The following is a 72,089-nucleotide window of genomic DNA, read 5'->3' as shown; positions in this document are numbered from 1 at the left end:
GACTAATTACCAGTTTCAAATGTTGGTATGTCATTCCACTTGAATTTGCCTGATTGTAATCTTGCTTGGAGCTGCCAAATATGCTATGTTTACCAATTTCTAGGTTTGTGTTCGCAATCACTTGGAGCACCTAGCAACCTCAAAACGATCGACTTTCACAATGGAATCTGCTTTCAAAGATGGCATGTAATGATTAGCATGTCCGACGGGAGTAAACCCATGAATCACGAAATCTGCAAATAGTATTATCCAACAAAGAATCAGAAAATAAATTAAAACAATTATGTTAAATAAGTGTGATAGATCGAAGATTAACTTACCTTTTCATCGAGGAAAAGAACCGTGATTCCCACAAACTCCCTGTCTTTCTTGAAGTTCAGGGAATCCCAGAATCGGAGGAAGCCAGAGGCTATGCTCTGACTAATAAGACCAAGACGGAGAGACTCGAAGGTTGAGTGACGGACGCCGGGACGCCGGTTTGACGAACTGGAGAGGCAGAGAGAAACATTTTCTAGAAGATGATTAAAGCTAAGAGGAATCAATGAGTTTTGTGGAGATGCAGATTGAGTTCATCAAAGATGAGAATCATATATATATGGTTTACAGAGGGGCTACAAATCAGGAACATTTATGATCAAGCGATTTAAGATGGGGACATGAAGAGTTCACCGGTGAAAAAATAAATTACGAACATACACACGGCGCAACTCTGTAACTCAGACTTGTTTGAGACAATGATGAAAATAACTCATATTAAACTACAACAGTTTACAATATAGGAAAACCATAATTGTTGCAAACTTAAGCTTTTTTTCATATAACGTGATGAATCCCATTTAAAAATGAAACCCATAACACACTTGTAGGTCCGACCCTCAGAGGAAGCCGAAGAAGCAAGGGCTTCCGACCTTCATAAATATATATTAGGTTCGGCCATCAATGTCCAAAGGTATCAGTTAGCTTAGTGGTATAAATGTTGGTGTTTATATCTCAATAACCCGGGTTCGAGCCATGGGCTTGACATTTTTTTACACTTTTTAAAAGTGAGACCCACAAAACGATGACGTGGCGCGCTGAGGAGTGAGCAAAAACTTATCTATTATAATATAGACTAGGGTCGGCCCGCCCTACGGGCGGGATATACTTTATATATGATTTATATTATTATTTTTTGTATGATTTTGTGAGTTGTGTTTTTAGTTTACATGACTGTTGTCTTTTAAAAAGTTATAGGTGAGGAGAGATTATATGTGATAAAATATATTTCGCTTGTTTGTAATAATTATTTTTGTATTAAAGAGTTGTGGCATTGATATGTCGTGAGTGTTTCAAATGGTTTTCATGTTGTTTTTTTTACAAATTTTGATTCCATATTTGGTGTGTTATTTGTAGTTTGTAATATTTGGGTTCAGAAGGATTGAATTGTGAGTTTTGTGTATGATATAAAAATATTTATTTTTTATTTTGAAATCATAGTCTTTCGACATTCTATTGGAGTTGAAGTAGTGATTATTTGAAGTTGCATTTTAATTAAAATTAGAATGTTATATTATGTTGGTTCTGCAAAGCAAAATGCAAAAGGAATAAGATAACATATACATATCACAAACTAAAAGACTATGTTCATCATACCACGATTAGTGAAGGGCACCATTTAAAAAAAAATTAGTGACAGCTACAAATACGTACCAAGAACCCTAATATTTGGCCAACATCTCCACGAAATCGTTGTATAAATCAAACTTATTTTTGAAACAAATATATTGACGTAGCCGTTATTATCAGATTCAGCTGTGTGAGAAGGTTATTAGAGGAATTTAGTTTTTATCGAGAAAATCAGTCATAAATATGTTGTCTCGATTGATTTGTTCTTTTGAACGATATTCCTTGATTTCTATTAGTTTCTTCTCCATTTTTTTAATCTTCTCCTGCATTTTTTTTATTCTTTAAATTTTTATAATTTATCATTCCTTCCTAATTGCTATTACTTATTTTTCATCACTCAGAATAATTTTTTATTAAAAAATTCAGTCATAATATATTTCCTTCAAAATCGAATCTTTTCTTAATCTTTGCAATCTCAGACTTCCTTTTTTTCCTCTTAGTCTTATTTTATTCCTTTCATGGGCTCAATCTTTTCTCTCGCTCATTTGCATCTCATCTCCTTGTTCCCTTCTTCTCCCATTTTCTTTTTACTGAGATCAATTTTTTTTCAGATCTAGCCCTTTTGAGAAAGATCTGATGTTGATCACACAACTACTGTGGCTGACAGCCTCTCCAATTTCACTAACACCATCGAAGATCCACTGCAATCGCGTTTTGTCGACTACCACCACCACCGTCGCTTTTTTCGGCCACCACTACCATCTCGTTTTGTCGACAACGGCCAGCACCCGTCGCGTTGTGACGACTACTACAACCGTCGTGTTTTGTCGGCCACCACCACCAATCGCGGTTTGTAGACCACCGTCACATTTTTTCGGTCACACCAACAACAGCCGTGGCTCCTTCTTCCACGTTAAAAATTTGGGTTTGGGTTAGTTATATTAGTAGCCCAGTAAAGCCCACTAAGCAAACATCTCTTTAGGAACTCAGCGATTAAAATCTTAACTTCCCACGTGTCATTCTTTGTTCGCTTTATCTAATGACGTGGCGCAAGGAGGAGAGAGGTAAACATATTTTTATATTTATAGATTAAATAATAAACAAAAGATGGTTAAGATATGAATATTTTGTAAACATTTTGTATATGTTTATTTGGTCGACAATGTGATAGTTTTACACTTTGGTAGTTTATAAAATAATAACTTGTGCGACTAATTTGGTTTTCAAACATCAAATATAGCAGTCAATCAATATATTAATTTGTATAAATATGTTAAATACGATGTGTAGAATGTAAGAAATATTGATGTTGTTGTTGCACTTTAAGGTCAAATCGGTAACATCATTTCAAAGGATGGTTATGAATTTCGTAACTTGATTGAAATAGAAACGGAGGTTGCACTTGTTATCCATGTCATTGACATGACATTTTATTGATGTTTTGAGCTTTCACATATTTCTTTGGTACAAATTCGTGAAGACGATGTTAAATTGTGGTAGTGTTGTTCTACATTTAGTTAGATGAATAATATAAGATATTTTGTTTATACTATTAAAGCAAACTTATACATTTTTACTCTTGTTTTATAACTTTATATTATTTTTTTAACTATTATTTTTTGAAAAAATTGTGATTATCTATGATTTTTTACTGTGATTTTGTATCAATATCTTATTAAGTTCACTTAACATGGTTTTGGTGATTAAAACAAACAAAAACCCCTCTGATCAACATTTTTTCGTTTATCTTGGTTTGATCAAAATTGTTGAAAATAGTGTGAATAAATTATTACACTACTTTATGAGATTTCACTATATATTTATTTTTATGAAATTTAACTGTATATTTTTAAAAGTTATGTATTTTTAAGTTATATTATTTATTTTTGGTAAAAGAAAAAAAAAATATTTGCTTTATATAATTTTTTTGTTTTTCTTACTGTTTTTTTAAACATATGTTTTGACTATGTATTAAAGTCTATGTTCTCTATCAAAATTTTCATTTTTCTCTTAAGTTTAGGACTAAATCTCAATAAGCATAAACATTGCGATATCCTATATCTGAAATAAAGCCCACTAAGCTAATGCCAAGTTTGACACATCACAAAACCTTAAATATACAGACCCTAAATGAAGTTAGTGCAGTAGATGACGTCCATATTCAGAGGGACCTATTTAAGGATTTTTATAATTCAAATTAAGTAATCCTAACAAATAACAAAATGAAGATTAAATAAGAACATCTTGCTGCTATTTAAGTATGTGGATTACAGCATTATTGAAGGAAAACATAGAACTTTGTAACAAACAATGGAACTCGATTGTATTTTGCGAGTTCCAAGTCTCCATAGTTGAGTGATCACTCTTTGCGAGCTTTATTTGAACTGGGGACCTTTTCATCATCAATGGAGTCTCGGTGGAGGTTATGACTGAATCAGTATGTGCAGGCGCTGGGTCGGTGCTGGCTGGAAGTCCTTCAATAACTGGAACATCATCAGATGGCCGTTCGTGTGATCCGAACATTGCGTTTCACCACTGGATTTGGAACCATAGAAAGTAATTACAGCTCCAGCCATCATAAGCAACTCCACAGTTACTATAACTTTTCAAATGTGTAGCTTAGATAAATGAGCAAATGCAGAAAGCCAGCAACAAAAAATCTCTTACTTTCAAATAAGAGACGTTTTGATAAGAGTTAATTGTGTGCAGCATGAAAAAGGAGAGACAACGCAAACAACACATGTATTTGGTCATGTTATGAAAGTACACAGGAGCACATAGCTAAGTGCAGTCATTACAGTGATCCCTATTCAGTGAACGTACCTTGGGGTGAATTGAGAATGTAGCTATTAAGTTCAGAGAGTGCGACGGGATCAGTTTTCTTAACACCACCATACTTGGAAGATGTGGCAGGGGAACCACTATCTGCTCTACGGAGCCTGCATTTGGTGTGTTTATAGTGTGGGACGTGTGTCACTGATGTGGCATTGAGGAATAAACGATATGCACACACAGACTAAGAGAATAGGAAAACTGATGCGTTCCTGTTATTGTAAATGACATTCTCTCTCATTTCATTCATTTTCTGTCTAAAATGGAAAGCGCCATGATTCTGTTTGTGCTTTTTCCTGGAGTCTCCAAAGATTTTACACCTTTAAATCCTCAGTTTCTCCTCTCCAAACAGAAGAAGAACCTATCTCTGGCAAAGTGATATAGTCAGGAAGACAATGATTAGGAGATACCCTTTGGTCTCGAGCACCTCTGAATCCTCAGATTTTCCTGTCCAAAACAGAGGAAGAACCCATCTCCGGCCAGCCTTCCTTCAAATCAGCGAGTAAGATATAGATGAGAACAACAAATCCGCGGCCGGCCAGTCTTGAAGTTCTGGTTGCACCGAGTAACATCAAATCCGCTGACAGAGAACATGGAACCTGCAGTGAGCCGATGTCTGAAAGTAGACAGACGGTGGACATTAACGGTGGCGGGTATGAGAGTCGCCTGCAAACATGTAAATTGGTAAAGTAATCAACAAACGGAATTTAAACTATCTCCAAAAGAATAAAATACATATTTCGACTGAAAAAAGAAGAATAAGATGATCATGAGACAGTATACTGTAGATATAATCTTTATAGATAGTAGGAAGTGTGAGGATGTTGATCAAGTGATGAGGCCTAACCTTTTTATAGGTGAGAATCACCGCCTAAATGAAGATTAGATGCACTGAATGCGAGATCGTGGTTGTAGTGGGCAAGAAGAGTAAAGCTTTAGTTATTGGCGTTGAATCAATTCGATTTGTAACGGTTGGGATGAGAAGGATGAAAACAGACACGATATGAACAATCACCGACTCGAAGTTTGCAGACGAAACGACGAACCCCACACCTATTTCACAATCGCCATTGATGGCTTACAGAACAAACCTTCACAGCTGACGGCTAACCCTATCAACCCTAACTTCGCGAGTCAGGAAGAAGAGCGTGCAATAAACAGGTTTGCATTCTGTTTGTAACTTGGCCCAGACAGTATCAACAAAAAAATATCATCAAGGCCCAATCGTAAACACAGAAAGAGATGTGATTTTAAATGATTTTGCACGTGTCGAGTTCAGGTTGCACTAATTGATGACGTGGCTCTCTCAGGAGAGACACAAACATCTTTATATATATATAGATTTTGCAATTAAATTAATTTTATCAAGTTTTCCTAAAATTTACAGATATCAAAAGTAAACCATTTGTATTAGGATAAAAAAATTTATATATGTTTTGAAAAAAATGCATAAAATTTTGAAGAAATGTTTTAGTAATAAAAATTGTATAATTATTAAAAATAGAATTAAATAATACTTCCATAATTTGAAAATCTTGCTCTATTTATATCAGTATAATATTTATTGTTATATTTAAATATATTTACTTTAATGATGATATGTATGAGTTATTACCATATTCTAAAAATTTTACCAAATATAAATCAACATTAAATATAATTATCCATGTCATAATTAGCCATAAACCATGTCATAATTGTTACTGTGTCATGTCGTTTGTTATATATTTCAGGAAAACTTTTGCTTGGAGAAACAGTGAAGCAACAGAAAAAATCTTGTATCTTTTGATTGATCAATTGTTCAAAGCCTGTTGCCTAATATTATTGTTCAAAGCCTGTTGCCTATATTATTTTAAGCCGTGTGGGATATACAAAGAGTCTTGTGTCCTGGTGGTTAAATGCGTTGTGAAATTATTATGGGTGGTGGGCAGTAACAAAAACATTAAATTTTAAATTACATTTTATAATAAAATTTTGTTAATTAATTTTTTAGATTTTATCACTTGCTTACCAATATTTAATATAAATTTTGATTTAATTATACATAAAATTAAGATAAAATAAACAGTTTTATATATTTGAAACTTGTATTTACTAAGAGATATATATGTAAAGATTTAAAATTATAGTGTTAGATTTGTGGTTAAAATATATTAAATCAACTTGTCTAAAATAATAATTTTATACAAAATAAAGTATACTTTGATAGAAAAATCAAGATAAGATTGTTTCAGCGGAGAGCTGTGTCCGGAGCATTAGCTGTAGCAGACATACTACAATTACGGGGTTTGGTTGTACACATGGAGTGTAAACTTTGCAACAAGAAACTTGAGTCAATAAACCATGTTTTGTTCGAGTGCATACCAGCCCAAGATATCCTCCAAACAGTTAACTTCCCATCAGCTACATCGCCTGCTCGAAACCTTGGTGAGAAAATGAAACTGGCGCTGAAGATAATGTCTGATACAACAGTACCTGAGAACATTCGGAGAGCTGTACCAATGGCTGTTGTGGACGATCTGGAAGAATCGTAACTCTGTTCTATGTTTTGGAACACATATTGCTATTGATTCTCTAACACATCAGGCACTGGAGGAAGCTACAATATGGACAGGGATCAACAAAAGCAGTGAACCACGAGTGGCACAACTTTCTTCTTTAGAAGTATACCACCGCTGGCATCCACCTACTTTTGGAATTGTGAAATGTAACTAAAAATTTAATTGGAAAAATCATCATTTTTATATGGTGGAACTTCGTTCACAAGAGATCATCAAGGTTTGGTTATCCACCATGCCCCGAGATGCCTTCACTCCCTCCTAAAAGAGGTTAACTGCAGAACTTCGTTGCATCGTTTGGTCCCTTCAAAGTTTATCTGACTTGGGGTTCCAGGACATAGTGATGGGAGTAGACAATCAGGAAGCTATAAAAACCCTCTCCAATGCTTCAGCATGGGCACTTTATAGAACTTTATTGGAGAATCTTTCCCTTTAATATATTTTCTAGATACCCAAGTTCGCTATATTTAAGTTTTTATTTTTTTAACGTCTGATTAATTATGTTATTACAACTATGAGAAATATTACATAAACGATTTTACAGCCGACAATTCTACCATCATATGAGAATGCACGTCTGACTGCATCACTCTGAGCCGCCCTATGAGATCCATGTTCGATGATACGCCTTTGCACCATGCTGAAGACCTCTTGTAATTTTTTTTCTCCATAATCTGCATAATTTGCGTTTTCTGAGGTTTGAACCCCAGACCTCCTGGTGTAGAAGCATTAATGAACCATTAGTCAAACCACTGGACTAAGGGGGCTTCCACACTATATTTAAGTTAAAATTTATTAAATACCAAATATTTACTTTTTAAAATGTTTATGAACTTTCGACTTAATGGTTAGGGTATATAATAGGTTATAAACGTTTTATTCGACCAATGATTTAATCCTCTCTCTTTTGAGGCGATTTCCGATATCTCCTTTGCCTCTTCTTTCCATTTTTAATTCTTTCCCTCACCGTGAGTGGCTTCAATTACCGGCCCTTGGCTACGGTATTTCTCTTAAGGAAAATAGATCTAACTTCCTTTTTTACCATAATTCATCTCCAATCCCTTGATTTCGAATATCTTTTAGAGCCAGTTCTTTCTTAAAGTTGTTCCTCTTAAACAAGATTTTCCTTTTCTCAATGATTTCCCTAAAAATCGTCTCCGAATTTAGTGTTATCAAAGGAAAATTTTCGTCAATCACGCTAGACCTTCTTCCAGAAAATCTTCCTCTCCGGTGCGATTCATTCTCGATCTCCGGCGACCTTTGGTTTTGTATGGCAGATTTACTTCACAAGCCATAGGTGCAATGTCTCCCGACGAAGAAGAACCCTTGGACCTGGGTAGTGACCCTAGCTACAGGGTTTTGGATGAGAATGAAACTAGTCTTATGGGACATTTGCTGAACCCAGAGTGTCAATCTATGGCGCGTATGATTGATTATATGCCTACGGCATGGAGAGTTACGGGTAGAGTTTGGGGCATTGCGTTGTCTAGAGATCGGTTCCAGTTTATCTTTCAGAGGGAAGAGGATTTGCAAACGGTGTTGAAGGACCGACCATGGTCGTATAACCATTGGGCTATGGTTCTTGAAAGATGGACTGCCAACCCTCCTGAGGATTTTCTCCAGTCAATGATGCTATGGATCCGCATAAGGAACATTCCAGCGAATTTCTTCACAACTAAAACGATGTATAAGCTTGCGTCAGAAATAGGAATGGTGGAAGAGATAGCATATGATTCGAAAGTATCCCATACTAAGGACTACATCAGGGCTCTGGTTTCCTTTAGAACAGAGAATCCATTGAAAGCTTCACGGAATCTAACCATTCCCGATAAAGTAATCACTATCGAGTATGAGTATGAGAAAATACATAAGAGATGCTTCCATTGTCTTCGAATGACCCATGAGAAGATCAGATGTCCCTTGCTCAGGCGTGGGAATAGCAGAGACAATGCTAGAGGATCATCACAATTGGGGGAAGCTCATACAAAAGACCCAGCTCAATTGAGTGAGACTTATGTTAACCATCAGGTTGCAGTCCAACCGAATGTGAGAGAAGCCTTGTTGGACGGTCCTCCAGGCTTCCCATTGATGTTTCCGGAGCTCTCTAGGCAAGACCGTAAGATGGCAATGATGTATATTTCACACTCTAACGAAACGAAGAGACTTCCGAGAATTGAAAGAGTTAAGCAGGGTATTGCTGAAACTCAAGAGGAAGCTGCTACTAGGCTCCCAAAGATCACCAGAGATTTGGATAAAGGAAAAGGACATGTCTTTGACTTCTCTGAACCATCGGGCAAACGCCTCCAGATATCTAGTTGCGACCATGTAAGCTCTGTGCATAACAATGATAGGCGGGACAGCGATACAGAGTCTGCATCTTCTTCACTTCCGGGACCTACATTATCTGCGCCGGCTCTGGTCTCAACGGGCTTTCGCCTTGGCCCTTCTTCGGAGGGGCGAGTCACCGGGAATCAGAGCATGGTAAAATCACAGAGGAGACGCCCAAACTCGTGGAAGAGAAAGGCACTTACCAAACCAGGCAATGTGATGTTAGAAGTTTTCAAGGCTCCTAAGACAAATGATGTAGTATAAAAGATTGTCGAACCAGTTCTGAGGGATATCAAAGCACCGAGAATGCAAGTACTCACTTAATCTAAGTGCAACCAATGATTTAGATGAGTTTTAAACTACTACTAATACTAGAAAGCAATTACAGAATGATACTTTCTTGACTAAGGGAAAAGAGAACTCATGGGCATAGGGATTAGACCTTGGGGTGATCAAGTATCGAACTAAGGATGGCAAATGATCAATCAAACTATCGACCTTAAGCCTAGACACAATTCTAAGCAAGCTCTATGTCTAGATGAATGCTCATTTGCTAACATATCTCAAACATCAAATGTCTTTGGTTGAATAATGTGAAAACAATCATTACTAACAAGTCTATTAGCTATCTTAGCACCTTTAACAACAAATGTCTTTGGCAAAGTATACTAAAAGCCTAGGAGAGTTGTCTCAGCATTTCATCAAACACCTTTTGGGTGGGAAATGCCTATTGATCAACTTTTGAGTGGCCAACTCAGAAGATGCATTATGAATACTTTACTAGCAAGGAACAAGAATGATCTACACTAAAACATCCTAGAACTAACCTAATTACCCTTGATCTCCCTAACCCATGAATTCAAAAGGTGATTACTCACTAATCTCCATGATTCCTCTTAAACCCATATTTGATTTCATATTAATCATGTAGAGGAATAGATAAGAAATCAACAAGAACACAAGATGAAAGCAATCTGAATCTCCAGATGTTTTACTAGTTGTTCTCCACAAAAGAGATCCCCTGCCTCCAATGGCTTACCAAAGTACTTAACTTAGCTTTTTGCAATGTAAAACAACAAAACAAATGACCAAAAGGCCCCTGAAATAACATAAAAATCGTCCAAGCAAAACACGCGGAGCGACCTAGCATAGCCGCTCCAGGAGGTCGCTCCCGACGCGTTTCTTCGTGTCTCGCCCCGTCAAAATGCGAGCGACTTGAGCTGGTCGCTCTGGCTGGAGCGACTTTAGATAGTCGCTCTGGGCTGGTCGCTCTGGCTGGGAGCGACCTTGGTAGGTCGCTCCAGGATGCTCGAACAGGGTGGATATGCCTCTAGTAAATTGGTCGTAACTCCTTCATTACATCTTCAAATGACTTGAAACCATTTCCATTAGAAAGCTAACTCAATTTTGTGTGTCTCCACAAAATCTTAGCAACAGAAGATTCCTCTAAAGGCTCCATCCATGCTCATCTTTCACCTCCTTTTGGATCACAATGCTCCCAAACATCTCAAATCACTCCATGGCACACTCCAACACCTAATAAGGACAATGAATGCAAAATGCAACATAGACATGGCTAAATCCTAATCTATGTGATGAAAATTCTCATGGATGAATGTATAAAACAATGAAAATATGCAAGACATCAAGTCCCCTAAACTTGCTCTTTACTTGTCTTCAAGTGATCAATTCAAATTCATGGAACAGAGACAAATAGCATAACCTCACTCTTTAGTCTACTCTAGCTTCTCAAGGCCTAGTGAAACTCATACCTCTACACAAGTTGCCAGATCATCAATTAACAAGCACCTTAACCAGCTCTCACATTAAATTAAGCACAATGCAAACAAGTGAATTATTGCAAATGGATAATTGATCCTAGTCATTTGGCTTGGTGAACAAGGGTTGGTTTCATGAGAATGAAAGAAGGGTTTCCAAAGCATTTTTTCTAGCTATCACTCAAAAACAGAACCTGATCATTATGCAAAATCTATCTAAGAAAGGAAGCAACTGATGCATACATAGATTGGTTCTCATCCTTCTACCCTTTTCTAAGTGACATCAAACTCCACAAATCCCCTTTTTCACCCGATAATCATTCTTGCTCTCTCTCTTTTTCTTTTTCTTTTTCTTTTAACCACTAGAGACTCAATATCTTTCTCAACACTTAGCTCTAACTTTTCCTTATTCACTCTCTTTTTTATTTTTTATATATATTTTTTTTTACAACACTTTTCTTATCTAGAGCTTTCTCTCATTAACCTCTCTTGTCCCTAGGGTCTTTCTATCTTCTGACTTCTCCTTAGTCATTTTTATCCTCTTTTTTTTTTTTTTTTTCACTTTCCAAACCCAAGATAAAAGAACTTAGAGTACACAAACTCACCCACCATCCTAGATGCTAGCTCAAATGAGGTTCCTATTGCTAGCCAAAGATGAGAACAAACCTATGTCGCTCCCAATACTCTCAAGATTTTGCACATGACAAGCTATCAAGAAGAGGCCTCACTCAAGCAAATCAATGTTGGTCTCAAAGAATGGTAAGGGCTTAAGGGTATGGAGTGCCATTTGGGTTAACAAAAAGGTAATGAATGGAATAAGATAACCCAAATGTGTATGAGATCCATGACTAAGTATGCAAATGCCCATATGCAAGAGAGATTAGATTCATTAAGTTCAGGTTCATTTGGAGCTGGTTTCAAGGTTATATAAATCTCACACAGCACAACAAGTTTTAGGCGGAGCTTTCAAGGCACAAAGCATACAAGTTTTCCAAGAGAAGTTTAAGCTATAAGGCAATCCCAATCATTGTTCCAAATGCAACATGAATGCAATCCTATATGCTGTACACTCAATCCTAAGGATGCAAATGATGCAACTACATGCTTGTTTTTGGGTTTATTTTAATAATTTGTTTTTTTTTCTATGCAAATATGTATGTATAATGCAATGCATGAGACTCAAAATCATCAAAGTAAACGTGATCAAATAATTGGTACCTCCCCCACACTTAAATCACACAGTCTCTGTGTGAGTGAGAGAGAGATACCCAAAAGACAACTAAAATGCAAAATATGAACTGGTATATACAAGGGAGTGTGATGGGTTACCTTCTATAGGGAATGAGTAGAGGGAGATGCTCCCTCCTCGTCGTCCTCAAGTGGTAACTCTTCAAGGTGCTCATCAGCAGGAGTGCCCATCTCTTCAATGTAGAAGGCTTGCCCGAACACAGTTGGTTTCCTCATTTTCTCCTTGATGTCAAAGTGGAGGATGTTCTCTTGACCCAAATGGAGATCAATATTGCCTTCTTTCACACTAACAATAGCTCCTGCTGTAGCTAAGAATGGTCTTCCTAGAATCAATGGGTCTTGAGCCTCCTCACCCATCTCAAGCACCACAAAATCTGTAGGTATCTCATACATTCCAATCTTCACAGGGAGGTCCTCTAAGATGCACACAGGGTACTTCACTGAACGATCAGCTAACACCAGAGAGAGTCTACACTTCTTGTACTGAGTGAATCCAAGCTTCTTTGCAACAGACAAAGGCATCAAGCTGACACTAGCTCCCAAATCGCAGAGACAATTCTCAAATACCATAGGCCCAAGAGCACAAGGTAGTGTGAAGCATCCTGGATCCTCTAAATTCTCTGGAACATCAAGCCTCTGGATGATGGCACTGCATTCATGGGTAAGAATCATCACGCCTTCCATCTCCTTCTTCTTTGCAGCTACAACATCTTTCAGGAACTTGCTGTATTGAGGAATCAACATGAAAGCATCGATGATGGGCATTGCAACCTGCGCTTCACTCATTTGCTTCTCAAACAGAGCCTTGTACTTCTCTAGCAGCTGCTTCTTGAATCTACCAGGGAATGGAAGTTTGGATTCATAGGGGGGAGGAACAGAAGAATTTTCACTTGCTGGAACAGCAGCTTCACCATCTTGTATTGTTTTCTTCTCTTATCCAACCTTTCCTTTACCTTTAGCTTCCATAATCTTCTCCAAAATCTCATCATTGGTCTTCTCATCAACAATTACCACATCATCATCTAAGTTGATGGCCACCTCCTCACCTAGTTTCTCAGCATCCCTGGTGAGGGTTGTAGGAGGTAACTGCTTACCACACATAAGGGTGATAGCTTTGGCCTCCTTGGGGTTTTGGTCAGATTTTCCAGGTAGAGATCCTTGCTGGCGATTCTGGTGAGTGTTCATGGAAGCAAACTGATTCTCTAAATTCTTGACTGTAGAAGCAAGATGTGAGAATTTGTTGTTGAGCTCATTGTAGCTCCCATCAATCTTGGAATGAAGGTTCTTCAACTCATAACCAACATGCTTCTCACTTCTAGTCTGAGACTCCAAGATTTGTTTCAGTAAGGTATCAGTGGTGCTCTCTTGAGGAGCAGAGGAACCAGAAGAGGGGTTTTGTTGAGACTGATAGCTGCCTTGCTGGTTGTTTCTAGGCGGATAACCACTCTATTGGTTGTTGGGATAGGATTTCTGTTGGTAGTTGTTGTACTGAAAGTTGGGCTCTTTTTTGTACCAGCTACCATTGTTATTGATGAAACACAGCTCTTCCTGACCTTCCAAACCCTCAACCTCATGGACAACAGGTGGTGTCTCTTGGCTTGGGTTACCAACAAAGTGCAGCTGCTCTTGGGTGGCTTTATCAGCAATGAGGATGTCTATCTTATCCTGTAGAGCTTTCAACTCCTTCCTCGTCTGCTTATCATCTGTTCGACTGCCTCTGTCGTGGTCTCCACTGTAGACTGCATCACTCTTTACCATGTTGTCAACCAGCTCCTCTGCATCTTCCTCAATTCTCCCCAAGAAGAACCCATTGCTAGCTGTATCCAGTCTGGCCCTGTACTTAGGAAGAGCACCACGGTAGAATGTGCTCAGCAAGCTCTCCTTAGAGAAACCATAGTGTGGGCATTGAGCTTGGTAGCCCTTGAATCTCTCCCAGGCTTCACTGAAGCCTTCCAAGTTCTTCTGTTGAAAGCTGGAAATCTCATTTCTCAGCTTAGCAGTTCTTGAAGTAGAGAAGAACTTCTCCAAGAATGCTTTCTTGCAGTCATCCCAAGTGGTGATAGAGTCGCTGGGTAGAGACTTCTCCCACTGACGTGCCTTATCCCCCAAAGAGAAAGGGAATAACTTGAGCTTTAAGGCATCTTCGGACACACCATTGGTTTTTGACAACTCACAGTAGCTGTCGAACTTGTCCAAGTGATCAAATGGGTCCTCTAGAGCCAAGCCATGATACTTGTTGTTCTCGATCACGTTGAGGAGTCCTGATTTGATCTCAAAGTTGTTGGCTGCCACGGCGGGTGCTCGGATTCCCAATCTATGACCATGAATGTTGGGGCGGTCATAAGTGCCAATGGGTAGAGCTGCTCGCTGTGGTGGAACGTTGTTAGCTCCATTGGCGTTCGCATCATTTTGAGGTATGTCTCCCATATCAGTATCCAATCTCTGCAAGTGAGCCTGTTGCTCTTCTTCTCTTCTCTTTCTAGCACACTCTCTCTCTAAAGCTCTGATGTCTGCTGCTCTTGGAACTAGGTTTGATGGACCCCTGCTCCGCAAGTTCATACACCTGTAGATGAAAGGGAGGTGAAGAAGGAGAATCAGTAACAAAAGAATATAAAAATGACTTAGTCTCAAGTAAGTGACTAAATCTCAATGTTCAAATCTACTCAGAATTTGGCAACGGCGCCAATTTGATGTTAGGAGTTTTCAAGGCTCCTAAGACAAATGATGTAGTATAAAAGATTGTCGAACCAGTTCTGAGGGATATCAAAGCACCGAGAATGCAAGTACTCACTTAATCTAAGTGCAACCAATGATTTAGATGGGTTTTAAACTACTACTAATACTAGAAAGCAATTACAGAATGATACTTTCTTAACTAAGGGAAAAGAGAACTCATGGGCATAGGGATTAGACCTTGGGTGATCAAGTATCGAACTAAGGATGGCAAATGATCAATCAAACTATCGACCTTAAGCCTAGACACATTTCTAAGCAAACTCTATGTCTAGATGAATGCTCATTTTCTAACATATCTCAAACATCAAATGCCTTTGGTTGAATAATGTGAAAGCAATCATTACTAACAAGTCTATTAGCTATCTTAGCACATTTAACAACAAATGTCTTTGGCAAAGTATACTAAAAGCCTAGGAGAGTTGTCTCAGGCATTTCATCAAACACATTTTGGGTGGAAAATGCCTATTGATCAAATTTTGAGTGGCCAACTCAGAAGATGCATTATGAATACTCTACTAGCAAGGAACAAGAATGATCTACACTAAAACATCCTAGAACTAACCTAATCACCCTTGATCTCCCTAACCCATGAATTCAAAAAGTGATTACTCACTAATCTCCATGATTCCTCTTAAACCCATATTGGATTTCAGATTAATCATGTAGAGGAATAGATAAGAAATCAACAAGAACACAAGATGAAAGCAATCTGAATCTCCAGAAGTTTTACTAGTTGTTCTCCACAAAAGAGATACCCTGCCTCCAATGGCTTACCAAAGTACTTAACTTAGGCTTTTGCAATGTAAAACAACAAAACAAATGACCGAAAGGCCCCTGAAATAACATAAAAATCATCTAAGCAAAACACGCGGAGCGACCTAGCATAGCCGCTCCAGGAGGTCGCTCCAGACACGTTTCTTCGTGTCTCGCCCCGTCAAAACGTGAGCGACTTGAGCTGGTCGCTCTGGCTGGTCGCTCTGGCTGGTCGCTCTGGCTGGGAGCGGCCTTGGTAGGTCGCTCTGAGAGGTCGCTCCAGGATGCTCGAACAGGGTGGATATGCCTCTAGTAAATTGGTCGTAACTCCTTCATTACATCTTCAAATGACTTGAAACCACTTCCATTAGAAAGCTAACTCAATTTTCTGTGTCTCCACAAAATCTTAGAAACAGAAGATTTCTCTAAAGGCTCCATCCATGCTCATCTTTCACCCCCTTTTGGATCACAATGCTCCCAAACATCTCAAATCACTCCATGGCACACTCCAACACCTAATAAGGACAATGAATGCAAAATGCAACCTAGACATGGCTAAATCCTAATCTATATGATGAAAATGCTCATGGATGAATGGATAAAACAATGAAAATATGCAAGACATCACAATGCTATCACAGCTTCATCAGTTCCTCCACCAGCATCATTACCGCAAGTAATGAAGAGGAAATCAGCTTGTCCTCTACTGTCGTCTGAAAACAAAATCCCAAAAACCTCAGAACCTACGGTGGCTTCCGTATTGAAGCCGATGCTTCCCCATTGAGCATATTGAGTTGGAACTGTCAAGGAGCAGGAAGCACTGAGACAGTTCAACAAATTCGGGAGTACCGTCGCAAATACTTTCCGGATTTTTTTATTTTTGATGGAAACTAAACAACAGTTTGAATATGTGAATGGTTTGAAGAAGACTTTGGGGTATGATCAGTTGGTTACGGTGGAACCGGAGGGATTAAGGTGTGGTTTGGCAGTATTGTGGAAAGACAGCTACCAAGTTGATGTGATCTCAAAGGATAAAAGGATCATTGACTTAAAGGTTACGATAGGTTCAACGTCCTTTTTCCTAAGCTGTGTGTATGGGAACCCTGTAAGAGCAAGAAGAAGATAGGTATGAGACCGTCTCTCGAATTTGAAGACCTCGTGCGTCGGAGCTGGGAGGGGGGTGGAGATACACAGAGTAGTACAATGGATCATATTGGCAGATGTAGGCGGAAAATCATGGAATGGAGAAGAAGAGCAAACCTAAATTCAAGAGAGAAAATTGTGCGCCTGCGGGCTTCTCTTGAGTAGGAGGTGGCAAAGGTCTTCCCAGCATACCGGCTGATGCAAAAACTGAAACAAGAACTGGCTGTAGCTCTAAGAGAAGAAAAGCTCTTTTGGAGGCAGAAATGCCATGAGGAATGGCTCAACGCCGGGGACCGAAACACAAGCTACTTTCACAATTGCGTAAAGGGACGGCGCATTCAAAACAGTGTCTTGATGCTGTTAGATGACAATGATCAAGAGCACTTCTCCGAAGGGGCTAAGGGGAAGTTAGCGGTGGAATTTTTTAGAGACCTCTTCTCTAGTTCTAACCCCTTTGACCTAGAAACTCTGTTTCATGGTTTTAATAGCAGAGTAACAACGGAAATGAACTCTTGCCTCACAGCGCCTATTACTGATAATGAAATCAGAGATGCTGCATTTTGTGTAAAGGGAAGCAGTGCTCCAGGAGAGGATGGTTTGACAGGGATATTTTATCAGAAATTATGGCATATCATTGGTCCCAGTGTATCGGGTGAAATACACATATTCTTTCAAACTGCTGTTATTCCGGAAGGTTGGAATCATACCCAGCTCAGCCTACTTCCTAAGGTACAAAAATTGGAGAGAATGGAAGATATGAGGCCTATAAGTTTATGCTCAGTTCAATACAATATTATCTCCAAAATCTTGTGCAGTAGGCTTAAGCTCATCCTCCCTGAAATCATCTCTGAGACGCAGGGTGCGTTTGTCTCTGGCAGGCTGATTTCGGACAACATCATCATCGCACACGAGATGATTCATAGTCTTCGTACTAATGAAACGATCGCAAAGGATTGGATGGAGATTAAAACTGATATGTCAAAGGCATACGATAGAGTGGAATGGAATTTTTTGGAGGTGCTGATGGAGAAGATGGGGTTTGATAGAGTCTGGATCAGATGGATCATGGCGTGCGTCAGCTCTGTGACATTTTTTGTCCTCTTGAAGGGTAACTCTCATGGGTTTATTAGACCGGAACGAGGCATCAGGCAAGGTGATCCATTGCCGCCCTTCCTATTTATAGTGTGCGCTGAGGCACTGGTGAGCAAACTGAACCAATCGGAAGCGTCTGGCCTTCTCAGTGGTATTAAGTTGACAGCATCGTGTCCAGCAGTTCACCATCTGCTATTCGCTGATGATAGCTTGCTGCTGTGTAAAGCTTCACCAGGGGAAGCTGAGGAAATCATGCAATGCATCAGAATGTATGGAGAAGCAACAGGACAGTTGGTAAATTTTCAAAAGTCGTCAATTATTTTTGGCGTGAAGGTTCCGGCTAACACTAAGACAAGGATCTGCGACATTACTGGTATCTACTCGGAAGGAGGTGATGGATCATATCTTGGTCTCCCTGAATGCTTTAGTGGGTCTAAAAGGAAGCTTCTTAACTTCATCAAAGACAAGCTTCAAAGTCGATTGAATGGATGGTTCTCAAAAGCATTGTCTCAAGGCGGTAAAGAGATCCTTCTCAAATCAGTGGGTTTGGCCTTACCTATCTTTGCGATGACATGGTTTAAGCTCCCTAAAGATGTTTGTACAAAGCTTACAAGTGCGATGATCGAATTTTGGTGGAGCAGTGGAAACAACCGGAAGAAAATCTCATGGGTAGCTTGGCAAAAGTTGTGTAAAGATAAAGAAGCGGGAGGCTTAGGTTTTAAAGAGCTAGAGAAATTCAACCAGTCCTTGTTGGCTAAGCAAGCCTTGAGAATTTGGGATAAGCCGGAGTCCCTAGTTGCTCGTATACTCAAGCATCGTTACTTTAGAAGCACCGAGTTCCTTGACAGTGGTGTGGGTTCGCGCCCGTCATACGCCTGGAGGAGCATTCTGCATGGCAGAGATCTTCTAAAACAAGGTCTAGTGCGTGTATTTGGGGATGGAGCAGACACCAAGGTGTGGCTGAACAATTGGTTGTTGATTTAACACTCAGAGCATGTGGCTTACTGATGGACGACTCGAGTGCTTGGGATATACGAAAGCTTCGTGAGGTTATTAAAGACGAGGACATTCCTCTGGTTCTGCAGATTAAAATTCAAAGGGGAAAAAGGGATGCGCTAAAGTGGGGGTTCTCGAGGAACATCATTTATAACGCTAAAAGTGGCTATAAGTTGCTAGAAAGCATTGCTGATCTCAACTCTTCACAACCTGGCTCCTTACCTCCTCTTGAGAAACAGCTCTGGCGTGATTTGTGGAAAACAAACACATCCCCTAAGCTAAGACACTTTCTTTGGCGCATCATGTCTGGTGCTTTAGCGGTGAAACAGCAACTATGCTCACGAGGCATTCCTATGGACCGTTGTTGTCCTCTCTGTCATCAAGGTCCAGAATCAATTTTTCATATGCTATTCCAATGCCCTCTGGCGAAAGATGTTTGGGAACGGACTCCTTTTCCATTGCCCCCATGTCACATCCCGGACCCGAGCCCAATTTTTAATGACAAGGCCCGTGATGATTTGACCCACGTAGAGAAAACCCTAGGGTTTTCCCCTTCCTCTTCTATAAAAAGGAGGCAGTCCCTTAGGTTTTCTCCAGAGACACAAAATCTAGCGAAGCCCTGCCCAGTTGGAGAGAGAGCAGCCGCCGGCCACCCGAGCTCCACCGACCACCGCGTAGCCTCACCGGAGAGGAGATCTCGCCGTGTTTCGATCCCTTCTCATCGTTTCCTTGAGTCTTCTACTCTTTTTCTTCTAGATCCAGCAACTAGTGAGGGTAAGGAAACCCTAAACACCCTCTTTTAGATCTCTCCTATCTCTTTCTTCTTCTAGATCTCTGATCTAAGGTTTTGATGGAAACCAACCCTTGTTCTTGTAGATCTGGTTAGTAAGGACCCGTAGAAATCAGATCTACATCAACTCTCATCTCATCTCGCAGATCTAGGCTAAGGTGAGGGCTTGTTGCAATCTCTATCTCCTTCTATCATTATCTCATCATGGTAGAAGTGTCTAGGCTGATCATGCATCCCTACTTGTTATTTTCTATAGATCTATGAATATAAATAACTACCCATATGATATATATAAATAACTATCCATATGATATATATAAATATCTTGATGCTTGATGTGTGAAAGACATAGATCTATTGCTAAGGTTGTTAAAATATGGTTAAATGATGTTTGAGGATTGAATGTGATGATTGTATTGATTGGGGTTATTGTATATGAGGTTGATATATATATTTGGGAGATGTATTGAGTTAGAGAAAGGCTTAAGGCCTATGTGTGCCGGTGTAACGTGGTGGAATGACATATATGTATGTCTCGGGCGTTACATCGTTTCTTGTTGGGTTATGTGGCAATCGTTTGAGTTGGCATGATTCATCGCCGGAGCGGGCATGTGGCGTGCCTGTAAATGAAGTAATGTAGAAGCGTGATGTCGTGCAGACAACGTGGAACGTATGAATATGGTGGCGGATCAAGCATGAACCGGTGTCGGTAACTTGATTGCGTGAAGGCGTGAGACAGCGTGATGTCGTGGAGACAACGCAACATGAAAGTTCTCGCGCGACAACTGAGGAACGCGGGTACCGATTTAGGTGGCGTGGTCTCATTGTTGGCACCGCCGGGGTTTATCCTCGTTTCTTGTTGATTGCTTTCGATTTACTGAATGTTAAAGTTAGGTGCGTATGCCATGTTGTGTGATGATTGTGGGTGATTGATTTCGGGGCTCCTAGAGCTTCCCTCACTGAGTATTTGTCGAAATACTCGGCCCTCCTTTCTTTTTCAGGTGAGTTCGAGGAAGTGCAGGAGTGATCATCTCGGTGTGGTGCTGGTTTTCGGGTGCTTGGTTTTCTTTAAGTTGTTTTATTTTGAGACTTGGTGATTTGGTTTTAAGCGTTTCCTATTCGTTTTAGTACGATTTTGTAAAACATTTGGATTCGATCCTTGGGAATGAGATTTGCATTGGCCTCTTTAAGGATTTTTATTGGTGAAGGCAATGTGAATTCATGCCGTCTCGGTTAAGCGAGATACGGGTGTGACACCCCAGCTGGCTTCTCCTCGACGTTCTTGAATATGCACTACCTTCTCGCTTGTAGTAAAAAGAGCTCAATAGACCCTAAGACTCGTCTAGCATTCTCTTTGGCTTCAGCTGCATGCTTACGTACCGGCAGACCCTCCGGCGGTGGCATTGGAGGTTAAAGACTCTCATTCATGGGAAAAACCGCCTATCAACTATGTCAAATGCAATGTGGGTTCTGCTTGGTCTACATGTAATGGTAGAAGTGGTGCGGCCTGGATCTTAACGGATGCAGAAGGAAAACCCATCCTACACAGCAGACGTTCCTTTGTTGGAATTCGATCTCAACTAGAAGCTGACCTGAGCGCTCAAGTATGGGCTACAGAGCAGGCACTCTGTGATTTGACAACAAAAAGAGTTGTGCTTGAAACATCTTCAACTCAGTTTCCAGAATCCTTGGCGGTACAGATGGTGCCGATGCACCTTCAACCCTTATGAAGAAGGTCGCGAAGAGCTCTGGATCACCTGAAGTTATGTCGCTACACCCTAGTACCGAGGAAATGTAACTTAGTGACCGTAGCCATAGCGACAAGCACCCTACAGGTTCAATGGCAACAATCTTACATAGCTGCAAATGGTCCAGGCTGGTGGAGCTCTCGAATCAGAATGGAAGCATCTCCTGCTCCCTTGTAATCCATCTATCAGGTACCTTGACGCTCCTTGAAGACCGTCGAGCAGGAAGAATTCTATGTGTCTACTTCCCCTTCTATTTGGGGTTACTTTTTGCTTTGTCTTGTTTCAGTTATTTTCCTCTGTGGCTGCTTTGCAACCGTTTTGGTTGACTGTCCAAGAGGACACATATTGACAACAAAAAAATGGTTAGGGTATATATATATATATTCATTAATATCTTTTGCCATTTTGTAATATTTTGTATATTTTAAGTGGTTAAGAAATAAATTCTATAACCGTATTTTCATATTCTTACCAATCAAGAATTTATACATTGAGATTTGTTACGATTTAATTGTTTGTGGATTTAAAAAAATTATAATCGATGTTATTTCCAATTTTCAGTAAGATATGATACCATTTAAACTGATTGTGTATTCAAAAAATTATAAACCGATGCTAGATTTTTTAGTTCCTATATTCAGTGAGATTTGTTACCATTTAAATTGTTTGTTTTTTGATAGTATTGATAATCGATGTTATTTGCTATATTCATTGAAATTTGTTACCTTTTACAATTGAACCAATCAATGATAGAATACATTGAGATTTATTAGTTTCTATATTCACCGAGATATGTTACCATTTAAATTGCGTATGAGTGTAAGAAAATTAAAAACTGATGCTAGATTTTTTAAGTTTTATTAGGTGAGATTTGTTATCATTTAAATTGTTTGTATTTAAATAGTATTGATTAGGGGTGGGCGTTCGGGTACCCATTCGGGTTCGGTTCGGATCTATTCGGGTTTCGGGTTTTCGGGTTTAAAGAATTTAGCCCCATTCGGGTATTTCTAAATTTCGATTCGGGTTCGATTCGGATTTTTGCGGGTTCGGTTCGGGTTCAGATAATCCATTTAAATTATTTTTAAAATTTTAATATCAACTATATGCTTAAAATTTTTCAAAATCTGTAAAAAAAAATAATATATTACATATAAATTTGTATAATATATGTCAAAATACCTAAAATTAACATATAAATTGATTTGATTTGAATATTTGGATAGAAAATCAATAGATATTTCAAGTGTTTTGGTGTTTTGAATATATTTTAGCTATTTTAGACATTTACTTTTGACTATTTATGTATATGTTCAAGTATTTTAGACAACTTAAAAGTATCTTATATATTTTGGATGTTTTTAAAATATATTAAATCTAAAAATAAGTAATGTATTTAGGTATATAAATCTATTTCAGTTACATTCGGATACCCGATATATTTCGGTCCGGGTTGGGTTTGGTTTCGGTTCTTTAGATACCAAAATTTTGAACCCGTTCGGATATTTAATCAATTTCGGTTCGGGTTCGGTACTACTTTTTCGAATCGGGTTCGGTTCGGTTCTTCGGATCCAGATTTTTTGCCCAGCCCTAGTATTGATTGAATATATGGTTATCAACCAACTAAAATTAAAAATATATTTCATATATATTAAAAGATAAATATTTTTAATAAATGTGTTCACACACTAATTGATACGTGGCAGCCTCGCAATTATTTAAAATTTAGAATATTGACGTCGCAGTCTTACAATCTTTTAAAATACATACTAATTTTCTTAACTCATGCGCAAATAATTTAATGTGTTCACGCACTAATTTTTTTAATCAACTCATTTTTATTTTCTACATTTTAACATTTGTATTAGTAAATTGAAGTTCTCTCCGTGCAACTACTAAATAATATCATTGTTGATATTAAAAAAATTACAAAATCATTAAGATGTACATCAACTAAAATTCTAGAATGGAAAGATTTTTAGAAATTGAAAATTTTGTACCTTACCGAACTTGGCCGTGGTTGAGGCTTTTGTACACGAAGGCAACAAATAATTGTGAGGGTTTTGAACTAAGGAAACTGAGGTGAAAACATCACACACAAAGTCGGATCTTTAGTTTAGCCAAAAATTGTTTTCTTTACAGAGTTTTCATGTCAGAACAAAAATTAAAAAAAAAAGTAAAATTGTTAGAAAGAGAAATCAGAAAAGCTTTAAAAATAAAGAAAATTCACGAAATCGATTGGAAACATAATTCAGGCGCCATGTGAAGAGATCACATTATTTCCGACGCAACCTTAACTCCCTTCACTCGACTGTATCGTGTTTTTATTATATTTACCAAGAATGGTTTATAAGAAAGTACATGTTATTTCTTATAGACTACATCAATTTTGCAACATGCCCAAAAATATCGACACGGCGCCCAATAATTTTTATTGGTTTTTTTAAGTATGGTTCAATTAATTATGTATGTAAAATAAGCCCTAAATATTTTTTTACATTTATTTTATTTTTCTTAATATTAGTAGAAGAATGTAAGTCTGAGTAAAATATCTGGTTCCGAAGAACCGAACCAAACTTTACTTGAAAGTAATATTAAAGACAAACTAAAACTGATTAAGTACTCATAGATTTTTGATAACTTTAGTGGTTTTTATCTGGTTCAACAACTTTAAAATCCAACCCGGTTATATGGTCGGTTCATGGTCAAATTTGGTACACCAATCGATCTGGTTTTAAAAACTTTTTAGGAGAGATCAAATATCTTTGGATTTACAATGTACACATAGATATTATGATTCTTTTTCCATATATTTTTCTTCATTTGAAAATAAATATTACTCAAATCTAAGCAAAACTGATTTCAATCGGTAAATTTTGTTTATTTCGTTCAAGATTTTTTGTATAGATATTTAAAACGAATGAATATTATTGATGTTATTTTTCAAACAATACCAGTACATTTGATTTGGTGATTTCATCTTGGATACGTACTTCTTAGAAAGAAAAATCTGGGACACATACTTATCTTTCACAACAACATTTTCTTGGAGCACAGCGTCCTCTAAGATAACCCCAATCAATCACTACAAGAAAACATCAAGGATTCTGAGGGAAAAAATCGTCGGAATTTCGTCGGAATATCGTTATTTCGACGAAATTCCGACGAAACACGTCGTCAGAAATAATTCCTCGGAATTTCTTTTTTCCTCTGAAATCCCTCAGAATTTTCCGACGGAATTCCGAGGAAATTCCGAGGATCCCTTGTTTGTCGGAAAAGTCCTCGGAATATACCGAGGTAGAACTTCGTCGGGATAATTCCTCGGAAGTTCATCGATCGATGCGTGTTTGGACATATATACATCGATCGATAGGAGTATACCGACGGATTTTTTCCTCGGTTTATTCCGAGGAACTGTTCCCTCGGTATATTCCGAGGGATCCGTTCCTCGGAATTTTCCGAGGGAGTTGTCCCTCGGAAAATTCCGAGGGAAATGTCCCTCGCTATATTTTTTAAAAAAACGGATCGATCGATGCGTTTTTGTTCAAAAACGCATCGATCGATCTAGTGAAAAATATAATTAATTTCCTCGGAATGTAAAAAATATTAATTTTTTTGAAAAAATAAAATTTCTGAAATTTAAATTCGAAAATATGAAATTAAAAGTAAAATTGAAATCATATTAATTAATATTCAAAGTTTCACAAATAAAAATAAAACATTCCGAGATTGGGGAAAAAAAAAACTACGGGTCTGGCACGTCCGGGAACACCTCGTTCGGGTACATCCTCTGCATCATCTCCATCATTTGCTGGTTCAGCCTCCTCTGTGCCTCATAGCCCGCCTGTTGAGCCGCCATCTGGGTCTCCAACAAAGATATTCGATCATCTTTGTCCTTCAACTGAGCCGTAAGTACTTCTGGATCAACAAAGGGCGGTGGTGCAGAAGAAGGAGGAACCGACCGGGTGCGACGACCCAAACCGAACAAACGTCCCTTCTTCTTTGGAACCGACTGAATAGAAAAAAGCCAAATTTAGAAATTTAAACCAAGAAATAAATGAATTGAACTTTAAAAAAAAAGAACTTACGGATTCAACGATTTCGTTGATTCGAAACCGGGACAAGTTGGTCGAAGCCGTCGAAGCGTCATCCTCGGTTTGAAGCTGAGACACTTCGTCTACCACCTGAGTTTGGACCAGGTCGACCACGTCCCTCACAAGACCGTCATCAATCTGGCCGGTCTTCTTGTTGGTATACGCCCTCCTCATTAGGGCGAGATCATCGACCGGCTCGCCATCATTTTCTTCCGCCTTGAAAAAAAACATAAAATTAAAGAAACATTAGAAATTAGAAGAAATGCACAATAAATTTAAATTCTGAAACTCAAATAATTGAAGAAAAAGCGGTTGAACTTACCATGCGATCTCCGAGAGTGGCAATAGATTGAGCACCCAAGTTATGCTTGTAGATGCCCTTCCCTTTACGGTCGCTCCTGCGGTTGGTGGAGTTGGTGGAAGAAGTTTCTTTCGTCTCCTCCTTATCCCAATGCGCACACAACTCCTTCCAGACCGTGTCGTTCATCGACTTTGGGACCTTTTAATTAAAAAAAAAAGAAAAAGTTTAATAAATTAAAAAATAGTTTAATAAATTAAAAATTGTTTAATAAATTAAATCGAACCTTATTGATTTCCCACTTCTTCTTCCACTCGTGGATCTGCTTCCCATAGTTGTCCATTACTTTATGGACGAAGTGGTGATAGATAAAGAGCGTCTCATCGGAATTCCAGTTGAACTCTTGCTGAAAAAAAAACACAATTAGTAGAAAATTTATATTAAAGATTAAAAATATAAGTAAAAAATTAGAATACTTACCGCAAACTGACGAAACCACAGAACCTGCTTGTCGGTTGGGAAGTGAGTGAAAGTCGGATGTCCACTGTCGAGGGCCGAGTACATCATACGGTTGATCCATGCGCTGATCCCGTTCCCGGATCGGTTGAACCTTATTAAAAGAACAAACGGTTAATAATGAATCCAAATTTAAAGAAAAAAAAATGTTTAATTACCATGTTTGACCCCGTCCATGTGGATACGGAGTGAGATACGGAAGATGGTCACGACCGGGCTGTTGAACCAACTCCGCAACCCTCATCACTCCCGGAGGACCCGGAGGAACAGGAGCGGATGCAGCAGCGGGAGCGAGAGGAGCATGAGCGGGTGCAGCAGAGGGAGATGTATGGTTGGAGCTGTGGGGCGAAAGGGAATCCTGAAAATGGCTGGAATCCCGAGACTGGCTCCCCGTACCACCACGACCACGACGCTGTCGAGGCCGGGTCTGATCATCATGAGACCTGTAAATTAAAAAAATATATTTAATAAATACAGAAATATATAATTAATTTTTTTTATTAAAAAAAAATCCCAAATAATTTAATCACAGAAAAAGATTTATATATATTAAATTTTTTTAATAAATATATAAAAATAGTTCTAATAAACAAAAAATAGTTTTAATAAATAAAAATTGTTTAATAATTACAAAAAAATAGTTTTAATAATATATATATATATATGAAAAATATTTTTAAATCCCAAATAATAGTATTTAATCACAAAAAAAGTTTTATAGATATTTAAAATGTTTTGTAAAATCCAAAAAATCGAATTTATATAGAATTTTTTTTTGTAAAATCCAAAAAATCGAATTTATATAGAAAAATCGTTTTGTAAAATACAAAAATCGATTTTATATACAAAAATCGATTTTATAAATACAAAAAATAAAAAAATTATAAAAAAATTCTAAATCAATTCAACAAAACAAATTATTCAACCAAATCACAATTCTAAACCTATTATACAACCAAATCACAATCCTAACCAATCACCCTAACAAAAATCTATCAAAACTACACAAAAACCTAACAAATAGAACCTAAGAGAGTGGGATAGGGTCCTTACATGATTTGTGTAAGAGAAGAGGGAGATCGCCGGAGATATCGTCGGATTTCAGGGGGAAATCGCCGGAGAGAAAGAGAGGAGTCGCGCAGAGGAAGAAGAGAGAAATGGGGAAGAAGAAGGGGCTCGTGGTTATAAAACCTAGGGTCCGACGGACATTATCCGTCGGAATTCCGTCGGAATTCTAATTTCAATTTTCGCGAAATATTTGCCCGGTAAAATGAAAATATTCCGAGGAAATTCCGACAGATAGTAAAATATCCGTCGGAATTTCCTCGGAATATTCCGAGGAAATACCGAGGAACTAGTGTTTGGGGTTTCAAAACATCAATTTTTTTTGCCGTATTTCATTTCTTATACAATTGTAATGCATACCATTGAGGATTCTTTGTATACATGAGCATAAACCATGAAATAACAAATTTCAAAACTAATTGAAAGTATTCCCTTTACCGTTCATTAAAAGGTATAAGTGTTTCTCTTATGTTGCGAGATTTCGTTCATACAATCGGAAAAGTGTTAATTATACGGTAAGGAACAAATTTTTGACTTCATAATGAACGTAAGACACTTAATAAGGGTTATATAGGTGTTATTCAAACGGCAAAACGTTGTTTTCGGTTTAAAAACCCTATTTCCTCGGAATTTCCTCGGATTATTCCGAGGGAACTCCGAGGAAACCCTCTTCTTCCTCGAAATTTCCTCGGAATATTCCGAGGAAATTCCGACGAACTAGTGTTTGGGGTTTCAAAACGTAATTTTTTTAAAAAAACGCATCGATCGATGCGTTTTTGAACAAAAACAAATCGATCGATTACTAAGATGGCCCGGGCCGTAAGATTGTGATCGATCGATGAGAGTATCCCATCGATCTATCGACAATCTGAATTGTTCCTCGGAATTTCCTCGGAAAATCTTGTATGTTTTTTTAAAAATGCATCGATCGATGCGTTATAGAACAAAAACGCATCGATCGATTACTAGGATGGACCGGGCCGTAAGATTGTGATCGATCGATGAGAGTATCCCATCGATCTATCGACAATCTGAATTGTTCCTCGGAATTTCCTCGGAAAATCTTGTATGTTTTTTTAAAAATGCATCGATCGATGCGTTATAGAACAAAAACGCATCGATCGATTACTAGGATGGACCGGGCCGTAAGATTGTGATCGATCGATGAGAGTATCCCATCGATCGATCGACAATCTGAATTGTTCCTCGGAATTTCCTCGGAAAATCTTGTATGTTTTTTTAAAAACGCATCGATCGATGCGTTATAGAACAAAAACGCATCGATCGATTACCAAGATGGCCCGGGCCGTAAGAATGTGATCGATCGATGCGTTATAGAAAAAAAACGCATCGATCGATGCGTGTTCGGAAAACAGAATTATAAGGCAAAACCCGACCTTTTTTGGATCTAAACCTTAGAACTCTCATCCCCTCCGATTTCCCCTATAATTCGCCCCCCCTTTCTCTCTCTATAATCATCCGATTTGAACAATTTTGGGCTCTATTCCACTTGATTTTTCGAGCTCTACCTGATTCCTACACTCGTCTTCACCCTAAGACAGGTATACTCCGCGAATCTCCACATTCTGAAATCGTGTTCTTGAGCAATTTTTTGGGTTTTGTGAATTTCTTATTTCCGTGTTGATTCCTTGATCAAATATGCATGAAACAGATGTTTAAACATGGAATAGAACACAATTGTCTGTGATCAACGAGTTTGGAACATGATTTGAGATGATTTAGGGATAGAGAATTTTTTTCAATTTCGTTTTTTTTTATCACAACTCGATTTCGCTTTTCATTTTCATGTTGCTTTGAGTTCTTAATTGATTATAACCATGTTGAGAGCAATGATTCTATTTTGTAGAGAATGAAGCGCACGAAAACATCAGCAAAGAAAAACACACAAGAAGAGGGTTCGTCACAGCTGGAGAAGCAAAGGCCAAAGAAGTGGGATAAGTCTGATACCACCCACTACAACAACATGAAGAAGGTAGCCGTTCCGGCTACACAACTAGCATGTCCTGAGACGATGACAATATTGGGAATCAAAGCAGACATTGAAGGACTGTTCCAGAACATGGGTCTAGGCCAACTATGCAACCTCAAGGAACCCACTTATCCGGAGTTGGTACGCCAGTTCATAGCATCCGCATACGTCACCCGTCCCGATGATAGCCATCAGGAAGGTTTTCTGGCATTCGTAGTGCAGAAAGTATACTATGAGGTATCTTTCACAGACCTCTGCGGACTATTTGGATTGAGTGCGGGGGAGAGGACATATGGTCTTTATTGGACTTCAGAGCTGTTGAACTTCTGGGAAACGATTGGCACAGGGGTTTATAGATCTTCTCAGGCAAAGGAGTCACTTATCCGGAGCCCAGTACTGAGATATGCGACACGCCTCATTGGCTCATTGCTATACGGGACAACCACAGCCGCATCAGTCACGCAATGGGAGTTGTGCCTCCTGTACCAAGGTGTGAGGCATTTGCTACCGGCATTTGGAAACTCTACATTCCCACCTGCTACTGCCTTCAACATGGGAGCGGTGCTGGCCGCAAACTTAGCAGGATACAAGGGGAAAGTAACCAAATCCAAGAGCAATGCATGTGGATTTGGTGCAGTGATTACTCGGATCCTTAGACATGTGGGTGTAGACTGCGAGAACCAGCAGGTAGCACTGGACAGATCGAACAACATTGCTTGGAACTACCTGGATGTCATTTCTCTAGTAAGTAAGGAGTTCATAGCTGGTCCCCACTCGAGGATCCATCGGGATGGTCCTTACGTCTACGTATTCCAGGACCGAGCGAAGAAAACACTCTACTGCCACCTGCCTCAGATCGGCCTGACTGCTCTACTTTCAGAGGCTGCAGTTGAGTTCCTACCCCCTGCTACCGCACTAGTAGACAAGCCATCCTTCTTCACGCCAAAATATCAGACCAAAGGCAAGGGCGTGGTTGATGAAGAAGGACAAGATGAGGCTGCACAAGCCATTCCAGATGATTCACAACCCCATCAGCTACTCCCATCAGACTCCAGCCAGTACAAGCTGCAAGAGCTTCCACCGAACGCCACTTCGCGCCAGCAACAACATTGGAGAGATCAGAGCATAAAGACAAACAACGACATGCTACACAAGATCTGGGCTGCCATTTCACGTATCAGGCCGTGTCGTTGCCAAAAGGATGATGTAGTTCATCGGGACAACTCTCCATCCAGCTCTGGTTCGGGTTCGAGTGGTACACACAGGGTAAGAAAGAGGTCCAAGAGACCCAACGATGCAGGAACATCTGGAGCAGGAGACGAGGAGTAGGAGCTATCACCGGCTATTTTATTTTCTTTTCTATTCTAACGTTTTATGGTCTTATTTTCTGTTAATTTTGAACTGAGTTTTTTTTTAGGTTTCTTAATTATGAGTTCGTATTTCTTTTACATGGTTTCTTTGTTTTATTTGGTTGTGTTTTGTGTAGCTTTTAATTCGTATTCAGCTTTGCCTTGCTAGATAAACCAAATAACTATTATCCGAGGAAAGAGGTTATATCAAGTGTTCCTCGGAATTTCCTCGGTATTTCTTAAAAAAAAAAAAAATAAGTTCAATGGTAGTCTGTTTCCGAGTCATCATCACCAGATGAATCTGAATCTGGATCTTGGTGAAACTCTCCAATCACTGGTTCATCCTCTACGTGAACGACGGCTTCCTCTCCAAAGTCGGTTAAATCGACTACAAGGCCAACTCCAGCTAAATCTTCTGCTGCACTACAGTTGCCGGATGTGCTTGGTTGTAGTGGGTCTTCCAGCTCAGAACTTCCCTGAACTCGGCCTCTCGGGTTGAGTCTTGTAACAGTAACCCATGGATCATCTCTGTTCCTTACCCGGGGGTACTTGATATAACAAACCTGTAACATTTAGAAAAATTATAAATTAATACACATGATGATGAATCATTCTGAATAATTAACATTTAATTACCTGATCGGCCTGGGAAGCAAGAATGAAAGGATCATAATATTGCAGCTTTCGCCTCGAATTTACTGATGTAACACCAAATGCATCTGTTCTCACACCTCGATCTGGGGTGTTGTCGTGCCAATCACAATAGAAAACAGTACAGCGCAATCCAACCATGCCCAAATACTTGATTTCCAAAATCTCATGTATGTGTCCGTAGTATACATCATCTCCTGATGCAGAACAAACGCCAGCATCATAAGTCGTACTCGAACGTCTCCTCTTCTGAGTTGTGAATGCATATCCTCGAGTACAAAATCTCGGATATGACTTCACAACAAAGTTTGGTCCACTGACCATCTCACGTATCCAATCGTCAAATGTTTCACCTCTGGCCAAACCAGCAGACACCTATTAATAGCACATATATATATATTATATCAATAAATGTGAATTAGTATAAATATGTGATAAAATATATTTTAATTTGTTTAAAGCACTCACATAAGTAAACATCCATCCAGTAAATTCTCTCTGCTTCATTTCTTCTAGTTCGTCCTCTGTGGCGTATCTATACTCGAACCGCTTTTCTGCCATGAAAATCCTGTATATGATGACAATAATGTAATTAATTAAGATTTAAATTTCAACTTGTTAAAATAAAAATTTGTAAGCTCATTTATTTACCTCTCATATTGAAGAACGTCTTCGCAGTTGGTGAGCAAATATGTTTGCAAATGACTGCGCTCCTGCTCAGTAAGTCGACGGTCCTTTGGTTTTCCGCTAAGTCGTCCAACGTCTGTGAAAATGTCTGGAACCGTAACATGATATGTTGCCCGTTCGCCTCTATCATCATGCCGAGCAGGTCTTCTGTTTTTGGTCTGAACTTCTGCTGGAAAGTAGTACTCGGCAAAGTTTGAAGTTTCTTCATTGATCATCTGTGCGACTATAGAACCTTCCACCCTACTTAAATTTTTCACCATCTTCTTCAAATGGAACATATACCGCTCATACAGATACATCCATCTATACTGCACAGGACCACCAAGTTCCAATTCTCTTGCCAGGTGAATAACAAGATGCTCCATAACATCAAAAAATGAGGGAGGAAATATCTTCTCAAGGTTGCACTGAATCACGGCTATGTTAGTCTTCAAATTTTCAATACCTTCAAGAGTCACTGATCTCGTGCATAAATCGCGGAAGAAACCACTTATCCCTGCAATTGCTTCATGAACATTTCGTGGTAATAGTTCCTTGAAGGCGAACGGAAGGAGGCGCTGCATCATTACATGGCAATCGTGGCTTTTCAAGCCAGTAAACTTTCCTTCTTTTCTGTCGATACAGTTACGCAAATTTGATGCGTAACCGTCTGGAAATTCCACATCGTTTGAAATCCAATCAAAGAACGCATCTTTTCCCGCTGCATCAAGTCGGTATATGGGAAAAGGAGCCCTACCATTCTCATCAACATGAAGTTCTGAACGAGCACATATATCGACTAAATCCAGTCTTGACTTCAAATTATCCTTTTTTTACCTTGAACATTAAGGATCGTGTTCATGAGATTGTCAAAAAAGTTCTTCTCAATATGCATGACATCTAAATTATGCCTTAGCAGATGATCCTCCCAGTATGGCAGATCCCAGAAAATACTTTTTTTGTGCCAGTTATGTAGTTCTCCAACAGCATCTACCGGAAAACGCTCATGTCCACCGACTTCTGGCGTCCTTTCTGCACCAAAATCTCTTAGTTGTATCTTCAAATCTTTCCCACAAATTTCCGGAGGTGGACTGTCAAACACCCTCTTGTTCTTCGTAAACAAATTCCTACTCCTACGATATGGATGATCAGGTGGTAGGAATCTCCTGTGACAGTCAAACCAACACGTTTTCCTTCCGTGCTTTAGTTGGAAAGCATCAGTGTTATCTTGACAATATGGACATGATAGCCTTCCATGCGTTGTCCATCCAGACAACATACCATATGCTGGAAAATCACTTATTGTCCACATTAGTACTGCCCGCATTTGAAAGTTTTCTTTACACGAAACATCGTATGTTTCAGCACCTTGAGCCCATAGTTGTTGCAACTCATATATTAGTGGCTGAAGAAACACATCAAGTGATCTCTTAGGATGCTCTGGTCCGGGAACGAGAATCGAGAGAAACAAAAACTCTCGTCGCAAGCACAAGTTTGGGGGGAGGTTGTGTGGTGTAAGAATGACGGGCCATAGAGAATACTGTCTTCCACTCTTGCCAAACGGACTGAAACCATCAGTACATAATCCAAGGTAGACATTTCTTCTCTCATACGCAAAGTCGGGATACTTTGATTGGAAATGCTTCCACGCTTTTGCATCTGAAGGATGTCTGATCTCACCATCTGTTGAGTGCTCCGCATGCCATCTCATTGGTTGCGCTGTGCGTTCAGACAGATACAACCTCTGCAACCTTTCCGTCAAAGGCAAAATACCACATCCTTTTATATGGCACTGGAACTCTTCCACTCGTATCTTTATAATGAGGCTTTCCACAAAATTTGCATGTAACCCGCTGTTCATCCGCCCTCCAATAAATCATGCAGTTGTCGCTGCATACATCTATTACCTGATACGATAAACCAAGACCAGCTACGAGTTTCTGAACCTCGTAGTATGAACCAGGAGCTACATTATCCTCGGGTAGAATACCTTTTACAAAATCAGCAATCGCATCCACACAGTCTTCAGCCAAATTATAATCTGTTTTAATGCCCATCAATCTTGTAGCAGATGATAAAGCTGAATGACCATCTCTGCAACCTTCGTACAATGGTTTCTTTCCAGCATCCAACATATCATAAAATCCCCTCTAAAATGATCATTTACCATCTGCTCAGTACCTACACCATAATCTACATCCGTTCTAATTGGAATTCCGATGAGACGCTCTTTATCTATCACCACTTCGTCCATAAAGTAATGGACAACTATGGGAAGCAGATCCACGAGTGGAAGAAGAAGTGGAAAATCAATAAGGTTCGATTTAATTTATTAAACAAATTTTTAATTTATTAAACTATTTTTTAATTTATTAAACTTTTTCTTTTTTTTTTAATTAAAAGGTCCCAAAGTCGATGAACGACACGGTCTGGAAGGAGTTGTGTGCGCATTGGGATAAGGAGGAGACGAAAGAAACTTCTTCCACCAACTCCACCAACCGCAGGAGCGACCGTAAAGGGAAGGGCATCTACAAGCATAACTTGGGTGCTCAATCTATTGCCACTCTCGGAGATCGCATGGTAAGTTCAACCGCTTTTTCTTCAATTATTTGAGTTTCAGAATTTAAATTTATTGTGCATTTCTTCTAATTTCTAATGTTTCTTTAATTTTATGTTTTTTTTCAAGGCGGAAGAAAATGATGGCGAGCCGGTCGATGATCTCGCCCTAATGAGGAGGGCGTATACCAACAAGAAGACCGGCCAGATTGATGACGGTCTTGTGAGGGACGTGGTCGACCTGGTCCAAACTCAGGTGGTAGACGAAGTGTCTCAGCTTCAAACCGAGGATGACGCTTCGACGGCTTCGACCAACTTGTCCCGGTTTCGAATCAACGAAATCGTTGAATCCGTAAGTTCTTTTTTTTTTTAAGTTCAATTCATTTATTTCTTGGTTTAAATTTCTAAATTTGGCTTTTTTCTATTCAGTCGGTTCCAAAGAAGAAGGGACGTTTGTTCGGTTTGGGTCGTCGCACCCGGTCGGTTCCTCCTTCTTCTGCACCACCGCCCTTTGTTGATCCAGAAGTACTTACGGCTCAGTTGAAGGACAAAGATGATCGAATATCTTTGTTGGAGACCCAGATGGCGGCTCAACAGGCGGGCTATGAGGCACAGAGGAGGCTGAACCAGCAAATGATGGAGATGATGCAGAGGATGTACCCGAACGAGGTGTTCCCGGACGTGCCAGACCCGTAGTTTTTTTTTTCCCCAATCTCGGAATGTTTTATTTTTATTTGTGAAACTTTGAATATTAATTAATATGATTTCAATTTTACTTTTAATTTCATATTTTCGAATTTAAATTTCAGAAATTTTATTTTTTCAAAAAAATTAATATTTTTTACATTCCGAGGAAATTAATTATATTTTTCACTAGATCGATCGATGCGTTTTTGAACAAGAACGCATCGATCGATCCGTTTTTTTAAAAAATATAGCGAGGGACATTTCCCTCGGAATTTTCCGAGGGATAACTCCCTCGGAAAATTCCGAGGAACGGATCCCTCGGAATATACCGAGGGAACAGTTCCTCGGAATAAACCGAGGAAAAAGTCCGTCGGTATACTCCTATCGATCGATGTATATATGTCCAAACACACATCGATCGATGAACTTCCGAAGAATTATCCCGACGAAGTTCTACCTCGGTATATTCCGAGGACTTTTCCGACAAACAAGGGATCCTCGGAATTTCCTCGGAAATTTATTTCCTCGGAATTCCGTCGGAAAATTCCGAGGGATTTCAGAGGAAAAAAGAAATTCCGAGGAATTATTTCCGACGACGTGTTTCGTCGGAATTTCGTCGGAATAACGATATTCCGACGAAATTCCGACGATTTTTTCCCTCAGAATCCTTGATGTTTTCTTGTAGTGAATATAGATGAGTCCAAACATCCCACTCTTTAATAACCTTTCTATTTTTACAATTAGAGCAAGGACATCTTAACATACCTGTTTTTGCTTCCGGTTGTCGGTGAACTAACCCCATGAATTCAGTTATACCTCGTTGGTATTCTTCCGTAAGCAATCTCGTGTTCGGATCCAAATGAGGTCGATCGATCCAAGAACGAAAATAATTTGAAGAAGACATATTTTTTATGAATCAAATTCGTGTGTAAATAGAGTAAGAGGGAGGATGAAGATATGAAGTGAATGAAGAGGAAGAAGAGTGCTTGTATTTATAGTTTAAATCCTGCCGACATACCGAGGAAATTCCGACGGAATTCCGACGGACAAAACTAGTTCGTCGGAATTTCCTCGGAATTTTGTAAAATCCCCCAACGGCTCTCCAACGGCTATAATATTTCCTCGGAATTCATCGGTTTTTTCCGAGGAACACAGTTTTCCTCGGAATTTCCTCGGAATATTCCGACGGACTGTAGTTTCCTCGGAATTCCGTCGGTATATTCCGAGGAAATTCCGAGGAAACCCAATTTTGTGTTTCCTCCTCGGTATATTCCGAGGATTTCATTTTCCGTCGGAATGTCCGTCAGAATATCGCTGTTTTCTTGTAGTGAATACAAAAATCATCACAACCTAATTCCCCTCTAGTATCACACGGTCTCGAGAAGTCGTAGCATATTACCTGCTTTATTTCTCCATAACCTATTTATATGAAAATATAACTTAAATCAATACATATTAATTAATCAAAAATATTTTAAAATGGGGGAGGTATAAAGACAAACCATTACCCGGAGTATCAGCGGTGGCTGTAGTACCACAATGAACAGAAGATACAATGAAAAATATAGTAAAAACAAATGTGATTAAAGTCTTCATTGTGATAGCCATTTTTAATATCAATATAAGCTATTCTCTTTAACTTTTTATGAGTTTTCTCCAAACATTCTGAGTATATATAATAGCACAAACATACATTTGAGAAGTATTTTCTTAGTCAAATATAAAATATACTCTTTCCTTTTATTTCTATAAAGATATTTAGTCATAACAGACACATAGAATTACAGTACAGTATAAACTCTTTAAATTAATAATGTTGATACTTCAGTATTTTATTAATTTATCAAGTTATTAATTTACAAATTCCTTTTTGGATTTTTATTTTAAGATATATTTTTTTTTAAATAAAAAACATTGAATTTTAGTGTATATACTACATTAATTAAAATTTTGAAATTTGACGTTTATATTAGTTTTATTTTCTTGTCTGAGATAAATAAAATATGTCTAGTAGAATTTAAATGTGGTTTAATATATAACTTTAGTAAATCTCGTCAATGTGTTCACATACTAATTTTTTAATCAGCTCATTTTCAGTTTTTTTTGCATTTTTAACATTTGTATTAGTGAAGTACTCTCCATGCAACTACTGAATAATATCATTGTTGAAAACAAAAATTACAAAATCATTAAGATTCGCATCAACAAAAATTCTAAGATGACAATTTTTTTAGAAATTGAAAGTTTTGTACCTTGCTGAACTTGGCAATGGTTGAAGCTTATATACACGAATGCAACAAATAATTGTGATTGGTTGTGAATTAATGAAACTGAGGTGAAAAATACCACACACAAAGTTGGATCTTTAGTTTAGCCAACTATTGCTATTCTTTACAGACTTTTCATATCAGAACAAAAATTAAAAACAAAATAAACTTGTTAGAAAAAATCATAATTCAGAAAAACTTTAAAAGGAAAGAAAATTTGCAAAATCGATTGAGAAAAAGAATTTCTAAGTACAACGTAAAAAAAATGATCTAATCAACTATTTCATTCCGCGCACGGAGCGGGTCACTACCTGGTATAATGTATTTATGATATCACATACTAACAATACTTTTATATTAGAACTTTGTTAACCTTAAGTTTGGTATAGTTAGACCTTATACCCTATAATCGAAACCATAAACCTATATAATTGAAACCCTAAACCCATATAGTTAGACTAAAATCAACATATAATCTAAAGTATATTATATGATATGATTGTTTTATGGCATAAAAGAAAAAGAACATATATAATACGAAATTTCTACATATGTGAAGAATTATAATAATTATCGTTTTATGTTATACCATATGATTGTTTAATATTAAAACATATAATTTTTTTTACTCTATGTGAAGAATGAACATAAATATTATGAAAAATCTATGAATTGTAATTATGCATCGTAATTGAAAACCGAAATCTATATAGTTAAAAACATGATCCACAAAATTCAAAATCTATAACCAAGATGTTTGTTTGGTTTGGTCACATCATAACCGAAATATATATAGTTTAAATCTTACCATAGTTAGGTTAGATTTTAGGATAAGTTATTTTTAATATTAAGGTTGTAATCGTATAAAATATATTTTATAGTACATATTAAATTTTTCACTTAGAAACAAGTTGTGTCCAACTTTATAATTCTGTTTTAATAGAATTGATTTCAGTATAGTTGATAAGGATGGTTGTATAATTGTTCTAGAAAAGAATTTGAGCAGGCATATTAAAACTTTTGAGCTAAACTGCATAGGGTGATTTTTTTTTAATTCCTCCAATAGTCTTGCTTGATTTTTAGGTTAATTTTCATTCTTTGAGAAATTTTCAGTGTGATTAAAATTTAAATGATTTCTTCAAATTAAACCCAAGGAAACAACATTAGAATTTTTCAATGAATGAAATGAGAAGTATATATTATTTAAAGCTAAATTTGATACATTTTTGTGTCTTCATACTCAAGTAGAATTTTAGAGTACATATGGGTTTGGTTTTGATTGGTTTAGAGATACATATGGAACCCACCGGTTTTAGAAACGATTTTGGTTTAATTTTGGCTAAATTTGGTTCAGTTCGGTTCACATGCTACTAATTAGCCTCTAACTGAATGCTTTGCATGAGACATTTGCCGATCATGTGAATAGGCCTTGGAGGAGGAGTTGGAGGACTGATAGCGGGAGAAGCACTGCAGCAACAGTCGCGGCGGCTGCAATGGGAGGTCACCACGTGGGGCATCACGGTGGTTACGGGTACCATCACGGTGGTAAGTACGAAAGAGAGGTTCCGGTGGAGGAAAGTCAGAGCCGTGCCTCAATGTTAGATTTTGAAACATTGGCTTATGGCATGAAATTTTCTAGAAACAAGTAAGGGTATATTTTTCTAGCTAGTTTCATCTATTTAAGCTCAAGTAACAAAAATATAAATGAAATGCTTAATGGTTAAAAGTTTTATGATAGTTAGAATAAAGAAGACAAGAATACATTATATACTTATGGTTTCGTACTTAAGCAACCATAATAGTATATAATCATTTTTAATTATCAAAATACAGTAAAATAAATAAAGATCGGTCGTTAAAAAAATTGTTTGATTTGGCTATTTTATATTTGTTAATGTGTATCACATAAAATATTAATGTTCTACTCGTTTATTTATTTTAATAGAACTGGTTAAAAGATTTTAATTTAATAGTTTATTCAATTTTTTTTTTTGAAAACAAAAACTAGTTTGTTTAGTAATTTAGCTTTTATTTGGTTCTACTATATGACTTAACTACGAAACATTTATAACTAAGTGTAGGCATTTTATTTTAATTCGCTTATGGCAGCTCAAATTGCTGGCACGGCACTGAGGATAGTACAAGCGAGGGAAGCACAGTATGTTTAGAGGGAAGTATAAGCGTGGCAAGCCTGTTTGGAGGCCATGACTATTCCATGGCATGTTCGGACGAAGAAAGTGGAAATGAGCATTTCAATATGATTTTTCACGATCTCTATAAATATATATGTCTCTATATATATCATCGTATATAACAAACTTTTTCGTATGTAACATTTACATATTAAGCTTATATTTTTTTTTAAAGCTTAATATATATGTTTTTTTTTTTTTTGACGTCGAACGGCCATTCTATTACTCAAGCCTGAGGTGGTCTGGGTAACCAGACCGGAATAGAACAACTAATAAAAAGTAACTCTCTCCGAAATGTCCTAGCAGTCTTAGCTAAAAAGTCCGAAAACTGATTGCGCACTCGTGGAACATGTATGATTTTGAAGTCCGGAAAGCAAATCTGCAGTGTCTCTATCTTCTCCAATTCTGTCGCAAATCTTGGCCATTTTTGGGGTTCATTTATCATAGCAATCAGCTCCTTACGGTCTGTTCCAAAGCTCTGACATGGCGAGTGTTGAAGCATGTTCTCCATCGCCCAGCGCAGTGCTTCTATCTCAGAATGCAATGCTGATTCACATCGAGTGAAGTTCCGTGTACCCATCAGTTGTATGTTCTCCCCGCTATCCATCCAAGCCCATCCGCATCCACTGAAGCTATTGGAAGCTGTCCATGATCCATCCAGGAGGCAAATATTACCCAAGCTTGAGACTTGGTTTTCCTCATTGTTGTTGTCTTGCACTACCGGTGGTATCAACTCGTTTGCACTAAACCAGGCTTGGCATTCGCTTTCTGCATATCGGACTAGCTCCAAAGGATCTCTGTCTATTCCCCTGAAGAGCTTATCATTCCGAGCCTTCCATATATACCATATTATCCAGGGATAAGGATCCCTGTCTTGGTCTAATGCTATGATATTCTTTTTCCTCCAGAATAGATAGTCCATGTTTGTATAGACACTTGACGCTGGAAATATGCCTGGACTTGTTGGAGTCGTCGATAAAGACCATGCTTGCAGAGCAGGAGGGCATTCAAATATAGCATGAGTTACAGATTCCTCTGCCTCCCCACACCTCGGGCAGTAGTTGTCACACCGCATATTTCTTCTCACTAGATTTCTTGTTACTGCCACCTGACCCGTTATCAATTGCCATATTAAATGACATACCTTCCTAGGCGCTTTCAACTTCCAAGCAAAGGCTTGAAGTTTAGTGATACTTGGTTCCACTATCAGCTTTTCCTCATCTGGCTTCAGCAGATTTTGAGCAACCCAGTATCCAGACTTAACTGTGTAATGACCATTCCTCGTGTATTCCCAACAGAAAGAATCTTGACGATGAGTAGAGCTTATGGCCATACTGCGAATAAGTGGTATATCACCAGGATGGACATAGTTCTGTAGCGTCCCTTCCTCCCATTCCTTCGAGTCCTGGTTAATGAGATCACTAACTCCCATGTTCGGGTTCATCACAGGCGCTACAGGTATAGCTGGTCTAGTAGGTCTTGTTGGGATCCATGGATCCTCCCACACCCTAACTTCATAGCCAGAATGAATCTTCTGTCTGATCCCCATGAGTAGTAGTTTCCGTGAGGCGGAGATACTTGTCCACACATATGATGGACTACTAGAAGAGACTGCTCGCAATGGCGAGGTCATCCTATAATATCTACCCTTCAACACTCTGGCAACGAGTGAATCAGGGTACTGTATTAGTCTCCATAATTGTTTTGCCAGTAATGCTAAGTTGAACTCGTGAATCAATCTGAACCCAATTCCTCCTTCCTCTTTTGGTAAACAAACCTTTTCCCATTTCGCCCAGTGTATCCCTCTTTTTGGGGGATTCGAACTCCACCAAAATTGTGCAATGGCACTAGCGAGGTTCTCACAAATCTCTAATGGAAGAAAAAATGTGGACATGACGTATGTCGGGAGAGCGAGTAGAATGGACTTGATCATTACCTCCTTCCCCCCTTTCGAGAGCCATCTACCAGTCCACCCGTTTACTCTGTGCATCAAGTTATCCTTAAGAAATGCAAAAAGTTTACATTTGGATCCACTGATATCCTCTGGAATTCCCAAGTACTTCCCCATCCCCCCATCATTATGAATTCCAAGTACAACTTTGATTTCTTGCCTAGTAACTGCATTAATCCTTTTACCAAAGAGTAACGAGGATTTGTCGAAATTAATACATTGTCCAGATGCTTTGCCATATGTCCTGACTGCTTTCATTACTTCTTCACATTCACGGGGCTCCGCCTTACAGAAGAAAAGGCTATCATCAGCAAAGAGAAGGTGGGATACCGAAGGACATGCGCGTGTAACGCGCATCCCCGTTATCTTCCCTTGGTTCTCTGCATGATTGAGAAGGCTAACGAGCGCTTCCGTGCACAGAATAAAAATGAAAGGAGACAAAGGATCGCCTTGTCGTAGACCTCTACCTGGGACAATGTTTCCTCTTGGTTGACCATTTATAAGAACCTTGTATTTTACCGACGTGATACATCTCATTATCCAAGTGACCCATGTTTCAGAAAATCCCATCTTCCGCATCACAGCTTCGATAAACGACCATTCCATCCTATCATATGCTTTACTCATATCTGTTTTGATGGCCATCCTCTTGTTACGTCCACTCGGTTTGGTTCGCAGGGCATGGAACATTTCTTGTGCAATCATGATATTATCTGATATCTGTCTCCCCGCAACAAAGGCTGACTGGGTTTCAGATATCAACCCGGGTAATACTTTCTTTAGTCTCTGGCATAAGACCTTAGAGACGATCTTATAGCTGACATTACACAAACTTATGGGTCTGAATTGAGCCATATCATTAGGCTTTGTTATCTTTGGTATAAGACAAATATTTGTATCATTCAACCCATTAGCGATATACCCTTCAGTGAGGAATTTATTAACCATAAGAGTCAAATCCTCCTTGAATATATCCCAGAACTTCTGATAAAAAAGTGCAGTCATCCCATCTGGTCCGGGTGCCTTGTCTGGATACATGGCAAACAGAGCTAGCTTGACTTCCCATTCGGAAACGGGAGCCGTGAGGCTGTCATTCATATCACCTGTGATCGTCGTGGAACTTCTGATAGCGCCTCTTCAATATCTTCTGGAATAGACGACTCAAAGATTTGTCTAAAATAGCTAGTCGCAATGGCTACCAGACCTTCCTCATCCTCAACTATGTTACCATCTGCATCCAATAGCTGCGTGATTTTGTTCCGTGCTCTCCGTTGCTTCGTCAAGGCATGAAAATATTTTGTATTCTTGTCTCCCTCCCGCAGCCAAAACACTCTACTCTTCTGTTTCCAGAACATTTCTTCTGCCTTAAGAGCGTCAGAAAGTTCCTTCAATCCTGATGCAATTTGCTCAGTTGTCGCATTATCATCTGCGTATAAGGCCTCGACCTTCTCCTTTAGTTCCTCCACTAGCTTGGCAGAGTTAATGTTATGTTGTCTTCTCCAATCACTCAAGGCTTTCCGACAGCTAGATATATGTTCCATTATATTCGCATCCGGTGGGAGGTCAGGGGACTTCCATCCCTCTAAAATGACTTGCCTTAGTTCGTCGTTATCTAGCCATCTTCTATCGAATTTAAATTTTTTTGACCTCCTCGTTGGCTTATTGAGTATATCAGCGAGAATCGGACGATGATCCGACCCCCATAACCTCATATACTTAACATTAGAATGTGGGAACTTCTCATGCCAATCAGCATTACCTACTGCTCTGTCTAGGCGACATCGAACAGTGACATGTCCTGCTCTCTTCCCTACCCATGAAAGCATGTCTCCCGTAAAAGGAAATTCTAGCATCCCACAATCTGTAAGCATTTGTTTAAAGGGTAGAAACGAGCTATCAGGTCGCTGTCTCCCTCCTTCCTTTTCATTATGACCTGTAATCTCATTGAAGTCACCTATCATGAACCAAGGCCCATTTCTAGTTGTGGAGAAACGCGTAAGACGTTCCCAAACTTGATCTCGTCGTTCCAAAACAGGATCTCCATAAACAAACGTCATGAAAACTTTTATTCCATCAATGACTGCCTCAATGTCAATCATTCTGTTATTCGAAAATAAAATATTAACTTGAAAATCATCCATAAAAAATAAAGCTAAACCTCCGCTGAGTCCAAGTGGATCAACGGTAAACATCTGATCAAATCCTAGATCGGCCTGAATGTTTTGCAACATCTGCCTCCTATTCTTCGTCTCAATAAGGAATACAAGTCCTGGGCGATGCTTCTGACACATCTCCTTTAGGCGTCGAACTGTGAGGTCGTTCCCAATCCCTCGACAGTTCCAACTGAGTGTCTTCATTGATGGGTGGGGGATGGGTTCTTGGACCCCATCGAACCCTCATTTTTGGATAACCCAGATTTTTGTTTCTTCGACCTGAGATGATGATGTCTTGATCTCCCCTTTTCTCCAACAGTGCGGGCATCATGAGACGAAGATGAACACTTATATGGAGATCCCCGACGGAGAATCCCAAATTTCTTATTCTGAATACCCAAAGGGGCACTCATCTTGGAGCCATACTTACTGCCTCTCGGAGCTCTACCAGCCGACTTGGTATGTGCTGTTTTCTCCTCCATCTCCGCCAGCTCTAACCCCATCAGATCATCATTCTGGACGTCGCAATCCATCAGTCCACCATCTCGTTTGTCCGCAATATCCATATCAGTTAACGCGTCTATGATCCGGTCCTCTCCTTCACCCATCTCCGGCTTCTTATCACTCAGTGATTCAAAAGATAAAACCCGGGGTGATACTTTGGGACGTTTTGTGACGTTCTCTTCTCTCTCACGGTCAATCCGGGACGGTGTAACAATGGTACTAGCTAATCGCCGGTTACCATGAGTTTCCTCGCTGGTCTTGATGTCGGAGCTCCTGCGATCAGGAAGTGTTAAAGCATTACTGTGTGTAGATGTATGTCCATAAGAGACACTATCTTTCCCTACAGGTACAGCACCCAAGCACTGACGCACAACACCCTCTATTCCTTGGCGAGGCTGCACCCTCTTCTCCCTCCATGCTACGCCACTGTTTCCATCACCTCGGTAGCGGTCATAAGGCCCGATACCAACCCGCGAACCCCCATAGCGACTGCTCCGTGTGTGATCATCCCGGCGCCTAATGATCCTATCAACATGACCACTATTTCCTTCCCGTGAGTAAGCACCATGACTGCTATCTCCCCGGCTGCTCCTGTCACTATTGCCATATCTTGGATCATTGGACTGTCGCACCTTATGCTCACTGTATGGGCGAACAGTTTGTGTTCTCAACGCAGGTTCCTTCTTGACAGGCATGAACCTCGACCGTGCTTCTGGCACCTGTACCCTTGCAAAGACACCAGGGCGGTTACCTGGCGGGTTAATCCTAACCTGAGGGCTCAGAGAGGGACAGTACTCCTTCTCATGGGTAAGCAAGCCACAAGTAGAACAATGCTTAAATAACATCTCGTATTTGATCTCAATTGTAACCTCATCCCCTTCCGGAGATTCAGCCTTCCTTGCAAACTTCAGCGGCCGACGAGTATCAATATCAATGAGCATTCTCCCTTCCATTAGCTCAATTTGGTCCTGATGAACATGTCCCAACCGAGCTCCTATCTCCTTCAGATTATTAACCGTCCACAGGTGAAGTGGAACACCAATCAATCGAGTCCAGAAAGGGATTATCCAAGGGTAATCATCATGGACAGTAGGTTCCCATCGAACCAGCACAAACATGCAGAAGTTGAAGTGGAACGGGCCCTTTCGAAGGACAGAGTTGAGATCATCCTCTGTGGTAAAGTTCAAAAGAAACTTTCCATTACCCAAATCGTTAGCGGTAATACGGTCCTCCATGCCCCATTGCGATGGCATTTTCTGAAGAAGCTTTTCGACATTTTGTTTCTTCGGGTTCAGAATCTTTCCAATCAAAGATAACTGGAATTCCGTAATATTTTGGGGAGTGTCTTGATCAGTTAACTTGATCGGTTCATCATCCTCATCATACATGATCCCTTTGCCTTTAATATCAATCCAATGACTGGATTTGTTACGTTGAAACGATCCCATGCGAGAATACTAGGATCAATAGAGAACAAGACCAAAGTCTGCGACTTTTGATCGCAGTGAGAGAGATCAGATCGTACGAGTCCAACCAGATCAGAGACAACTAGAAACAGAGCAAGCACTGACTCTGTGCCGTTTAACGAACCAGAGCACCGGTACCTCGCCAAGCTAGAGACAGGAGAGACAGCCCGGTTGATGATTCGATGAGCAGTTTGGAATATGTAAGGTCGTCGATGTCGTCAGTAACAGAGTAAACCGTCGTGTCTCGCATAAAGCGTGGGGGAGACGGCAGCAAAACGGACCCAGAATCAGAGATCGTCGGAACACCAGTGCGCAAGTAATCGTCGATGTGGGAATCAATACGCCGAAGGACGTACCGATCAGGTGGAGATCGAAACTTCAATGGAAGATTTCGATCTGAGTAATCGCCAGCTTAATATATATGTTTTTTTGGTACGAATATACGAATATATATATATGTATATGTTTACATGTGATGTATACTAGTATCTTTGAAGACTGTCATTAAGTTCATGTATGTGCGATACATATTAGCGTTTGAAAGTTTTGTTCGCGGGCATGCGTTCCCTCCCCCCCCCCCCCCCCCCCCCCACACACACCTTGAACGAGTTTGAATTACGGACGTTACCAAGTTATTATCCAAAACAGAATAACGATGTTATTGTTTGTTTTTATCCAAAATAAAATAGCAAAGCTTCTGGATGAGTAGAACATACTGGACGACGTTTATCCTAAGAATGCCAAAAGATAAATCTTATTCGTGTGAAAGTAAAAGAAACATATTATGGACAATTGTAGCAAGTAATCTAAAAGTAAATAAAAATACTGTATGGTTTAAAGGACGAATTAATCGGTTGCAAATAGGATAATGAGTATAAAGGGAAGAATATTTTCTTCAGCATAATATAAAATTCATTATTACAACTTTTAATTATTACAAACCATTTCAATTATATATCTTTTTGTAGTCAACGAAATGAACTGATTAGATATTCCGAGAATTAGTTTTAATTTCTATGTTTGCAATAAAATAACATGCAAATAAAATTCATATTCATAAATTATAACTAAATGAAACGACGTTAGTGATTTTTATAGAAAAGATTATATTTTAAAGAAAATATCTGAATTACATCTACGTAAGATTTTAACAAAGCTTCTGGATGAGAAGAACATACTGGACGAGGTTTATCCTAAGAATACCAAAATATAAATCTTATTTGTGTGAAAGTAAAAGAAACATATTATGGATAATTGTAACAAGTAATCTAAAAGTAAATAAAAATACTCTATGGTTTAAAGGACGAATTAATCGGCTGCAAATAGGATAAGAAGTATAAAGGGAATAAAATTTTCGTCAGGATAATATAAAATTCACTAAAAAATTTAAGTATTAAAAACCATTTCAAATATATATATTTTGGTAGTCAACGAAATCTGAACTGATTAGATATTCCGATAATTGTTGGCAAAAAAAAAAAAAAAAAAAAGATATTCCTATAATTAGCTTTATTTTCTATGTTTGCAATAAAATCCATATTATGCAAATAAAATTTATATTCATAAATCCTAACTAGATGAAACGACGATTGTGATTTTCATAGAAAATATTATATTTAAAAAATATATATAAGAAATTATCTGAATTACATCTACATAAGATTTTCTGCTCCCCTATATATATCATTGTTTTCCCCTATCTCCGTCACTCAAAAACAAAACAAAAACAATCTGCAAAATGGTTTCTCTTAGGTTTCTCGTATGCTGTCTCTTGTTCTTAGCAAGTAGTGTGTACGCTACGATTGTTTCTCACGATGGACGAGCAATCACCATTGATGGTAATCGGCGTGTTCTTCTCTCCGGCTCGATTCATTATCCTAGAAGTACCCCTGAGGTAATTAAATCTTGAATAGTGCATATCTATGACTGATCGTAGTGGTATTTATGTTCAGTAGCGATTATAATAATTTTGTTTATTAATCTATTTTTTTAGATGTGGCCCGATCTTATAAAAAAAGGCAAAGAAGGAGGTCTTGATGCTATAGAAACATATGTTTTTTGGAATGCTCATGAGCCTACTCGTCGTCAATATGATTTCTCTGGAAATCTAGACCTTATTCGGTTCTTGAAAACCATTCAAGATCAAAAGTTATATGTCGTTCTTCGCATAGGACCATACGTTTGTGCCGAATGGAACTATGGGTAATATACTAAACGGAATGAATCTTACTAACTTTTTGTACAAGAATCTTACTAATTTATATATAAACATATATGTATATATAGTTAACAAATCGCTAATGCGTTAGTAACTTCTTACATACATTCATACATATCAGTTTCTCTTACATACACCTAAACGGGAATACGGGATGCGTTAGTATTTCTTAGCTGTTCTCGTACATACCAATCAGTTTTAATAAATCCCTAATGTGTTAGTAACTTTTTGCGAGTCATTCTCCAATTCGCTTTAGTAACTTTTTAAATACATATCAGTTTCTCTTTACATACACATAAACGGGACGTGTTAGTAATTGTTAGCTATTATTTTACATGTCAGTTTTAATAAATCCCTTACGCTTAAGTAACTTTTGCGAGTCTTCTTCCAATTCTGAATGAGATATTCTGGTTTTCCATGTAATGTTTTTGATCGGTAATTGTGTAATCATTTTTAACAGAGGATTTCCTGTATGGCTGCACAACATGCCCGATATGGAATTCAGGACTACTAACAAAGCGTTTATGGTAAGCTCGATAATCAAATATTTTGTTTCTCAAATATGTATTATTATTATTTGATATTGTATATGTTTATTTTTTTTTGTATAGAATGAGATGCAAAACTTCACAACTATGATAGTTGACATGGTCAAGAAAAACAAATTATTTGCATCACAAGGAGGTCCCATTATACTTGCACAGGTAATCGATTAGTTTTCAACACTACTCTGTTTGTTACTATGTTATAAAAAGTTCTTAACACTATTTTCTTGCAGATAGAAAATGAATATGGAAATGTAATTGGATCGTATGGAGAAATGGGTAAAGCATACATTCAATGGTGTGCAAACATGGCTCAATCTCTTGATGTTGGTGTACCATGGATCATGTGTCAACAAGATGATGCTCCTCAACCTATGGTAACTAGCTGAGTATCTTAGTTAATATCTTTTAATTATTTTATGCAAAATTATATATTTTAAAATTGTTTGAATTTAGTTGAATACATGTAATGGTTATTATTGCGACAACTTTGAACCAAACAACGCCAACACTCCTAAGATGTGGACTGAGAACTGGACAGGATGGTTAGTTTTACATTACTGGCATGAATAAATAAAATTTTGGTTATATTTCTCTAAATTTATTATCTTACATACATATATATTCCTTAATATTTGCGTAGGTATCAGAATTGGGGAGGCAAAAATCCTCATAGAACAACAGAAGATGTTGCTTTTTCTGTTGCAAGATTCTTTCAAAGAGGAGGAACTTTCCAGAATTATTACATGGTCAGTCACTATGATAGAATTTTAATTTAGTTAACAAAGTACACTAACATATATATTAATTAGGAACATTAAATGAATGATTTATTTATGTAGTACCATGGAGGCACAAACTTTGGTAGAACCGCAGGTGGTCCATACATCACAACTTCATATGATTATGATGCTCCTCTTGACGAATTTGGTAAATTCAAATTATATTCATATTTTAAGTTAGTTTTGAAGATTAAGCTTTAGTATTAACATGATGTAAATTTATCAGGTAATTTGAATCAACCAAAATACGGGCACTTAAAACAACTTCATGATATCCTTCACTCTATGGAAAAAACTCTTACCTATGGAAATGTCTCCACCATTGACTTTGGAAATTTTGTATCGGTAATTTTTTTTGTCTTTTTGCTTACCAATATTAAACATGTTAATTTTGAACTAATTACTTATCACGAGCATGCATGTTTTAGGCAACAATTTATAAGACTGAAGGAGGATCGAGCTGTTTCTTTGGAAATGTTAATGAAAGTTCAGATGCAACAATCAATTTTCAAGGAGAAACTTATGTTGTCCCGACTTGGTCCGTTAGCATTTTACCAGATTGCAAAACTGAGGTTTATAATACTGCTAAGGTTTGTCTTTTTTTTGTTACATTCAATTATTGAGGATTGCATTTAAATTTAATCTTTTATATATTTTCTCTACCATATTCTTAATTGTGTCGATTGTTGCATACATAAGAATTACGGTTATAACATTCAAAATAATATTCTTTATGCAGTTTTTTTTCTTCAAATTAATAATTAGCATTATACTCCAACTGATAATATTTTTTTCCATTTGTGCTTGTGGGTTTTCGGTTATTACATAAAACTTTTCTGTTAGTATTTCAAATTAATTATATATGTGCATTTTCCTTTGTGGATTTTTTATTTTATATTTCATATTGACTATCATTGTAACATTTAAAGCTATAACCTTTAATGCATTTTTTGGATTTTAAATTTTCAGATAAACACTCAAACTTCAGTGATGGTTAAGAAACCAAATGAAGCTGAGGATAAGCCTATAAATTTGAAATGGTCATGGAGACCAGAGAACATAGACAACTTCCTTTTAAAAGGAAGAGGAGAATCTACAATGAGACAATTGTTTGATCAAAAAATAGTAAGCAATGACCAAAGTGATTATCTTTGGTACATGACTACTCTTAATCTTAAAGAAGAAGATCCAGTTTGGGGTAAGAACATGTATCTACATATCAACAGTACTGCTCATGTGCTTCATGCTTTTGTCAATGGACAACACGTTGGTAAGTAAACTGATATATATTTTTGTCAAATCTCAACAATACTAGCTTACTAGCTTATAAAAGTATTATTAATTGATTTCTGTTTTTAGGTAATTATCATGCAGAAAATGGAAAGTTTCATTATGTTTTTGAGCAAGAAGCGAAGTTTAACCCTGGTGATAATGTCATTTCTCTCTTAAGTATAACCGTAGGACTTCCGGTAAGTTTGACTTATTATAATGTTGAATTTTCTTAACTTGTAACCATTTTATTATTTCTAACTAAAACAAATTTCTTTCATAGAATTATGGTGCTTTCTTCGAGAATGTTCCAGCCGGAATCACTGGACCTGTTTTTATTATTGGAAAAAATGATGATGAAACCATTGTAAAAGACTTGTCTGCTCATAAATGGAGCTATAAAACTGGTTTAAGTGGATTTGAGAACCAGCTCTTCAGTTCGGAATCACAATCTAAATGGTCAGGTGACAGTGTACCATTCAACCGTACCATGACTTGGTACAAGGTAAGTAGATATTATCATTCAACAAGAACTAACCAAACCCCTAGTTATTTAATATCAATCATATCATTTAAATTTGTCTTTCAGACTACGTTCAAGGCTCCGTTGGGAAGTGAGCCAGTTGTTGTTGATCTTCTGGGACTAGGAAAAGGTACTGCTTGGATCAATGGAAACAACATTGGGCGTTACTGGCCGGAGTTTCTTTCAACGGAAGATGGTTGTTCTACTGAATGTAATTATAGAGGGGCGTACTATGCGGAAAAGTGTCAAACTAATTGTGGAGAACCTACCCAAAGATGGTACATTTTCTAAATTTGATTAGGTTCCAAAATTAAATATTTTAAATTGGTTTTATTTTAGAATTAAAACTTTCACAAACTTATTAAAATTTGATGCTTTATGTTTTAAACAGGTACCATGTTCCTCGTTCTTTCTTGAATCCAAAAGGAGATAACACATTAGTTTTGTTTGAAGAGATTGGAGGAAACCCATCATTTGTCAATTTCCAAACTATTGGAGTGGGAGGTGTCTGTGCAAATGTCTATGAGAAGAATGTTCTTGAACTTTCCTGCCATGGAAGGCCTATTTCTGCTATCAAATTCGCCTCTTTCGGTAACCCACGAGGCAAATGTGGATCATTTGAGAAGGGAACTTGTGAAGCAAACAAAGATGTTGTTAATATACTCAGTGCAGAATGTGTTGGAAAAGAAAAATGTTCCGTTAATGTTTCCGCGGAGAAGTTCGGAGTACCTGAATGCGATGGTGCTACTAGAAGTCTTGCAGTGGAAGCTCTTTGCTAGGTTTCTTCTAGATTTGCGGTGTTTTTCCTTATGTTTTTTTCAAATTATGTAGACTTTGTTTTCTGCTGGATTTAGGTGATTTAATCCTAGGAACGTTGCATCCATTATTAGTTTAGATGGATGGTTTTATTCAATAAAAGAACACCTTCTTATATTACAATATCCATGATCATCTTCTTCACCAGGATCAACCGTGGTAATTTCTTCTCCCCCTTCCCCAGTCGCTCTGAAATATAAGTTGAATGTTCTCTTCAATAATATTCAACGACATAATTTGATATTTTCTCAAGCTTAGTTTTTTGGCTACGGTTTATTTATCTGAGACTCTTTCGAAAAACTCCTCACGATCTTTACATAGTCTCTCTGATTTAAGGTATACGCACTCTTTCTATTTAGATTTCCTTACAATCTACTACATATTGACTCTCTGATAAGAGTTTTCATATATGTATTTTTTTTGTCACTGGTTTTCATATATGTATATATTGCGACATAACATATATAGTGGTATCTAAGCATTAATGATTTGATGAAGTCTGTGACATCTTCTCTTGGCTATTATACAAGGAACTTGATTTTCAATTTTTTGTTGCAATAACACGTTCTGTTAAGTCATAAGGGACGAATATTGAAATCTGTTTTGAAGGCCGATCAATGTATTTCCCATGCACCAAAAAAGAAGAAGAAAATGACAAAAGACAATACATACAGAGAAGAATGCACGGGAAAGGCAAATTAATTGTTGGAGATAGAAACTACAGTTTAGCATTAGCTTTGCTGGACGAAAAAGGAGAAATGGAAAAATCTGGTGATGTTCATGTTCAGATGTTTTACAAATACTTTATATCACATAGTGTATTGTTTCTAATCGTTTTGAATGTTTGAAGTCACACGATGAATAAGATACATATATATATTATGAATTTAAGCGTATTTTGCTATACATTATACATTATACATTTTTGAACTTTAAATATATTGGATTCAATATACTTTAAAATTTAAAAAAAATAAAGAAATGAAACTTTTGTTTTCGGCGCCTCACAATACTAGTAACCTTATATTTCTTCAGTAGGGTTGGCTCGCCCTATGAGCAGAATATATTTTATTTGTGATCTACGTTATTATTTTTTATATAATTTTGTGGTTTGTTTTTTAGGTTCACATTTGCAAGAGATATGTATGAGATATACTATTTTATTAATTTAAGCTGTTGGTTAATTTGTTTGTAAGTAAATTTTGTTTTAACTTTTTTTTGCTTCTATGACATCACCAGTTGTTATGTCATTCTCAGTTGAATAATTTGTATCTAACAACTAATGTATATGACTCTTTTTGAGGTTCTCGCCAGCCGTAAGGTCTTTGCATAATTTTTCAAAAAGAAAATCTCAATTTTGGTGAGAAACTGGCAATCAAAACTTTAGCTATCCAGTTGGGTTGGAAATGATGTTTCTGGGTTGGGAATGTTGTTCCTGGTGTTCATCGATCTTATTTCTTAAGTTTATTGTTGGGTGATACTTGGTTTTGGTAAATAAACTATTGTTTGTTAGGAACAAATATAAGCATCCTTAGACCATTTCTTACTTGATCTTAACTCTTAAACATAGGATTTCAGATTTTAAGGGAAGAAATTCATTATTGTTTCTGTGTTCCATTCGAGATCAGCTACCAAGATGTTTTGGTTGTCAAAGTTTGGAGGACCCATTGGTAGAAATTGGTATTATTTGTATTTTGATTACCGAAATACTAAAACTTTTACATGGTTTGCAGAGATTTTAAATATGTTTATATAGCGTAAACTATGTATTTATTTTGCACATTTCTGTATAATTTTTATTAGTCAAATATTGTTGTAAAAAAATTTTCATTTTAGTCATTTTAGTTTTTTAAATTTTATTTATATCGGTTAGGAAAATATTTACAACCAAATAAATTGGAATATAATCTCTTATAAGATTTCAACAACATGACATAAAATCTACGTTTTGACACATCAACACTTACCATCAATTAGCATTGTTAATTTTCTGTTATTTACTTGATTTATTTTGTTTTATATAAAATTTGATTCTCATAATAAAATATGAGCAGGTATGGGTTATATTATATTGAAATTGTTTGAAGACTTTTTTTGGAATTCGTGAAGTAACATTTTTAAATACATTTATTTAGATACAATAATTTTAGTCTCTTGTTTATATCATGAAATTATTTTTCTACTTTTTTTTTTTTATTGTTTTATATTTTATTTTTTCATTTGTTTTGATAATGTGTAAATCATTTTTTTTGTCTTTTTTTCAAGTATCTTATTAGTTTTTCTTAATTTAACTTCAATGATTAAAATAAGAAAAAGTTTAATATTTTCTTTAATTATGGTTGACCTGATAAAACGTGAAAAGACAACGATGTTATTGTATTCTCCTAATTGGTTTTCTTATAATTTTTTTCAAGTGAAGTTCAGGAGAACTAATATCTGCTTCAATTGAAATTCTTTACTGCATCCTCCAAATAAAACAATTTGAATGATTGACCAAGTGGTCTAGTATAACAAAATTATTCACATTCCGCGTGTTTATCTGAGCTCTATACGATATTTAGTTACTAAAAATTTAAAAACAAAACAACATCAAAAGTATGAAACCAACCAACAATATAAAACCATAACTTGCTCTCCTTCATCTATTTGATACTTCTCTCATACTAAACCATATCATCATAATACTTAAGTTTGCTTCCTCCACCACTATTTCTTCCTTTAAGCTTAAAGAAACTTCAAAGTCTTAACCTTTTTTTTTGTTTGTGGGTACAGAGATAAAACTTGAAAGGGATTTAACGGTTTAAAGTGATGCGTACATGGGTTTATACCGTGCACCAGACGCTAACACCAAGGCTGCTTCAGTTTAGAAGCAATCTTTAACCTTAGCCAAAAGGAGAGGCCATTCTCAGGTCACTCCTCTTCACGTCGCTTCGACGCTTTTAACTTCCACAATAATCAAATTTTTTCGAAAGGCATGTCTCAAATCTCATCCTCTCACTTCCTTTGGTCGCCAAATAGCGCATTATTCTCTCCATTTCCGAGCTCTCGAGCCCTGTTTCAATGTTTCCCTCAACAGGCTTCCGACCAAAGTTTCAGACTCAACCCTGGCTCGCCAACGCTTTGGTCGCAGCTATGAAGAGAGCACAGGCGCATCAGAGGAGAGGGTGTGCATAGCCAATAAAACCAGCCGTTCTTGGCGGTTACCTGTCGAGACTTTTTTCCATCTTCCGCAAGAGCTGTTCCTTTCCAGGCCTATGCTTTCTATCCCTTTCAACAGCCTTATCACATTCCTTGATGCACTCATCATACTGAATCAAATACATTCACATTAGGTTCAACCTCGTGCCAAGTAAATCATCATATTGCATCAAACATGATCATGTTTAGACTCAACCACATACCAAGTGAATCACTATAGACTAATATACATAAGAACTAAACATGGATGCACTCATAATACTGAATTAAACATGATCACATTCAGACTCAACCACGTACCAAGAAAATCACAGAAAAACTGTTATCTGTTTGTGCTTAGGCGAAACAATGGAGTTAGCCATTGTTGGTCGCTGTATTTTTTAAAAGCTTTTGAGTGAGAAGATTGATCTGATGAAGTGTAGAACATACCTTTTTATAGTAGAAGATTCAGAGAAAGGGAGTAAAGGAAGATGTGTTCAGTAATAAATCGTGGGAAACAACAAAGGAGCTGCTAGAAACTGCCCTGCACATTGATTCCTCTCTGTATTTGTAAAACCCAGTAGTTAGTTATTATCAAGCACTTGGGTCTTAAACATCAGAGACTTTTGTGCACCGCCCGCGTCCATCAAATTTTCATCTTTTCTTCTCTTTTCTAACGCGAAAGGTCTCGCTTTTTGGGGAAAAGATGAATTCGATTTTCTCTCGTAGAGTCGTCGTCGACTCATCTTCGCGTCTCACCAAACAGCTCGCGAACCCAACAGCTCATTCTCACCCGAATCATCACTCCTCCTTCACTTCTCTCCATCGACCCGCCATTTCCGGACTCAGTATCTTCCTTCTACCCGGTCTCCTCCACCTCCCGCGAGTCGCTTTGACCCTTCTCTCCTATGGCGATCAGAGAAAATTCTTTGGTTTTTCGTGTGCGCGCGAAACTGGGGAATCTAGAGTTGGCTTCTTTCGTTCTCAGTTTCCCAGAAAGGGTTTCGAGTTTCAGGGGCTTTTCTCGGAGGCGTTGATGGTATTGTTTCATTAAGCTAAACATAAAGCCCAAATACAAACTAAAGCCCACGTACATTACACACCCTAAATGTAAATGAAACCAAGAGTTTTGGTAAAGGGGACACGTGTCATGTGTCCCCTATGTGGCGCGCCCAGGAAAGAGATAACGTATAAGAAGATTATATTATATCAGTCTTTGAATATTTCCCCACATTACTTGCGGCTCAAGAAAGCAAATATCCACATCTAATTCTTAGTTTTTAGGTCTCTCACAGCGTCTAACAAGGAGGATGATCTTCCTCTAGAACACCATTTTCCAGCATATCTCTTCACTCGACTCCTGAATCTCTCTTCTCGCTCCTGCTCAGAAACAAAGGTCACAGATCAGATTTACTATCTCCTCTACTTAATTCCAGAGAGCTTACAACTTGCAATGTTAAAGAATCCAACAAATGCATTTTCTATTGAAGAAAACTTGATGACTTTTTACATCCTTGAAGGAAGAGAATACCGCTCAAATCCTCCAAGTGTGGTAATAACAGAGAAAAAACTAAGTGATTAGCTAACTCCGATCACAACGAAAGAAATCTAGTTTTTGCTTTGCTTTGGGAATTTCAGAACTCATGGGAGTTTGATTGGTTTTAACTTTTAAGCTTCACACGCTAATAATTCTCTCTGACAAATCTGAAAATCAAAGTTTGATTTATTCACATGTTTTAGCAATAAAGGATTGTCTAGGAAAGAATACTCTCTGATACCACTACCAATGGGAGGACCAAATTCAGGTCTTTCTTGTAGCTCTTTGTTCAACATCATCTCAGAGACATGATCATGAGGGCGTACAAGAGGTTGATAAGTCAACGATCCCACAAATCAATTGAAACTGTATGCCACCATAGAGTATAATCCATTGCGTCTTTAGAAACCATATTCAATACATTAGATGCTCAACCCAATTCAAGATAAAATCCATAAAGAATAATTCCCAAAATGTGAGAAAATTAAGATGAATGAAAATGATTACGCCTGGGCATTTCGGTTACCGCTTCAGTTCGGATATTTCGAGTATCGGATAGTTTGGGTAGGGGACTAGAGGATCCATTTACTACCTGATCTATATCGGTTTGGGTTTGGTTTGGATACTTTCTAGATCAGTTTGGTTTGGTTAGTAAAACAAGGAACCACAGGAATAATTTATTTCTCATTTGGTTTCGGTTCCGGTTCGGTTATTTTGGGTATTTCGGAGAATTCGGGTAAAATATCGGGTATTTTAGATAAAATATCAAATATTTTAGATAAAATATCGAATAATTAAGATGATTTGGACAAAAAATTACTGACATTTTGGATTACTTTGGATGTTTTGGATAAAACTATTCGGATACTTTTGGGCAGTTCAGATACTTAATAGTAATTTTGTTTTCTTCAAATATTTTCGAATATTTTTAATGGATATTTAAATGATAAATATATATTCAGTTATGTTATTTGTATATATAATTAGTATATTTATATATTCGGGTACCCATTCGATTCTGATCCAGTTTAGCTATTTCAGATACAAAAATAAAGGAACCATTTATTAGGTATCTGAGGATTACGGTCCGGAGAATTTCGGTTCGATTTCGGTTTGGTTCTGGTTTTCTTTTGTCCAGGCATATATATGGTTTGTAAGATTTTTATTACTCTATTTATAAGGTTTTTGTCTAAAACAGAATTATCATTAACCCCATATAGTAGTCATCTGTAAGAAGAAAAATATTGCTACACTAAAATCTTTATTGTGAAACGAAGTATATATTTTATAAGAAAAATAAAACGCCTCTAAGAAATAAAAAGACAATACAAATGTTCTATTGACACAACAAGAGAAGCTCAAACTCAACGGCCGTACGGTAACCATTCACTGACACCAAAATAAAAAGAGAAACCATTGAAAACAAAAAAAAAACCTCGAAACGTGACTTAACTCTCTCTCTCTGTGTTTGTAAACTGAAAGTTTCTATTGAGAAGAAACATAGGTACAACAAAAAGCTGTTCTTGAATCAGAAACATTACTAATCCCCAAACTCCACAGCGCATTACCAAATATGAGAAGGTGGCCATGTTGTTGATGATGATGTGAGTCAATGGATGGTTTGGTCGGAGAATGGTTCTGCTAGCCGAGGAGATCTTTGAACAGTGTAGGGTTCTGACTTGTTGGGTTCACACCCATTTGTCTAACAAGAGCATCTTTCTCGAGAGCTTCCTTTGAGTTTGGTCCTTTTGAGGTTTGGGATTGATATGTGCCTGGGTTCCCTTTGGAGCTATCAGACAGTTCTGATAAGAGAGAGTCAACACTTGTGGTTGTGGTCACAGGCGCTGCATCTGAGTATAGTACTCCCATCACATCGGTTGAACCACCATCTTGGCTCGAAGAATCCATAAGCCCTTCCAACTCTTTAAAAGGATCTGTTGCTGTTACACTTGTAGCAGTTGGCTCGCCAAAGTCGAGCAAGTCTGGTGGCGGCTGAACAGGGATTGGATTTTCCTTGGGGGGTTTGCTAGCTGTTCCTTTTGCCGGCTTGTGTCCACCAGAAGATGACTTTCTATCAGATCTTGACGTTGATGATCCACCAAACAAGGATGCAGCGAGTCTCTGTTTCTCAGGATCAATTTCGGGTTTCTTCGATTCATAACTGCTTCGAGGTTTTAAGCTAGATGAGCCAACTCCAACATCCGGGTGACTACTGGTACCATTTGCTGCTTGCGGAGGAGTAGAAGAAGCGGATGTGGACGACTGATAGCTGGGTCTACCCCATTTTTGTTTAACTCCATCGAGTCGCAGCTTGATTTCTGATGACTCTCGTTCAGACACGGAAGAAGTTGAAATTGGCTGGTGTGCCTCGCTGTAATAAGAAGGCTCGGGTACTGGAACAAGCTCGGTCGAAGCTTGTGTTGGCAATGATGATGGCTTTGGACGTTCATAGGCTTCAAATCTAAGAGCATGAGATGGAACCTCATGATGATCTTGGGAATGGTAATCAGTTGTTTCCAGCATACAAGAGCGCTCTCTCTCAGATATATAAGGTTGCGCTCCACTCTCAATAGCTTGTTGGATGTAGCCATTGAGAAATGAAAGATCTTTATCAACCTAAATTCAGGAAAAAAAAGAATGACTGAGATTCAGGAAATTCACGTTACAAGGGAATGCACGAAGAGAAAAGGTTACCTCGATGTCTTCGCAACTAGCATCTAAAGGTAGTATACTCTCCACAGCACGGGCATCTAGAGCAAGGAGAGCCTGAAGTTCATATGCACGTTGCTGCAGATCTGTTGAATGTGAAGCAAGTAGCTCCTCGATCAAAGATTGGCACTGCATTAATAAACTAATCAGTCCATGACAAAAACATGCTATAGATTGTTTTTCGATTCCAGAAACGTCTAAAGGTACAGACCTCTGGCAAAACATCCACCTTTCTCCCAGATGCAATTTCAAATGCATAAATCTTCATCAGTGCAGAAACAGCATATCCCTTCAAAAAAAAAAACAGAAAACAATTACCATTTTTCAAGCAGTAAAAACGGACTGCGGTTGGATGTAATATCATCATCTCATATGTACAATTTACTAATAAAGAACCTTGATCAGACATCTATAAATAAGAAAGTTGTTGATTTATTACACTGACGAGTTAGCATGCAATGGGTTAGTCACATATGCATTGCATTCAGTCTTCACTATGTTGTCCCTATGAAGCTAACATGAACGGAGATCTCAAATAGAACTCGAGTCGTACAACAAGCTACAGGATAAACAATTAAGAAGGCAAAAGGTTTCTAGATGCATCATATTGAATGTTGCCGAGCTACCTTGACAGTTTCATCACTTGAGTATGCATCAGCCACATCGCACAGCTTTCCACTAATATAGGAGGCAGAATACTTCCCGTCAGCTGTGCCATATTCTCCCAACACCCAAGAAATGACCTGGATATTAAACCCAAAATCAACAAACATAGATTTGATGTGCAAAAAGGTAAGTGGAGAGGTCAGAAAACAAAATCAACCTGAAGAAACAGGGATGGGAGCTTTGGCTCGCTCATAATCTGCAAGTGCGATTCTACCTGCATCGAGAAAAGTACATTCATAAGCACAACACAAAAACAGAGTATCTAAACCAATGAAACAAAACCGGGAAGTAAGACAGATGATCAGAGTTACTCCTAACTTAAGTATTACCATTTGAGATATCAACTCATTTATGTTAAAAAGGAGTCCATATATCACCAAAAACTAGAACAACCAATCTCTTTGCACACGAAAGCAGAATGAACACAAAGGGAATGAACAACATACAGCTGATAATCTAAGCTTGCTGTCTGCATCGTCATCGTCTTCTCCGAATCCTTCAGCAATCAAACGCATCAGATTATGTGCCACCTTAATATTTACCAGATCTCCTGCATGCTCGAAGACTTTGTTCATGATCTGCATTATGGTAGATTTTAAATTTCTGTCAACCAAAACAGAGTATATAAGTAGAGGCAGTGTCCAAGAGAGGTCGGCTTACTACCTGGATGAACCATTGATTGCTTGGAGCGAATTGTTCGGCCAACTCAACACAACGAGATGCTATCTCAGTTTTGTAATGATTGTCATTGATACTAATCATGTAATCAGTCATTCGGTCTACAATCACTTCAACATTAGAGGACTTGGTCATTTTGTACAACAATTCAAAAGTTTTCCTCTTTAGTGTATCATCTGGATCCTGTCGAAAGTAACCAACGAAAACATCAGGCAACCAAAAAAAACGACTGCTGAAATGAAAAAAAACATTAACGAAATTTCCTTTATAGTTGCTCACCTCCAAACAATCTATCACAGCAAGTTGGTGCTGCTCAGCAATGTCAGGGCTTATTTTTATCAATCGACCAAGACCATCAATCCCCATGTATTTCAGATTGTGACTATCACTCTACAAATAGTTACCACAGGATTTAGATACAATCATAAGTGTATAAACTCACAAGTCAGAAAGACCAACCTTCAAAAACTTGGAGATAGCATCAGCAGCAGCTTCTAACAGTTTGGGGCTTGGAATTATACAAGAGATGCAGCGAATACACTCATAAAGGATGGCATTCCCTATATTGGTAGAAGAATCACACTTTCTGAACAAATCCCCAAGCACCATAGACATAATTTCACTCGCACTCTTATCACCACAACCCAGCAGAGCCAATATCTTCAGCAACTTGATCTAAAAGACATAAAGTGACAAACTTCTTGATGTCAGCAATTGCAAAAGTTAAGCGACAAGAGACAAACAAAGCCGAACCTGGATGAAGGGTGCAGGCATTTGATGGTAGTCGTAGCTCTTTGGCAACCGTCTCTCAGTGACCTGTTTGAGAATGCTGACGAAACTACTGACTAAATCCTTGTAGGAAGAAACATCTTCGGTAATGAGATCAAAGAGAGGACAAAGCGTCGCACCCATCACTCCCGGATCATTATCACACAGCCTCTTTCTGAAATTGGAGATCAAATGCGAAACCGAAGAAGGAGACTTGCGATGAAACCTGTGCAGAGCCATGATGGCTTTCTTCCTCACAGCTTCCTTCTGGTGATTAAGCAAGTCAACCACCTGAGGCAAAACCGCCGGTATGGTCTCCTCATTGATCAGCCTACAGATCGCATTAAGGGCCGCGCATACAACAAGATAGTTATCGGACCTGAGATCTTTCTGAATCGTGTTGACGATGAGGATGATAAGATCGTGATCCTCGTTCAGAAAGAGCGTGACTGCTAAGTAACCGGTGCGCTTGAGGAGGAGATTGTCGTCGTGCGTCATCTTAACGGCGTGAATGTAACCGAAAGAAGCGTCGTGGCCTAGCATCTCGATGTACACGAGGCGTATGATGTACTCTTTCATCTTCCTCTTGGGGATGTCCGGCTCTAGGAGCTTCCGTTTGAGTATGTCGATCTCGCTGAGCACGATTCGATCTTCCTCGGCTTTCGATCGCGCCTCGCCGATTGATTTGACCAGATCGAGAAACTCCTTCGACTGACCAAACCCTCCTTGCGATCCCATCGCTAGCTCTCTCCCAATTGTCTTCAGCTGCTCCATCCGATCGATTAACGACGAGCGGAGGTTGGATTAGGATTAGGGTTGTTCCGATCAGAGACCATGCCAAGTATCCTCCTCCTCCTCCTTTATGCGTGTTTGTTCCCGTGAGCGTTCGGCGATAAAATCAGATCTGGAAGGTGGAAAACGTGAAAGAGTTTTTTAGTAACTAAAAGAGAGAGAGAGAGAGAGAGTCTTGTCGCCTTTAGCTCTATAGACTGACTATAGCCTAAACCAGGTGGGCTGGTCATTTGATAGCTAAACCAACACGCGTGTACATATGAGCTTGTACAAATCCCAACAGCAGAATGTAGAAAGTGTTTCAATCGTCGGAGTTGCGGTTTAACCCGAACCGGGATCTGGTTTAATGAAAAGTGATTTATACAAAACCTATATATAATATCTGGATTCTGGAAGCTTTTCTCAAGATTGTGAAATCGTATTCATTTCAAAAATAGTTTTTACAGTGATTGTAACTTTGGACTTGGATTAAGTATCTTAGCTAGTGTGGCCATCTGCAGAGATCCTCGACAATATCCTGCTCAATGGATTGAAATCAGTATAACTTTGAATCTTTGATCGATGAGTTTTGCAACTTTTGTTTTTTTTTTTATGGATCGCTTTATCTGGAATAAAACCGAACTAATTTTCTAAGAAGACATTGACTATATTATTCCGGCTATGGATTTTCCTCATACTGTATATAATTCTAATTTTGTGAAATTTTCCAGTCACACTACGGGCCACTTACAAAATTAAGAAAGAGGTTTCATCTCCACAAACTCGTTTTTCTTTCTAAATTTTTGTAATCAGTATTTTATATTGCTTATCGATTTATTTCTACAGATACTTTATAATTATTCAGTTGGCTTTACTGTAGAATTTGTGTTCCTACATACTATGTCTTCTCTTCAAATGTATTAGATCCTCTATTGAAAAGCATATTAAGACAAGAACAATTTTGGCTTGTCAAAAGGCTTGTTTGGTTAGGAGAGTGACAATTTGACTTCATTTCATTGAGTACTCTCTTGTGAGAACATCAAAGACTATCTGTGATGTGAATATATAGTAAGATCTTGTTTTTTTAGGGTGCCACAGAAGTAACATATATATAGTAGATTTGTCCAACACATGTTAACACATGCATTTACAGAAAAGGGTATTGGGAGATCGAGTAACATATCAAAATTATGGAAATATGAAAATCAAGAAGAATTTGGAAAGATTAAAAAGATTAGAAAATTAGTACATCCCTCACTACTGATCTACGATGAAGAGTAGTTTAGAGGAACTAGATGTTTAGACCTAGAGATACAAATATCTTGTTTTAGCGATCAAATAAGCTACTATTTATTTATCAATCAAGGAACTAGCTTAGCTAGTGATGTGTCTAACTAAAAACCATAACTTAAGAGTCAGAAGTCATGAAATGTGTACAAATCACATTAAATGAACCAACCAAACGATGGCTAAGTAGTAAGCGTTCATTTTCAGTTTAACTATATTTTATACTAGCCAAAAGATCCGCGCAATTGCGCGGAATGAATGTTATAAAACTAATTTTTATCTATTATTATTTATTTGTATTCATTTACGTATTATGTATATAATTAAATTAGAGTGAATACATAAATTAAAACAATACATCTTGTTTATTTACGATATTTTTTTGGTAAATAAATCAAAACAATCATTTTATTTATTTTATATGGTATATAACTAAATTTCAATGACATAGACATAGATATATAGTATATTTTAATATAAATATTTATTATTGAGAATTCATACTCATATGATAAACAAAAAATTTCTAATGTGCGATTTTTTTAATGCAAATTTCAAAATTTAAATATTAAGATTTCAATACTTTTTGAATACAAATTTAGAAATTATCATATTTAAATATTTTTCTATGTTATATAGTTTAATTTTAAACTATATTATTATATAATATAAATGTCTAGAAAATGAGCTTCATATTTATACGATTTATGATAATTTGTATCTTGTTATTACCAAAAAAAGTTAAACCGTTGATCACAAAATTTTAGTGTGAGACATTTAACGTTTTTAATAATTTATAGTCGTTTTAAAAATTCAAATATAACATATAAAAAATTTAATTTTTTATTATATGGTTAATGTGGTTGTTTAATATATTTTAATAATATAAAATTAAACAAAAAAACTAAGATACAAAATTATTATCAAATATTTATTATTCATAATCATTAATTGTCATATATACGTTAATCATATTAGGCAATTTCGTAACTTTTATTTAAGAAAAGTGCGAGAATATTCTTTTGTACACTATTTAACAATTTAATAGTTAGTTTAATAAAAAGTATAATATAAGTTAAGATGTACCAGCTTATTTCTCTAAAAATTCTAAATTTCATTCTCATGGTGATACGTGGCTACAAAACAATGTTGTAATGTTTCTCAATTGATATATAAGGGATTAGTACTAGGATCGGCCCGTCCTACAAGCGGGATATATTTTAGGGAAATTGCCACAAATACCACATTCATAGTACCACTTTTCATGTTTACACTAAACACTTTTACCCTCACTTTTAATGAAGGGTAAAAGATATTTATACCCCTAAAGTTAACTAATCTAGACTTATGGTTTAGAGTTGATGGGTGGGGTAGGGTTTTGAAATGTGAAATTTAGGATTCTAATAAATATATAAATAAATACTTTAAAAAAATTTAAAAAGTATTTACAAACATAATTTTCGATTTTCAAAAAGAAATTTTGAAAAAAATAAAATAAAAAAAATTCGAAAAAAATAAAATAAAAATAAATTTATAAAAAGTTCGAATTTGAAAAAGTATAATTCGAAAATATAGAAAAAAGAAAAAAATATTTTTTATTTTTTTTATTTAAGTAATGATTTATTATAGATATAGATAACAAGGGTATAAAAGTCTTTTGCCACTTAATGAAGAAGACATTTTTGAAAATGTCCCTTTAGTGGTGGTAAAGATGAAAAGTAGTACCGTGAAAGTGGTAAACATAAAATTTCCCATATATTTTACTTATGATCTAGATTATTATTTTTTGTGTAATTTTGTGGTTTGTGTTTTATGATTTCATTTGCAAGAAATGTGTATGATAATGATTTTTTGTTTTTTAGAAAGTCTTAGGTCAGAAGAGATTATATGTAATAAGATATATTTTTCTTGTTTTTTTTCCGCCAAGATTTGTTTTTATTAATCAAACGGGCCAAGCCCAATCGGCCGAAGCCCAAGTACACCAAGTACCAAACAAAAAGCCCACAGATACAACGGGCTACAACATTAACGGCCGAAGCCCAAGTAAACTAAACGCTCCAAAGGCCCAAACATTGAAACCGGACAGCTTGATCTAGGCGCGCGACAAGGAGGCTGGGATTTGAACACGTATAAGAATTTGGGCCATCAGTATGACACGTGTCACCCGCCTCGACTTGACCGAAACCTCTTCGCACAGCCGCCGGAACTTGCCATCGACAACCTCGTTTCGCTGGAGCTCAGAGACTGAATAGTCTCCAACGAAACCATAGTCATTCTACGCCGCTCTGTCTTCACGCCGGAGAGTTCCATCGATCTAACGAGATCTCCTCCGACAATGTATCACCACAAACCCTAGACAGGCGAGCCGAGAACCAGTGCTATCCTCCTCTTGTACGTCCTCGCCGTTGCCGGAGAGCTTCATCATCAACCGAGATCTCATCCGCGACGGCCCACGAACCCATACCAGACTACAAGAACCATACCGCACTTATCACACCTCGATCTAATCACCACAACCCAAAGGACCTCGGGTTCCAAGACGGCAGCGCGGAGCTTTGCAAGCCTCCACTCTCTGTGACCAAAAGCCGGCGAAGACAGAGCTGAATGAGCCTCCCCTTCCCAGAAGCTAAAGCGGCGACGGTGGATCTGAGAAAGCCTCCACCTCCCGCATAAAGACCGGCGACGATGGATCTAGGGTAGCCTCCATCTCCCGAAAACCCCCTCCTGAACATGCAAGCCGCTCCATCTCCATCGGGAACCTCCAATCGATCGCGTCGTTACTCCAAAAGCCGAGCCACCGTTGATGGATGGTTGCGGTACCAGAGCTCCGACAAGGCGGTCGATGACGGGACTGTGAAGAAGGAGCGGGGAGGAACAACTACAAAGGAAAGGAAAGGGCTCCGGCGACGACACGAACGCTCATGCGCCGGCCGTACGCCGGACCCAAAAGAGGATCTGGTTTCTCTCTCTTTTCTCACTTTTCTATATTTTTCTTGTTTACAATACTTGTTTATGTTGTCAAAAAAAAAAAATAATTGTCTCTATGTTATAAAGTTATGGTATTGATATACTGTGAGCACTTTAAATGGTCTTCGTGTTGTTTCATTTTACAAAAATTTGAGTCTATATTAAAGTGTACTAATGGAGGTTATGTTGTTTTCTATAATTTTAAATTAAATTTTAGTTTCATATAAATTTAAATATACCTTAAATATACAATGAACCGGTTACACAAATATATTATGGTAGGTAAATAAAAATTTTGTTTTGTTTTATTTATTATTAACAAACTAAAATTATTTGTACTAATATTATTTAATTTTCATAACTGAAAAATTATATTCAAGAAAGCAAGCTACAAGAATAAAGGTTAATTAAACGTTAGATATGATCAAAATAGTCTTTTATCTTGTTCATTCCAATTTTTATGTAAAAATTAATTTAATTTTTTTTAAAAGGAGCTTTAGAATAATTGAATTATCGTCTCCAATCATAAAAAAAAACAGACATATAAATTTTTTTTGGTTTAGTGATTAAATAGATTTATCAATATAACTATAGTTACAATTTTGCAATCGACAATATTTATATATAACTTTTTGTTTTAATTTGATCAAACTGAAATGTGTAATAGAAAAAAAAATTATGGACAAAATAGTTGTGTTTTAATATAAAGCTATTTCTTTATTAATCATCTTTAATTTTATTTATATATCAAACGAATGGTGGAGAAGAGTTGTCACCACTATCTCTTTAATTTCATATCTTTTTTTTCTTTCTTCTCACTCTTTTTCTCTTTTCCTTTTAGATCTACTTTCTTGTGCAAAAGAACCACCGTGAAACTCATGATTCCACCGCAACTGCCGCAAAGCCTTACACCACCACTGTCTGTACATCTTTCACCGCCACTGCCGCAACTCCTTGCACCGCCACTGCCGCAACTCGTTGCACCGCCACGCCTCTTTCTTTGCATCCAGCAACCGCAACTCCTTGCACGACCACCGCTACAACTCTGTTTACCACTACTTTCATTCCGCTCACTTTTCTTCTGCTATCACCACCGTTGCATCATACATCACCAATTTTATCAAATTTATTGCCAACAGGAGATCCATTCTTTCTTTTTGATTTTTTTGTTATTGAATTTTTACTTTTATTATGCAATGAAATATATGAGGATTTTTAATATTTGTTATAATTTAATTAAAATAATTTTTTTTTGTATAAATATTTTCAGCTGCCGAAAATTAATCGGAGGTGGATTACTCAAAAAGTCATCGGTACATTCAGACAGTTTCCGATGAAAATTTTCGACAATGTTATCGACAATCTGATGAGAGAGAATGATAGGAAACCTTTGTTCCCGATAAACTCCGATGAAATGGTGATTTTCTAGACCTAAACTCTGATGAAATTAGGATTGTCAAAAAATGATAGGAAACATTCGTTCCCGATAAACTTCTGTTTAATATGGTTGTCGGGTATCACTTCTTTTTCTTGTAGTGAATGAGCTTTATTAAGCAAAACATAAAACCCAATTCTAATAGAAACACACAAATATTGCTTACCAAATTAAATGAAACGATGTGTTTTAAAGACCGGAACACGTGGCGGTTCTAGGATGCACGAATTAGTGAACTTGCATCCTAAGTAAACATTCTGGGAGAGAAACAATCAAAACTTTATATATATACATATATATAGATATATAGATGGTAACAATAATAATTTATTAAAAATTAAACAGTACAATCCCCCTCCCGCCCCCCATAATCCAAATATATAAACTTTAAATAATTTTTTAAAATATTTAGTTATAAATAAAAAAAATCAAAAGCACGAAAATAATAGTTATATTTAATTATGGTAGTTCTCACATTTAGTTAAACCCAGATTAGCGGAGAAAATGAGTGAATCTCACAAAATTTGTTTTCTATTTTCTTGGTCACGAATCTCGACCTTAAATAAATTAATAAAAATAAATACCATAATTAAAATTAATACAAAATATTTGTTTATAATCAGATTGGAAAAAAAAAAACAAGAAATATAACCAATAATATAATAATTGTTTTTAAAAAATACATAATATAACTTGAAGTTGATATAGAGATTATTCAATAATAATAATTAGTAATAATACATAATATAATATAATAATATATAAATTTAAAATATATTTTGATATAAAACTGAAAGAAACCTATTTACAATATTGATTTTAAGTTTTATCAAATTCAAGTTAAAAAGTCAATCTAACTTTTTCTATTTTTTGGTCACCAAACAAGAAGTTAAAGAATTTGATAAAATATCACAATCAAATAATACATAGTCAAATTAGAGATTTTTTAAAAGTCATAAAAGAAAATTTCACAATATAAACAAATAAATAATTCAAATTTTTACAATTAAAAATATATCAAAAACAAAAATTTGAACGATTATAGATAAAATTTAGATTAATAAACCATCAATACTACTTATTTCACGCTTCATCAAAGTAAGGTAAATGAAAATTTTAGAATAAGTAAATTTGACAGTTTTTCCTTTTTGATCATTAAACTCAAGTCAAAGAAAATCAACAAAATATTGCAGAAAAACCATAAATATTTTTAAAAAATTAGGAAGAAAGATAAACTCGATAATAAATATCATCATCATATATATGTATATAATATCATTTTAATATTTTATACTAATAATTTTAAAATATATGAAAATGGTTTGAAATAAATTTTAATCGTTATTATCTTCTTGTATAATTTACATGTACTTGAATAAATTAAAGGGATACAAAAAAATATTTATCATTTTATACCATAAACCAAAATACAGTATAATTTATCTAAACTAACAGAATTAATAAATTTAGTTACATTGATATAGCTGTATTAAATTTAGAATTTCTATTTAGAAGAGATAAATTTGATGACTAAATGGCAATCAATCCAAATGTATAGTAATTTTAACAATTTTATATATAAAGTAATTAGCTTTAAATAAAATTGGTACATTTAATAAATATTTATTTAATAATATGCTATAGCTAACAGTCAATATAAATGAAATCAATGATACATAATTATTTATTTTTAAAATCTAATTATTTATTCAGATAAAAATATTTATTTGGTTATTAACTGTAATAAAATATTAAATTAACTTTATTAAGTTATCTTCAACAATTACTAATGGAACTTAATTAGTTTATAAAAGTCTAATATGATTTATATTATAAATTTATAAAATAGAAATATAAAATCTCCTATATATTATTTGTGAAACATTACAATTTCTTTTTGTAACCACATGTCATCACTAAGATGATTCTTAGAATTATTAGAGAAATATGTTGGTCCATCTAATTATATAATAAGCTTTTTATTAAACTAACCATAAATTCATTATTAATGTCATTTATTATTTGCTTAAATAAAGATTACGGAATTGCCTAATGTGGGTAAAATATATATGACAATTAATGATTTTGAATAATAAAGATCTGATAAAAAAAATGTATCTTCTATCAAATTTGTTTAATTTAAAACTATTAAAATAATTTTAAAAAAAACACAATAACCATATTATAAAAATTTAGATTTTTCTGTATATTTTATATTTTGAATTTTAAAAAATGACTATAAATTACTAAAACTGTTAAAAGTCTCACATTCAAATTTTGCGATCCATGGTCTAAAATTTTTGTTATGACAAAATACAAATGATTACAAAATCATATAAGTAAAAGTCTAATTTAATTAATCATTAAGATTTAAAATATATATGTATATATATCATTCTAAATTAAACTATAAACCATATTGAATAAATAAATATTTTAGTTTCAAAATTTACTTTGAATAATATTTTTTGATAAAAGTTTTGAACTAACATTGATAAATTTTTTTAAATTATCAATTACTAAAATTATTAATCCCACAATGAAAATTTCGTTATCAGTAATTTAAAGTTTTTGTTATTAAAAATACACATGATAAAAAAAACATATGAGTAGAAATCATCATTTAAAAAAAAATAGACATTAATATTAAAAATATACTATGTATGTTAATATCATTTAAATTTAATTACATATCCTATCAAATTTTTTTTTAAAAATGTTTGGATTAATAAAATTGATTTATACGTTCGCACCAATTTAATTATATATGTAATAGCTACTGACTTTTAATTATTCAATATATATTTATTATTTCATAATATGTAAGAACATATAATACATAAAATAATTTATATATATAATGTTTATCCCGCGCAAGGCGCGGATCTTAATCTAGTATGATACTAAAATTGTGCTTAAAGCATCCAAAAATGTAATGTTCAGTTATTTGTGGATCGAGGTTCCTGAACCTTAATGGTTTTAACTTCTTTCTCCATATCTATCTTAACTTTTGGAGGGTATGTATGAATGTCTTTGAAGTATGCTTAAATCGCTGATCATGTTTGGATAAGTGTGGGTGGTTACTGTTTTGGTTCATGACTAGAGTGGTTCTACCGGTTCTCATGTGAAGATTCAAATGGTTTTATTAGTGTTACGATATGGTGGGAGCTTATGGAAGTCCGGCTTAAGGTTGTGCGAGCATTAAGGTTCCGTCAAATTGGTTCTTTGGTTCTTGAGATAGAATTATATAAGTTTTTTTTTTCAAATCCAAAAACAAGCTTCCTTGACTTGTTTCTATCCGCAATTTAAAGATCGGAACACTCTTCCCCAGTGGTCGCTGTCATCATGACGCCTACTTATGTTCCCTCAGCGAGATTTGGGCTAAAGTTTTAGTACTTAATTTCATCATATCTTTCTAGTTTGTTCTTATCATTGTAAATCATCGAAGGATTGTGATCCTTGTGGTTTATGGCTCTGGAAAGAATGTACTCTTTGCTGGCTCTGTGTAAAAATTTCATGTTTTTAATATAATCTAACTAATGACAAAAAAAAAAACATCTAAAAATGTGAGACCGGTATTGAGGACAGGTCTAGTTCTATTAATAGTTAACTATTCTTATGGACTCTAGTGTTTTAAAATTGGCAAGTATTTAGTTTGTTTCCAGCCTTACTTCTATCACATATCTATTAATTAAGGGGAATTTGGAGACGTATACATAACATGTTAGTAATTAAGTTTATACCCATAACATAGTTTAGGCTATGATATTATACATATTGTTATGCAGTTTTCCAAAAATACCCTCTGATGCGCGTGTAAAATAGATATGTTGGGTTTTTTGTTTAACCTGGAAATTGAAAAGTCTTTTTTCACTTTACAAAAGAAAGAATGCGGAAAAAAACATAGATTTGGAGGGTGAGAACTTTTGTTT

The 72,089-nt window shown here is 36.9% G+C and overlaps 3 protein-coding genes, 1 long non-coding RNA gene and 1 other non-coding gene across 7 annotated transcripts; 2 read left to right on the top strand and 3 right to left on the bottom strand.

Moving 5' to 3' along the window:
• Nucleotides 1-3,765: 3,765 nt before the first annotated feature.
• LOC106407569 lies at nucleotides 3,766-6,748 on the bottom strand. 2 transcript variants are annotated; one of them, XR_001281817.3, is made up of 3 exons: nucleotides 5,285-5,748; nucleotides 4,429-5,103; nucleotides 3,766-4,140 (listed from the first exon to the last, which is right to left on the bottom strand). It is a non-coding gene; the product is annotated as an uncharacterized LOC106407569 (long non-coding RNA). The 2 variants fall into 2 exon arrangements; XR_001281816.3 differs by having other exon boundaries at nucleotides 3,766-5,103; nucleotides 5,285-6,748.
• Nucleotides 6,749-14,237: 7,489 nt separating this feature from the next.
• Nucleotides 14,238-14,344, top strand: LOC125588015. Its single transcript, XR_007324411.1, has one exon. It is a non-coding gene; the product is annotated as a small nucleolar RNA R71 (small nucleolar RNA).
• Nucleotides 14,345-39,117: 24,773 nt separating this feature from the next.
• LOC125587155 lies at nucleotides 39,118-42,984 on the bottom strand. The gene is made up of 3 exons (XM_048757328.1): nucleotides 42,354-42,984; nucleotides 40,276-42,053; nucleotides 39,118-39,378 (listed from the first exon to the last, which is right to left on the bottom strand). Exons 1-3 carry the CDS (start codon nucleotides 42,982-42,984, stop codon nucleotides 39,118-39,120), a joined length of 2,670 nt encoding a protein of 889 aa, XP_048613285.1.
• Nucleotides 42,985-47,700: 4,716 nt separating this feature from the next.
• Nucleotides 47,701-52,289, top strand: LOC106402503 (beta-galactosidase 15). The gene is made up of 15 exons (XM_048759175.1): nucleotides 47,701-47,903; nucleotides 48,003-48,211; nucleotides 48,688-48,754; nucleotides 48,839-48,931; nucleotides 49,006-49,149; nucleotides 49,229-49,317; nucleotides 49,416-49,521; nucleotides 49,615-49,702; nucleotides 49,781-49,899; nucleotides 49,983-50,144; nucleotides 50,524-50,824; nucleotides 50,914-51,023; nucleotides 51,107-51,328; nucleotides 51,413-51,624; nucleotides 51,738-52,289. The coding sequence occupies exons 1-15, from the start codon at nucleotides 47,748-47,750 to the stop codon at nucleotides 52,123-52,125; spliced, it is 2,466 nt and encodes an 821-aa protein (XP_048615132.1). The 5' UTR covers nucleotides 47,701-47,747; the 3' UTR covers nucleotides 52,126-52,289.
• Nucleotides 52,290-58,118: 5,829 nt separating this feature from the next.
• LOC106367150 (AP-4 complex subunit epsilon) lies at nucleotides 58,119-62,710 on the bottom strand. 2 transcript variants are annotated; one of them, XM_013806865.3, is made up of 10 exons: nucleotides 61,683-62,708; nucleotides 61,389-61,604; nucleotides 61,209-61,319; nucleotides 60,915-61,112; nucleotides 60,698-60,829; nucleotides 60,409-60,465; nucleotides 60,212-60,328; nucleotides 59,797-59,874; nucleotides 59,571-59,714; nucleotides 58,119-59,492 (listed from the first exon to the last, which is right to left on the bottom strand). In XM_013806865.3, the coding sequence occupies exons 1-10, from the start codon at nucleotides 62,469-62,471 to the stop codon at nucleotides 58,518-58,520; spliced, it is 2,817 nt and encodes a 938-aa protein (XP_013662319.2). In that variant the 5' UTR covers nucleotides 62,472-62,708; the 3' UTR covers nucleotides 58,119-58,517. The 2 variants fall into 2 exon arrangements, with proteins under 2 accessions (XP_013662319.2, XP_048612577.1); XM_048756620.1 differs by having other exon boundaries at nucleotides 60,915-61,319; nucleotides 61,683-62,710.
• Nucleotides 62,711-72,089: the final 9,379 nt, after the last annotated feature.

This window comes from Brassica napus, chromosome C5, assembly GCF_020379485.1.
Source record: "Brassica napus cultivar Da-Ae chromosome C5, Da-Ae, whole genome shotgun sequence".
Lineage (NCBI taxonomy): Eukaryota > Viridiplantae > Streptophyta > Magnoliopsida > Brassicales > Brassicaceae > Brassica > Brassica napus.
The sequence above is the reverse complement of the archived record's forward strand: the minus strand, read 5'-3'. Positions and strand labels throughout refer to the sequence as shown.

What these genes read in the sequence shown, in the direction of transcription:
- LOC106402503 (XM_048759175.1), top strand. Translation starts at nt 47,748, where the DNA reads ATGGTTTCTCTTAGGTTTCTCGTATGCTGTCTCTTGTTCTTAGCAAGT. An exon ending in GTACCATGACTTGGTACAAG is followed by an intron (nt 51,329 to 51,412) that starts GTAAGTAGATAT and finishes TTTGTCTTTCAG; the next exon opens with ACTACGTTCAAGGCTCCGTT. An exon ending in GGAGAACCTACCCAAAGATG is followed by an intron (nt 51,625 to 51,737) that starts GTACATTTTCTA and finishes TGTTTTAAACAG; the next exon opens with GTACCATGTTCCTCGTTCTT.
- LOC106367150 (XM_048756620.1), bottom strand. Translation starts at nt 62,471, where the DNA reads ATGGAGCAGCTGAAGACAATTGGGAGAGAGCTAGCGATGGGATCGCAA. An exon ending in CTATCTCCAAGTTTTTGAAG is followed by an intron (nt 61,320 to 61,388) that starts GTTGGTCTTTCT and finishes AACTATTTGTAG; the next exon opens with AGTGATAGTCACAATCTGAA. An exon ending in GCAAGCTTAGATTATCAGCT is followed by an intron (nt 60,466 to 60,697) that starts GTATGTTGTTCA and finishes TTCTCGATGCAG; the next exon opens with GTAGAATCGCACTTGCAGAT.
- LOC125587155 (XM_048757328.1), bottom strand. Translation starts at nt 42,984, where the DNA reads ATGAATGACAGCCTCACGGCTCCCGTTTCCGAATGGGAAGTCAAGCTA. An exon ending in AAGAGGAAACATTGTCCCAG is followed by an intron (nt 42,054 to 42,353) that starts GTAGAGGTCTAC and finishes GGATTAATGCAG; the next exon opens with TTACTAGGCAAGAAATCAAA. An exon ending in AAATCATACATGTTCCACGA is followed by an intron (nt 39,379 to 40,275) that starts GTGCGCAATCAG and finishes ACTTGTTTCTAG; the next exon opens with AAAATTTCATGCCATAAGCC.